The sequence below is a fragment of the Oncorhynchus clarkii genome, unplaced genomic scaffold (genome assembly GCF_045791955.1).
Source record: "Oncorhynchus clarkii lewisi isolate Uvic-CL-2024 unplaced genomic scaffold, UVic_Ocla_1.0 unplaced_contig_7132_pilon_pilon, whole genome shotgun sequence".
NCBI classification, from domain to species: domain Eukaryota; kingdom Metazoa; phylum Chordata; class Actinopteri; order Salmoniformes; family Salmonidae; genus Oncorhynchus; species Oncorhynchus clarkii.
In genome coordinates, this window is record NW_027258670.1 from 1 (window position 1) to 60,101 (window position 60,101).

A 60,101-nucleotide genomic window follows, 5' to 3' on the forward strand; every position below is an offset into this window, starting at 1 on the left:
CATGTTTTATTCCAGCAACCAAGGAGCAGCAGGAGAACCACATGTTTTACTCCAGCAACAACCAGCTGAGGAGCAGCAGGAGAACCACATGTTTTACTCCAGCAGCAACCAGCTGAGGAGCAGCAGGAGAACCACATGTTTTACTCCAGCAGCAACCAGCTGAGGAGCAGCAGGAGAACCACATGTTTTACTCCAGCAGCAACCAGCTGAGGAGCAGCAGGAGAACACATGTTTTACTCCAGCAACAAGGAGCAGCAGGAGAACCACATGTTTTACTCCAGCAGCAGCAGGAGCAGCAGCTGAGGAGCAGCAGGAGAACCACATGTTTTACTCCAGCAGCAACCAGCTGAGGAGCAGCAGGAGAACCACATGTTTTACTCCAGCAGCAACCAGCTGAGGAGCAGCAGGAGAACCACATGTTTTACTCCAGCAACAAGGAGCAGCAGGAGAACCACATGTTTTACTCCAGCAGCAACCAGCTGAGGAGCAGCAGGAGAACCACATGTTTTATTCCAGAGGAGCAGCAGGAGAACCACATGTTTTACTCCAGCAACCAGCTGAACCAGAACCACATGTTTTATTCCAGCAACAAGGAGCAGCAGGAGAACCACATGTTTTACTCCAGCAGCAACCAGCTGAGGAGCAGCAGGAGAACCACGTTTTACTCCAGCAACAACCAGCTGAGGAGCAGCAGGAGAAATCCCACTCAGAATAGACTCTGCATGCGGTGTGCATGTGATAGCTGTGTTGGACAAATAAGATGGTGACTAACGAAGAAAAAAAAAAACAAAAACAATTTGGCCAATTTATTTCTAGTAAATTAGGCAAATGAACCAATAGACTGATAAGCATGACGGTCAACTGTATTTCGATGAAGTGGTATTACCATCAATTCATAAAAAGCATTATTTTGCAAAGGGATAATTGTTTCTCCCGGTCGTTTTGGTCGGCAACAGTTTTACATAATCGGCTATACCTCCTTTTTTTAAATCATCACCGGCTAACGGAAACCCCGCTTAGGGAAAATAGGATTTTTGAATTGGAATCAATTGTTTGGGCCCCACAAGGACAGTGTGTGTGTGTACCTCACAGATGCTGCAGTAATGTGCGGGTTCGTCCCTGGTCCTGCCGTGCCACACCAGCTCCTTGCCTGACGCCTGCAGTAGCTCCCGCAGCATCTGACACTGCTTCAATGTCCGCAGCAGACAGTACCTAGCAGAGACCGAGACACACAGGGGTTAGGTGTGTGTGTGCGTGCACGAGCGCAGGTGTGTATGAGTGAGAGGCCGAGCGAAAGAAAATTGTGTGTGTGTGAGAGGTCGAGCGAAAGGGAATTGTGTGTGTGTGTGTGTGTGTGTGAGACTCACTTGATCATCTGGAAGAGCTTGCTGTCGGAGACTTTGATATTCCTGGCCATGTTCCAGGAGAGGTGTATCATGGGGACAATGGACTTGACGCTCTGCAGCTTATTCCATTCATATCGCTCTGCTGCCAGCTTATACTGGTACGCTGAGGAGGGAGGGAGAGAGAGAGAGAGAGAGATAGAGAGAGAGAGAGAGAGAGAGAGAGAGCGGGGGAGAGAGGGGGAGGAAGAGAGAAAGAGAGAGCGGGGGAGACAGAAAGAGAGCGCAAGAGAGAGGGGGAGGAAGATAAAGTGAAAGTGAGGGAGACAGAGGGGGAGAGGAAGAAGGTAGAAGGGGGGTATTAATGACAATATCATTTCAATTTCACAATGTCAAGACTTGTCAGAATCCATCTATCATATTTAAATGATGCTCCAACTAATTCAGCATTAAAACCCATAAAACAGCAGTGCATGTTCATATTAAGTATACCCCCTTGTTCTCCCCGTCTTACCAGTGAGGGGTCCTACGTTCCAGGCGATGTTGTTGCACCAGCCGATGGCCTGGACCCAGTGGACGGTGCCCGTGTTGAGCCACACCAGGTCTCCGGGGCGCTGGATGAAGCGGTAGACGGGGACATCTGCCTCGTACAGGTCCTCCAGGTTGGGCCACCATGAACCCATCAGGAAGTTGATGTTGTTCCTGGAGGAGAGAGACACACAGGATGTTAGAAATACAATTACTGCCGATTCCTTGCAGTTCATCAAATCAAATAGATTGTTACATCATCAATGAATGATTGTTACGTCATCAATGAATGATTGTTACGTCATCAATGAACGATTGTTACGTCATCAATGAACGATTGTTACGTCATCACTCACGTCATCACTGAACGATTGTTACGTCATCACTGAACGATTGTTACGTCATCACTGAACGATTGTTACGTCATCAATGAACGATTGTTACGTCATCAATGAACGATTGTTACGTCATCACTGAACGATTGTTACGTCATCACTGAACGATTGTTACGTCATCAATGAACGATTGTTACGTCATCAATGAACGATTGTTACGTCATCAATGAACGATTGTTACATCAATGAACGATTGTTACATCATCAATGAATGATTGTTACATCATCAATGAATGATTGTTACATCATCAATGAATGATTGTTACATCATCAATGAATGATTGTTACATCATCAATGAATGATTGTTACATCATCAATGAATGATTGTTACATCATCAATGAATGATTGTTACATCATCAATGAATGATTGTTACATCATCAATGAATGATTGTTACATCATCAATGACTGATTGTTACATCATCAATGAATGATTGGTACATCATCAATGAATGAAAATATGAAAAAATGATTATACTTTTATTAGCATTAGGTCCACTACAGTCAAAGCAGAGTTAGACGTGTCTGTGACTTCAGATTGTATTGGCTGTAAACAGACAGAGGTAGGAGATGCACTTTGTGTTGAGTTAGAAGCAGGAGATTTTTGTTGACATACTTTTCACAGAAGTCGTTAATGATTCCCCAGTAAGGCTGGGGCACAGAGAACCACTCACAGTCCCCCGGGCCGATGTTGATGTTCACTGAACAGAAGTTGTTGTTCTCTTGGTGACCTAAAAGACAAGACAAATCCCTCATAAAACAAAATGTGACAAAAAACAAATTGTGTGTCAGACCTGGAATCAAATATATGATTATTTGTTATTTAAATACATATGTTCTGTGTATTTGAGGACTTTCAAATAATGTGAATCAACCACTAAGTATTTTATTATGTTTTATTGTCACATACAACAGATGGGTGCAGTGTAATGTGTTGTTGTACAGGGTCAGACATAGTAGTATGATAGGTGTTGTTTTACAGGGTCAGTCATAGTAGTATGATAGGTGTTGTTTTACAGGGTCAGCCATAGTAGTAGTCATAGTAGTATGATAGGTGTTGTTTTACAGGGTCAGCCATAGTAGTACGATAGGTGTTGTTTTACAGGGTCAGCCATAGTAGTATGATAGGTGCAGTGTAATGTGTTGTTGTACAGGGTCAGTCATAGTAGTATGATAGGTACAGTGTAATGTGTTGTTGTACAGGGTCAGACATAGTAGTATGATAGGTGTTGTTTTACAGGGTCAGTCATAGTAGTATGATAGGTGTTGTTTTACAGGGTCAGCCATAGTAGTATGATAGGTGTTGTTTTACAGGGTCAGCCATAGTAGTATGATAGTAGTACGATAGGTGTTGTTTTACAGGGTCAGTCATAGTAGTATGATAGGTGTTGTTTTACAGGGTCAGTGATAGTAGTATGATAGGTGTTGTTTTACAGGGTCAGTCATAGTAGTATGATAGGTGCAGTGTAATGTGTTGTTTTACAGGGTCAGTCATAGTAGTATGATAGGTGTTGTTTTACAGGGTCAGCCATAGTAGTATGATAGGTGTTGTTTTACAGGGTCAGTCATAGTAGTATGATAGGTGCAGTGTAATGTGTTGTTGTACAGGGTCAGTCATAGTAGTATGATAGGTGTTGTTTTACAGGGTCAGCCATAGTAGTATGATAGGTGTTGTTTTACAGGGTCAGTCATAGTAGTATGATAGGTGCAGTGTAATGTGTTGTTTTACAGGGTCAGTCATAGTAGTATGATAGGTGTTGTTTTACAGGGTCAGTCATAGTAGTATGATAGGTGTTGTTTTACAGGGTCAGACATAGTAGTATGATAGGTGTTGTTTTACAGGTTCAGACATAGTAGTATGATAGGTGTTGTTTTACAGGGTCAGTCATAGTAGTATGATAGGTGTTGTTTTACAGGTTCAGACATAGTAGTATGATAGGTGTTGTTTTACAGGGTCAGTCATAGTAGTATGATAGGTGTTGTTTTACAGGGTCAGTCATAGTAGTATGATAGGTGCAGTGTAATGTGTTGTTGTACAGGGTCAGTCATAGTAGTATGATAGGTGTTGTTTTACAGGGTCAGTCATAGTAGTATGATAGGTGTTGTTTTACAGGGTCAGCCATAGTAGTATGATAGGTGTTGTTTTACAGGGTCAGCCATAGTAGTATGATAGGTGTTGTTTTACAGGGTCAGTACACATAGTAGTATGATAGGTGTTGTTTTACAGGGTACAGGGTCACATAGTAGTATGATATGAGGTATTGGTGTTGTTTTACAGGGTCAGTCATAGTAGTATGATAGGTGCAGTGTAATGTGTTGTTTTACAGGGTCAGTCATAGTAGTATGATAGGTGTTGTTTTAAAGGGTCAGTCATAGTAGTATGATAGGTGTTGTTTTACAGGGTCAGTCATAGTAGTATGATAGTGTTGTCAGGGCAGACATAGTAGTATGATAGGTGTTGTTTTACAGGGTCAGTGTAAGTTGTACAGGGTTAGTCATAGTAGTATGATAGGTGTTGTTTTACAGGGTCAGCCATAGTAGTATGATAGGTACAGTGTAATGTGTTGTTTTACAGGGTCAGTCATAGTAGTATGATAGGTGTTGTTTTACAGGGTCAGCCATAGTAGTATGATAGGTGTTGTTTTACAGGGTCAGCCATAGTAGTATGATAGGTGTTGTTTTACAGGGTCAGTGATAGTAGTATGATAGGTGTTGTTTTACAGGGTCAGTCATAGTAGTATGATAGGTACAGTGTAATGTGTTGTTTTACAGGGTCAGACATAGTAGTATGATAGGTGTTGTTTTACAGGGTCAGTCATAGTAGTATGATAGGTGTTGTTTTACAGGGTCAGCCATAGTAGTATGATAGGTGTTGTTTTACAGGGTCAGCCATAGTAGTATGATAGGTGTTGTTTTACAGGGTCAGTCATAGTAGTATGATAGGTGTTGTTTTACAGGGTCAGTCATAGTAGTATGATAGGTGTTGTTTTACAGGGTCAGCCATAGTAGTATGATAGGTGTTGTTTTACAGGTTCAGACATAGTAGTATGATAGGTGTTGTTTTACAGGGTCAGTCATAGTAGTATGATAGGTGTTGTTTTACAGGGTCAGTCATAGTAGTATGATAGATGCAGTGTAATGTGTTGTTTTACAGGGTCAGACATAGTAGTATGGCGTCCCTAGAGCAAATTAGGGTTAAGTGCCTTGCTCAAGTGCACGTTGATAGGTTTTTCACCTTGTCGGCTCAGGTATTCAAACCAGCGACCTTTCGGTTACTGGCCCAGTGCTCAAATACCTGGGTTAAATGCATGGGACTTAATTTGAGTCAGTGGATTAGAGTATTTCTAAATACATTCCAATATTCAACTCCTCGTCTTAAAAACAAACAAAACATTTCAATATTTACTTGGAAATGTGAAAGTAACGTAGATATTTGAAATAGTATCTGAACCCAGGTCTGGTGTTTGTGTTGCATTTAGGTGTGTGTGTGTACAGTGTGTATGAGTGCATCTGTGTCTGTGTGTACCTGGCGTCCTGCTCCCAGGGACCTTCATGTAAAGCTGGACAGTGTTCATGCCCAGGATGGTGTGTCCTACGTGGCTGAGCAGGTTTCCAGCAGACACCACCCTGGCAAAGGCTGGCAGCTTACTGAGCTCCTGCAGATGCAGTTTCCACCTTGGATGAGGTCAGAGGGCAAGGGTCAGCACTAAACTCTACTGCACAGACACACACCGCACCCAACCTCAGAGATCCTCATCATGATAACAATGCCTAATCCAAAACCAGCCCTTCTCCCTTAAGCCATACCTCGTGTCTTTTTCTACAACCAAACGGTCTGGAGACAGCTCCACCTGTAGACCCTAACCAGTCTGTTTTTGGACCATATGATATAATCTGGTTTACATGAAAAGGTCAAGCTAAAGTCTCTCGTTAACAGAACTACATAATGTTGTCAGTGAGAGTTGTGTGGAACACTTACTTCCTATCGTCAGACAGGTCGATGTTGGTGCCAAACTTGATGTGTTTGAAGGGCCCTTTCTTCCGGCACGCCACACTGCAGGATCATGGGAGATGTAGTTTAGCCAGAGCAGAGCGATATGACACACAGACCGAGAGAGAGAGAGAGAGAGACAGACGGCCAGGGAGGGAGGGAGGGACAGAGACAGACAGAGGGCATCTTACCTCTCTGCGCTGGCTGCCTCTGCTTCCAGCTCCATCTTCTTCTCCTCCTGGGAAATACATTCAATATAGATTTACGTTGTCTAGTTTAAGTGACAGAGTGAGGAGAGAACATGTGAATATTCAGTGTCTGACAGGGGTTGGTTCTCAGCACAGTGAGCACACGGCCTTTCAGAGAACAGGACCCAGCTCAAAACTCTGTGAGTCTCTAATCAACAAGGCCTTGTATTGAGAGCATTTGCAATAGTGATGGTTCTCTGTGTCGGTCTGTCTGTGTGCCTGTATCCTTCAGCCGCTCCCTCTACTAACCCGTAGTGAATCCTGGAAGGACGACGCCTGGTATTGGGCGTACTTGGCGATGGTGGTGTGTGACTGGCTGCTCTGGCAGCGCCACATCTTCCTGGTGCCGCTCAGGTCCCAGTTCTCATCGGTGGGCTGAGACAGCTGAGTCCGCACCTCCACCAGGTGGTCTGGGTTAGCCTCCACCAGGGTCTTAGTAGAGAACAGACCCAGGTCTGACAGAGTGGACAGGGTGGGGGAGAAGGGTGGAGGGAGAGAGAGACGGGTGGAGGGAGAGAGAGACAGAGCGAGAGAGACGGGTGGAGGGAGAGAGAGACAGAGCGAGAGAGAAGGGTGGAGGGAGAGAGAGACAGAGAGCGAGAGAAGGGTGGAGGGAGAGAGAGACAGAGAGCGAGAGAAGGGTGGAGGGAGAGAGAGACAGAGAGCGAGAGAAGGGTGGAGGGAGAGAGAGACAGAGAGCGAGAGAAGGGTGGAGGGAGAGAGAGACGTGTGGAGGGAGAGAGAGACAGAGAGAGAAGGGTGGAGGGATGGAAAACAGCGAGGGAGAGGAAAGAAGTGGGAGACAGAGAAAGGGATGGGAAATGAGGAAAAGTGGAGAGATATTAGAGAAAGGTGATGTTTAGTAAACTCACAAATTGCATCTCTCTCCCTCCACCCTTCTCTGGCTGAAAAGTATTTCCCAGTGCAGTAAAACAAAGAGTTCAGAAGCACTCTAGCTTAATGAAATTCAAACTATTTATCCATCCAGATATTTTGAGTGAGTTTCAAGCAGGTGCACTAGGGGCACCATACTACTATGACTGACCCTGTAAAACAACACATTACACTGCACCTATCATACATTACACTGTAAAACAACACCTATCATACTACTATGACTGACCCTGTAAAACAACACCTATCATACTACTATGACTGACCCTGTAAAACAACACCTATCATACTACTATGTCTGACCCTGTAAAACAACACCTATCATACTACTATGTCTGAACCTGTAAAACAACACCTATCATACTACTACGGCTGACCCTGTAAAACAACACCTATCATACTACTACGGCTGACCCTGTAAAACAACACATTACACTGCACCTATCCAGTGTGTGTTGATGTGGCATGCAACAGTAGAGAACTGATCGAGTGAGGGAGCCAATATATTTTCTATGCAGCAAATACTTTACTCCACATGCTACATTGAATGTAATGACACTCTCTGCCGGCAGGTTGTGCTGTTCTCAAACATGTAAAGTTGTTCAACAGACACACATACACACACCCCCCAAGCTAGTGAATGAATGCAAACACACACACACACACACACACACACACACACACACACACACACACACACACACACACACACACACACACACACACACACACACACACACACACACACACACACACACACACACACACACACACACAGCTTCAGTACGTTAAACAAAAATGAGACAGAAGGACTAGACAGTCGACTTGTATTTATTCTGCTGGACTGGAATGCCACCAGCAGCAGTACTGTGTGTAATGGCGGTATATGACTGCCAGCCGTGTGTGTAACTCACCCAGTTTGAGCGCCCCGGCCAGCCCTCTGATGACAGTGACAGGGTTGGAGGGGTTGGTGCAGAACTGATGAAGCGGAGGGAAGAAGGCATCTCTCTTATTCTCCAGCTACACACCATGGGAGAAACAGACAGGTCAGAGACCACACACACACACACACACACACTCTAATGTTGAGTATAGCCAAACCACACTACCAAACTGTAACCAACTGACTACCAAATGATTTACATTTTAGTAATTTAGCAGATGCTCTTATCCAGAGCAACATACAGGAGCAATTAGGGTTAAGTGCATTGCTCAAGGGCACATCGACAGAGCCTTGTCAGCCCGAGCATTCGAACCAGCAACCTTTCAGTTACTGGCCAAACGCTCTTACCTCTAACCACCAGCCCCCCCCCCCCAGCCACCCTCTAACCGCCAGCCCACCCTCTAACCACCAGCTCACCCTCTAACCACCAGCCCACCTGCTGCCCTAAATGTTGCCTTGAAATGCAAACTAGACCATTAGTTGTAATAAACACTAAGACCATAGAGCCCAGATCAGCCATAGAGCCCGGGCCAGCCATAGAGCCCGGCCCAGCCATAGAGCCCGGCCCAGCCATAGAGCCCAGGCCAGCCATAGAGCCCAGGCCAGCCATAGAGCCCAGGCCAGCCATAGAGCCCAGGCCAGCCATAGAGCCCAGGCCAGCCATAGAGCCCAGGCCAGCCAGAGTAAAAAGCACAGGAATGAAATCCCAACCAGGGTTTCTGTTAGGAAAATGTGGCGCAGGATATTTGACCGGCAACATTTTAAATTTACCGGACCCATATGCATAACCTGATTAGGGCGTCCACCCACAGTGCTCAGAGTAACATCACACTTAGAATATGGTAATTCATATTAACAGAACATGCAGGTCGAGGATGCAACTTTAAAAAGTAATGAGTCTGACACAACAAACAGATCAGAACGTTTATCTTAAAATATTAATAAGCTATTATTTATTCACATTACAAGCGCAGCAATGCGCACAAGACAGTAGTAGGCTACAGGTGAATGTTTGTTCCATAATGCAAATGGCAGGAAACCACAGTGTCAAAAGGGCGCCTGTCACACAAACGGTTAGAAATGTAGAAAGAGAGGAGATCCAATAGGCTACTTTGAAGACATGCCTCATATGTTTTCAAATATTCAGGTTTCAAACACTTAAGCAGGCACAGCCTACTGCCGTCAGCTCATTGCAAAGTGGCGTGTGACACGCTGATGAAACCTGCCTTCTGATGGTTGTTTGAGATGCTGCAGCAGCAGCTCTCACGCTGTCTGACAGATTTACTGCTCCTCTGTATCTGTATGTTGTATGCGTGTGATCCTACACACACACACACAAATTTAATTCCACTAAATTATGCAAAAAAAGCCTCATTTCACAGTGGGATCTTTTCTTCTTCGCCAATTTCATTCATCTGCTTTTCTAAAAATAAAAATAGTCCAAAAGCCGACTATTACAGGCTAACGGAAACCCTAATCCCAACATACAGACATGAGTAAAAACCCTCACAGCTATTTACTCACGTAGATACTGGGTGTGGAGGGGTTGAGTTTGTCCTTCGGCAGCGAGGGTGAGGGGGGCAGGGGGGGCCTGGGCGGGGGACACTGATCAAGGAGGATACTGCTGCTGGACAGGCCATTCTTCCCCAGGTTCCTAAAGACACGGGGGGGGGGGGGGGATGATATAGAGGAAACACCAGGTCTCAGAAACAGTATTTTTAAACTGTTCCAATAACAATGCTTTTTGTTGTATCTCTCCTCTTTAATTGGCTAGGTGAGACAGCACAGATCACTTTTCAGCTAATAGCAGCAGCACAAACCAACACGATGAGTCTAGACATGCATTGTGGAGCGGAAAACACTTAAAACAGATCACCGTTAAAACAGATTCCAGATTAACTGGTACTATGGCTATGTTTACACAGGCAGTCCAATTCAGATAAACAGTTTTTATTTGACTTTTGACAAATCAGATCAGCTTTGGGGAAAAAGCTCCCCCTGTGCTTTGGGGAAAAAATAAATCTGATGTGAAAATTTGGTCTAAACACCAAATAGTGAGAAAGAAAAAAGATTATAATTGGGCTACCTGTGTAAACAGCCTATTGAAGTGCTTCAGTAAGAGAAAGAAGCCTAGAGAAGCAGTTAACCAAAGCTCCAGTCATATACAGAGCTGTAGATGTACAGTAGAATAACAGCTATGGCTTAGGTTGTGTACACACAGGGCTTACTGCTCAGGAACTCTACAGCCCTGTCAGTTCCTGGCCACTTCCTGTAGACACTAAACAGATGTGCTAAAAACAAATAACCCATCCATCCAGAAACATCCCCTAGGGCCCAGCCTAGTCACTGGTGTCCACCCGAGGACATCCCCCTAGCCTATCAGAGAGGAAAGCTAGTGGAGATCTGCCATGTTCATCATGTCCAGGTTCTTCAGATCTATACTTTTTATTGATTGTATTTAACTAGGCAAGTCAGTTAAGAAAAAATTATTATTTACAATGACAGTGGGTTAACTGCCCTGTTCAGGGGCAGATGACAGATTGTTACCTTGTCAGCTCAGGGATTCGATCTAGCAACCTTTCAGTTACTAGTCCAACACTCTAACCACTAGGCTACCTGCCGCCCCCTAATGAACACAACACTGATACAACTATTTGGTAACCCAGAGCGGAACGTAACAGGTAAGGCTAACTAAGGGTTAACAAAAAAGCTAACTAAGGGTTAACTAAAAGGCTAACTAAAAGGGTTAACTAAAAGGGTTAACTAAAAGGGTTAACTAAAAGGTTAACTAAAAGGTTAACTAAAGGGTTAACTAAAAGGCTAACTAAAGGGTTAACTAAAAGGCTAACTAAAAGGCTAACTAAGGGTTAACTAAAAGGTTAACTAAGGGTTAACTAAAATGTTAACTAAAGGGTTAACTAAAAGGCTAACTAAAGGGTTAACTAAAAGGCTAACTAAAAGGCTAACTAAGGGTTAACAAAAAAGCTAACTAAGGGTTAACTAAAGGGTTAACTAAAAGGCTAACTAAAAGGGTTAACTAAAAGGCTAACTAAAAGGCTAACTAAAGGGTTAACTAAAAGGCTAACTAAAAGGCTAACTAAGGGTTAACTAAAAGGCTAACTAAAGGGTTAACTAAAAGGCTAACTAAGGGTTAACTAAAAGGCTAACTAAAGGGTTAACTAAAAGGCTAACTAAAGGGTTAACTAAAAGGCTAACTAAAGGGTTAACTAAAAGGCTAACTAAGGGTTAACTAAAAGGCTAACTAAAGGGTTAACTAAAAGGCTAGCCAAGGGTTAACTAAAAGGCTAACTAAAAGGCTAACTAAAGGGTTAACTAAAAGGCTAACTAAGGGTTAACTAAAAGGCTAGCCAAGGGTTAACTAAAAGGCTAACTAAAAGGCTAACTAAGGGTTAACTAAAAGGCTAACTAAAAGGTTAACTAAAGGGTTAACTAAAAGGCTAACTAAAAGGCTAACTAAAAGGCTAACTAAAAGGCTAACTAAAAGGCTAACTAAAGGGTTAACTAAAAGGCTAACTAAAGGGTTAACTAAAAGGCTAACTAAAAGGCTAACTAAAAGGCTAACTAAAAGGCTAACTAAGGGTTAACTAAAAGGCTAACTAAAAGGCTAACTAAAAGGCTAACTAAGGGTTAACTAAAAGGCTAACTAAAGGGTTAACTAAAAGGCTAACTAAAGGGTTAACTAAAGGGTTAACTAAAAGGCTAACTAAATAATTAACTAAAAGGCTAACTAAGGGTTAACTAAAAGGCTAACTAAAAGGCTAACTAAAAGGCTAACTAAGGGTTAACTAAAAGGCTAACTAAAGGGTTAACTAAAAGGCTAACTAAAGGGTTAACTAAAGGGTTAACTAAAAGGCTAACTAAATAATTAACTAAAAGGCTAACTAAGGGTTAACTAAAAGGCTAACTAAGGGTTAACTAAAAGGCTAACTAAAGGGTTAACTAAAAGGCTAACTAAGGGTTAACTAAAAGGCTAACTAAAGGGTTAACTAAAAGGCTAACTAAGGGTTAACTAAAAGGCTAACTAAGGGTTAACTAAAAGGCTAACTAATGAAAGGGGGATACCTAGTCAGTTGTACAACTGAATGAATTCAACTGAAATGTGTCTTCTACATTTAACCCAACCCCTCTGAATCCTTGCTCAGGGGCGGAACGACAGATTTTTACCTTGTCAGCTCGGGGATTCAATCCAGCAACCTTTCGGGTTACAAGTCCAGCGCTCTAACCACTAGGCTACCTGCCAACAACTAAAGGCTAACTAAGGGCTACAGGCCCTTAAGGCCAGGCTGGCTGGCTACAGCACAAAGACCTTCAAGAGGCAACTCAAACCACAGTCGTCTTTCTCACCAAAATAAATAAGTCATCAGCAACTCAGCCAGCCTGCCACTGCAGTCAGCCAGACCAGTCAGTCAGTCAGTCAGCAGCCACACCAGTCAGTCAGTCAGCCATCCAGCCACACTAGTCAGTCAGTCAGTCAGCCACACCAGTCAGCCAACCACACCAGTCAGTCAGCCAGCCACACCAGTCAGTCAGCCAGCCACACCAGTCAGTCAGTCAGCCACACCAGTCAGCCAGCCACACCAGTCAGTCAGTCAGTCAGCCAGCCACACCAGTCAGTCAGTCAGTCAGCCACGTCAGTCAGTCAGCCACGTCAGTCAGTCAGCCACGTCAGTCAGCCAGCCACACCAGTCAGCCAGTCAGCCAGCCACACCAGTCAGCCAGTCAGCCAGCCACACCAGTCAGTCAGTCAGTCAGCCACACCAGTCAGTCAGTCAGTCAGCCACACCAGTCAGACAGCCACACCAGTCAGTCAGTCAGCCACACCAGTCAGTCAGTCAGTCAGTCAGTCAGTCAGCCACACCAGTCAGTCAGTCAGTCAGCCACACCAGTCAGTCAGTCAGTCAGTCAGCCACACCAGTCAGTCAGTCAGTCAGCCACACCAGTCAGTCAGACAGCCACACCAGTCAGTCAGTCAGCCAACTACACCAGTCAGCCAACTACACCAGTCAGCCAACCACACCAGTCAGCCACACCAGTCAGCCACACCAGTCAGCCAGTCAGCCACACCAGTCAGTCAGTCAGCCACACCAGTCAGTCAGTCAGCCACACCAGTCAGTCAGTCAGCCACACCAGTCAGTCAGTCAGCCACACCAGTCAGTCAGTCAGCCACACCAGTCAGCCAGCCACACCAGTCAGCCAGCCACACCAGTCAGCCACACCAGTCAGCCAACTACACCAGTCAGCCAACTACACCAGTCAGTCAGTCAGCCACACCAGTCAGTCAGTCAGCCACACCAGTCAGTCAGTCAGCCACACCAGTCAGTCAGTCAGCCACACCAGTCAGCCAGCCACACCAGTCAGCCAGCCACACCAGTCAGCCAACTACACCAGTCAGCCAACTACACCAGTCAGCCAGCCACACCAGTCAGCCACACCAGTCAGCCACACCAGTCAGCCACACCAGTCAGCCACACCAGTCAGCCACACCAGTCAGCCAGCCACACCAGTCACGTCAGTCAGTCAGCCAGCCACACCAGTCAGTCAGCCAGCCAGTCAGTCAGTCAGTCAGTCAGTCAGCCAGCCAGCCACACCAGTCAGTCAGTCAGTCAGTCAGCCAGCCACACCAGTCAGTCAGTCAGTCAGTCAGCCAGCCACACCAGTCAGTCAGTCAGTCAGTCAGTCAGCCAGTCAGTCAGTCAGCCAGCCACACCAGTCAGTCAGTCAGTCAGTCAGTCAGTCAGTCAGTCAGTCAGTCAGTCAGCCACACCAGTCAGTCAGCCACACCAGTCAGTCAGCCACACCAGTCAGTCAGCCACACCAGTCAGCTCCATGTGACTCTAGTTAGTATGACATTTACAATGAAACACTGCATAACAACACACAGCCTTTACCACATCCATACATACACTCCGATCAAAACGCAAATTGGCTACAATTGAAGTGTGATGTGACAGAAGGATATGATGTCCTACCTGCATGCTTTGAGCACCTGGTTTGAGCTGGGGTAGATGGATACTGAGGACCATGAGGCCAGGGCTGGCCTTCTATGAGACAGCTCAGTGGGATCCACCTTGACTGGGCTGCGAGAGTCCTCTAGCCCCTTACCATTGACCTGTGGGGTAGTGGTGGTACCGGTGGTTCCGCTGTTGGGCGTGCTGCTGTTAAGGCTGGCGAGGTTGGTGGCTGTGGGGGGGTTAGTGGAGCGGTGGGGGGAGGGGGTGGTGACGGACATGGCTGAGAGGGGCGAGGAAGCCACAGAGTGTTCCGACAGGGGTTTGGGACCTCCATGGTGGACACCCGGGTGGATGTTGTTGACCTTGATGTTATCGTCCGTGGTGGCTCCTTGATTAACGCCACGATGATGATTATTATTACTATCGTGGTTTTCATCATCTTTATTATTGTCCTTTCCTCTGAGCAAGGCTGAGAGCTGAGGGTCGTCTGAACTGAACGCGCCCGGAGGAGGAGAGCCGGGCTGGGATTGGCTCCCCGAGCTGTACGTGGTGGTCACCGCCCCCTGCTGGATGTGATTAGCCAATCCATGTGTAAGGGCGGTGAGACTGGGACTGGGACTGAGCAGTGTCCCTGCAGGGGTAGCCAATCCGCTGCTGATTCCTAAAGGCGTGGTCTCTTTGGTTTGGGCCTCTGAGGTAGTGGTGGTGGAGGGGAGGGGAGAGGAGGGGAGATAGTTGGGGGCACCGCCCCTCTGTGGCGAAGAGGAGAAGGAGGAGAGGGAGGAACAGGAGGAGGAAGAGGAGGCAGGGCAGGGCCCGGTGGAATGTCCGACCTGATTTAGACTTTGAGCACCAGGGCCAGCTGCCTGGGTGGGATGGGAGGGGGAGGAAGGGTGTTCTCCATTGGGACCTGCCGAATATGAACCTGGACCTTTGTGAAGCCCCTGACGGAGAAACAAAACAGCAACGAACAGAGGGTGAGACAAAACAGCAAAGAACAGAGGGTGAGACAAAACAGCAACAAACATTAGAGAGTGAGACAAAACAGCAACAAACATTAGAGAGTGAGACAAAACAGCAACAAACATTAGAGAGTGAGACATAACAGCAACAAACATTAGAGAGTGAGACAAAACAGCAACAAACATTAGAGAGTGAGACAAAACAGCAACAAACATTAGAGAGTGAGACAAAACAGCAACAAACAGAGAGTGAGACAAAACAGCAACAAACATTAGAGAGTGAGACAAAACAGCAACAAACAGAGAGTGAGACAAAACAGCAACAAACATTAGAGAGTGAGACAAAACAGCAACAAACATTAGAGAGTGAGACAAAACAGCAACAAACATTAGAGAGTGAGACAAAACAGCAACAAACATTAGAGAGTGAGACAAAACAGCAACAAACATTAGAGAGTGAGACAAAACAGCAACGGACATTAGAGAGTGAGACAAAACAGCAACGAACATTAGAGAGTGAGACAAAACAGCAACAAACATTAGAGAGTGAGACAAAACAGCAACGAACATTAGAGAGTGAGACATAACAGCAACAAACATTAGAGAGTGAGACATAACAGCAACAAACATTAGAGAGTGAGACAAAACAGCAACAAACAGAGAGTGAGACAAAACAGCAACAAACATTAGAGAGTGAGACAAAACAGCAACAAACAGAGAGTGAGACAAAACAGCAACAAACATTAGAGAGTGAGACAAAACAGCAACAAACATTAGAGAGTGAGACAAAACAGCAACAAACATTAGAGAGTGAGACAAAACAGCAACAAACATTAGAGAGTGAGACAAAACAGCAACAAACATTAGAGAGTGAGACAAAACAGCAACGGACATTAGAGAGTGAGACAAAACAGCAACGAACATTAGAGAGTGAGACAAAACAGCAACAAACATTAGAGAGTGAGACAAAACAGCAACGAACATTAGAGAGTGAGACAAAACAGCAACGAACATTAGAGAGTGAGACAAAACAAGAAAGAGTGAGTGAGACCAAGTCTGAGCAAAAGAGAGCTAGAACGAAGGAGATTAGACAGACAATATGAGCAGCTCAACTGAGACAGTACCATCAATATGTACCTCAGGGGAGTTGGTGTGTTGCTGGCTCTTCCAGGCCTCCTCTGCATTACTGGTACTGTTACTGCGGTGACTGGTGGTGTTGCTGGTGGGGGTATTGGTACTACTAGTGTTGTTGCTGGTAGGGGTACTGGTATCACTAGCGGCTGTGCAGTTGTGAGGTAGACAGTTCTGCTGCAGGTAAGGCACGTTTCTGTTACTCCTGCTACTTCCCGTTAGACCCCCCGGTAAAGTCCCTGCACCCGGTAAACCGGGAGTGTGATTATTGCCCATGGTCCCCGCCTCCTGATTACCTAGCTGTCCCAGGTGACTTAAAGATAAATGTCCGTTGGCCATTGGCTGAGGAGTGCAGGGAGGGTGGGCTGTGGTGTGACTGACAGGTGAAGTCCGAGAGAGGGGGTGAGGTGAGGGGAGGGAGTTTGGGGATAGCGAGGGAACGTTGGGTAGTGTGGGCCACAACTGGCCTGCTGCCTGCTGTTTCACCTAAAAAATAAAAATGGAGAGATGGGAGAGAAAAGCATAGTTACTGGAAATAAATGTTTAATTATTTATTTATTTAAACTGTACTAGACTAAACTATACTAGCACGTCTTTTTCTTATATATAGCACTCCAAATGTCTTTAAACACTGGAATGGAACGACGGCTTAAGTTATTCATACATAAAGCCACAGGTTTGTTTGAGTGTGTATGTACCTGCTGTCGATGCTGCTGCATGAGGGAGACCTGGTTTTCCAGCTGATCCAGCATCTGTACCTGTGGTGGTTTCAGACTGGTCCGGTGGGTCCGGAGCTGATCCAGGAGCTAGAGGTGGAGGGAAAGATATTTAGAACCATCCTTAACTATTTATATTCTGAATGGTTTCGCTTAAGACTTTTATTCTTATTATTCAGTCCTCAAGTTGCTTTGGAAAAGCATTAAAACCCAGCAAAGCTGATTGATGCTCCACAGCGTCAAACACTGATGTCATTTTGAATCCTGAATCTCCCCCTGTGTGTTTATACTAGAGACATACTGTTGAGCTGCAGCTCCTCCTGTGTGTTTATACTAGAGACATACCGTTGAGCTGCAGCTCCCCCTGTGTGTTTATACTAGAGACCTACCGTTGAGCTGCGGCTCCCCCTGTGTGTTTATACTAGAGACATACCGTTGAGCTGCAGCTCCCCCTGTGTGTTTATACTAGAGACATACCGTTGAGCTGCAGCTCCCCCTGTGTGTTTATACTAGAGACATACTGTTGAGCTGCGGCTCCCCCTGTGTGTTTATACTAGAGACCTACTGTTGAGCTGCAGCTCCCCCTGTGTGTTTATACTAGAGACCTACCGTTGAGCTGCAGCTCCCCCTGTGTGTTTATACTAGAGACCTACCGTTGAGCTGCAGCTCCTCCTGTGTGTTTATACTAGAGACATACTGTTGAGCTGCAGCTCCCCCTGTGTGTTTATTTCCCCTGGTATAAAATGTGCACCTATTCCATAACATGGGGCTTGTGAAAGCTGACTTTTTCTACACGAGAGGATCCGGACAAGAGAATCGTCATGATATCGTCTAAAACCTGAACCATGTAAGCTACAAACTACACTGAACAAAAAATATAAACGCAACATGTAAAGTGTCGGTCCCATGTTTCTCAAATTGAAAAAAAAAAAAAAAAAAACACAGAAATGTTCCATATAAAGATAATTTTCTTTCAAATGTTGTGAAAATGTGTTTACATCCCTGTTAGTGAGCATTTCTCCTTTGCCAAGATAATTCATCCACCTGACAGATGTGGCATGTCAAGAAGTTGATTAAACAGCACGATCATTACACAGGTACACCTTGTGCCGGGGACAATAAAAACGCCACTAAATTGGGCAGTTTTGTCACACAACACAATGCAACAGATGACTCAAGTTTTGAGGGAGCGTGCAATTGGCATGCAGACTGCAGGAATGTCCACCAGAGCTGTTGCCAGAGATTTGAATGTTAATTTATCTACTATAAGCCGCCTCCAACGTCATTTTAGAGAATTTAGCAGCACATCCAACCGGCCTCACAACTGAAGACCACGTGGTACCAAGCCTGTATCAACATGTCTGACAGTGTGTTCCAGTTCCTGGCAATGCCCATCAACTTTGCATAGCCATTGAAGAGGAGTGGAACAACATTCCACAGGCCACAATCAACAGCCTGATCAACTTTATGCGAAGGAGATGTGTCGCCATGTATGAGGTGGTCACACCAGATACTGACTGGTTTTCTGATCCATATCTGTGACCAACAGATGCATATCTGTATTCCCAGTCGTAAAATACATAGATTAGGGCCTAATTAATTTATTTCAATTGACTGATTTCTTTATATGAATCTACAGTAAAATCTTTGAAAAAAAAAATATAAACCCAACATGCAACAATTTCAGTGTATTATGTCACCATTATGGAAAGGGGAGACTCTCACAAACACAATAGTGTCAGTTGTTTGGCTCTACGACACCCACACATTTTACGGACATTCTGACTTTGAAGAAGTCTTCTCACAAAACCAACTGTCCAGACCAAATTGTTGGAGCTACAAACAAATGTCACCAATAACAAATAGGGACGCTCTCTAACACAAAGGTGTCGTTTGATTAGCTCTACGTCGCACACAAACTTCAGGGGGCGTCGTCTGAAGGTAACCCAGAACCAGTGGTGTAAAGTCTTTACGTTAAAGTACTACTTAAGTCGTTTTTTGGGGGTATCTGTACTTTAATTTACTATTTATATATATATATTTTATTTAACTCTTACTTTACTACATTCCTAAAGAAAATGTACTTTTTACTCCATACATTTTCCCTGACAACTAAAAGTACTTTGAAAGTACATTTCAAATGCTTATCAGGACAGGAAAATGGTCCAATTCACAGACATCAAGAGAACATCCCTACTGCCTTTATCTGGTAGACTCAATAAACACAAATGCTTAATTTGTAAATTATGTCAGTGTTGGAGTGTGCCCCTGGCTATCCATAAATTATGTCAGTGTTGGAGTGTACCCCTGGCTATCCATAAATTATGTCAAGTGTTGGAGTGTGCCCCTGGCTATCCATAAATTATGTCAGTGTTGGAGTGTGCCCCTGGCTTCCGTAAATTATCTCAGTGTTGGAGTGTGCCCCTGGCTATCTGTAAATTATGTCAGTGTTGGAGTGTGCCCCTGGCTATCTGTAAATTATGTCAGTGTTGGAGTGTGCCCCTGGCTATCTGTAAATTACGTCAGTGTTGGAGTGTGCCCCTGGCTATCTGTAAATGATGTCAGTGTTGGAGTGTGCCCCTGGCTATCTGTAAATTATGTCAGTGTTGGAGTGTGCCCCTGGCTATCTGTAAATGATGTCAGTGTTGGAGTGTGCCCCTGGCTATCTGTAAATGATGTCAGTGTTGGAGTGTGCCCCTGGCTATCTGTAAATGATGTCAGTGTTGGAGTGTGCCCCTGGCTATCTGTAAATTATGTCAGTGTTGGAGTGTGCCCCTGGCTATCTGTAAATGATGTCAGTGTTGGAGTGTGCCCCTGGCTATCTGTAAATGATGTCAGTGTTGGAGTGTGCCCCTGGCTATCTGTAAATTATGTCAGTGTTGGAGTGTGCCCCTGGCTATCTGTAAATTATGTCAGTGTTGGAGTGTGCCCCTGGCTATCTGTAAATGATGTTAGTGTTGGAGTGTGCCCCTGGCTATCTGTAAATTATGTCAGTGTTGGAGTGTGCCCCTGGCTATCTGTAAATTATGTCAGTGTTGGAGTGTGCCCCTGGCTATCTGTAAATGATGTCAGTGTTGGAGTGTGCCCCTGGCTATCTGTAAATGATGTCAGTGTTGGAGTGTGCCTCTGGCTATCTGTAAATTATGTCAGTGTTGGAGTGTGCCCCTGGCTATCCGTAAATTATGTCAGTGTTGGAGTGTGCCCCTGGCTATCTGTAAATTATGTCAGTGTTGGAGTGTGCCCCTGGCTATCTGTAAATTATGTCAGTGTTGGAGTGTGCCCCTGGCTATCCGTAAAAAAAAAACATGATCGTGCCGTGTGGAATGCTTAATATAAGGAATGTGAAATTATTTATACTTTTACATTTGATACTTAAGTATATTTAAAACCAAATACTTTTACTCAAGTAGTATTTTACTGGGTGACTTTCACTTTTACTTGAGTCATTTTCTATTAATTTATCTTTACTTTTACTCAAGCATGACAATTGTGTATTTTTCTGAAAAAGTTTAATCGCGGGTAAAATGAGCCAAAAATAACATGACAAAATATGGATCTAAAATATATAAATACAAATCCTGACTCCTTAGATCTCTCAGATACAGGACAAACACTTTAAAACATTGTTCGTAAAAATCCAAATAACTTCACAGATCTTCATTGTAAAGGATTTAAACACTGTTTCCCATGCTTCTTCAATGAAGCATAAACAATTAATGAACATGCACCTGTGGAACAGTCGTTAAGACATGAACAGCTTACAGACAGGTAGGCAATTAAGGTCACAGTCATGAAAACTTAGGACAGTAAAGAGGCCTTTCTACTGACTCTGAAAAACACCAAAAGGAAGATGGCCAGGGCCCCTGCTCATCTGCGTGAACATGCCTTAGGCATGCTGCAACAAGGCATGAGGACCACAGATGTGGCCAGGGAAATAAATTGTAATGTCTGTACTGTGAGACGCCTAAGACAGCGCTACAGGGAGACAGGACGGACAGTGGCAGACCACATGTAAACAACACCTGCACAGGGTCGGTACATCCGAACATCACACCTGCGGGACAGGTACAGGATGGCAACAACAACTGCCCGAGTTACACCAGGAACGCACAATCCCTCTATCAGCGCTCAGACTGTCCGCAATAGGCTGAGAGAGGCTGGACTGGGGGCGTGTAGGCCTGTTGTCTGGTGAGGACCTGCCTTACATCACCGGCAACAACGTCGTCTACGGGCACAAACCCACCGTCGCTGGACCAGATAGGACTGGCAAAAAGTGCTCTTCACTGACGAGTCACGGTTTTGTCTCACCAGGGGTGATGGTTGGATTCACGTTTATTTTCGAAGGAATGAGCGTTACACCGAGGCCTGTACTCTGTGGAGTGGGATCGATATGGATGGTCCGTCATGGTCTGGGGCGGTGTGTCACAGCATCATCGGACTGAGCTTGTTGTCATTGCAGGCAATCTCAATGCTGCGCGTTACAGGGAAGACATCCTCCTCCTTCATGTGGTACCCTTCCTGACATGACCCTCTAGCATGACAATACCACCAGCTATACTGCTCGTTCTGTGCGTAATTTACTGCAAGACGGGAATGTCAGTGTTCTGCCATAGCCAGCGAAGGGCCCGGATCTCAATCTCATTGAGCACGGCTGACACCTGTTGGATCGGAGGGTGAGGGCTAGGGCCTTGGTGGAAGAGTGGGGTAACATCTCACAGCGAGAACTGGCAAAAGTGGTGCAGTCCATGAGGAGGAGATGCACTGCCTTAATGCAGCTGGTGGCCACATCAGATACTGACTGTTACTTTTGATTTTGAACCACCCCCGTTTGGTCGGGGACACATTATTCCATTTCTGTTATTCACATGTCTATGGAACATGTTCAGTTGATATGTCGCAGTTGTTGAAACTTGTGTTCATACAAATATTCACACATGTTAAGTTTGCTGAAAATAAACGCAGTTGACAGTGAGAGGATGTTTCTTTTTTTGCTGAGTTTATATATATATATATATATATAAAAATCGGAATGGCCGATTAATTAGGGCCGATTTCAAGTTTTCATAATCGGAAATAGTTATTTTTGGCAACAATTTGCCTTTTTTTTTATTTGTATATATATATATATATATATATATATATATATACACCTTTATTTAACTAGACAAGTCAGTAAAGAACACATTCTTATTTTCAATGACGGTCTAGGAATGGTGGGTTAACTGCCTTATTCAGGGGCAGAACAACAGATTTTCACCTTGTCAGCTCGGAGGATCCAATCTTGCAACCTTACAGTTAACTACTCCAACGCAATAACGACCTGCCTCTCTCTCGTTGCACTCCAAAAGGAGACTGCAGTATGCCAAGGTAAGTTGCTAGCTAGCATTAAACTTATCTTTTAGAAACAATCAATCATAATGCCTCGTTAACTACACATGGTTGATGATATTACTAGATATTATCTAGCGTGTCCTGCTAGATCTGACTGAGCATACAAGCATCTGACTGAGCGGTGGTAGGCAGAAGCAGGCGCGTAAACATTCATTCAAACAGCACTTTTGTGCGTTTTGCCAGCAGCTCTTCGTTGTGCGTCAAGCATTGCGCTGTTTATGACTTCAAGCCTATCAACTCCCGAGATGAGGCTGGTGTAACCGAAGTGAAATGGCTAGCTAGTTAGCGCGCGCTAATAGCATTTCAAACGTCACTCGCTCTGAGCCTTCTAGTAGTTGTTCCCCTTGCTCTGCATGGGTAACGCTGCTTCGATGGTGGCTGTTGCCGTTGTGTTGCTGGTTCGAGCCCGAGGAGAGGGACGGATGCTATACTGTTACACTGGTAATAGTAAAGTGCCTATAAGAACATCCAATAGTCAAAGGTTAATGAAATACAAATGGTATAGAGGGAAATAGTCCTATAATTCCAATAATAACTACAACCTAAAACTTCTTACCTGGGAATATTGAAGACTCGTGTTAAAAGGAACCACCAGCTTTCATATGTTCTCATGTTCTGAGCAAGGAACTGAAACATTAGCTTTCTTACATGGCACATATTGCACTTTTACTTTCTTCTCCAACACTTTGTTTTTGCATTATTTAAACCAAATTGAACATGTTTCATTATTTACTTGAGGCTAAATAGATTTTATTGATGTATTATATTAAGTTAAAATAAGTGTTAATTCAGTATTGTTGTAATTGTCATTATTAATAATATATAGATATAATTTATGTTTATGTTAATTTATGTCTAATAGATATATTTATGTTTTATTTTTATACCTACAGGGTCACAATCAAATGGCATCATCATCATCTTAAAACAATTCCATATGTTAACTTAGTAGATATTGCAATTTATGGGCGTAGACCTATAGGGGTTAACAAATACCCACCTGTAGTCTCTGTGGCGTTAGGTACCAGCTGGGGATCTGCTGTTGTACCGGGTCGTTTGTCCACAAGTCGACACCACTCTGTGCTCAGAGAAAAGAGAGATGCTCGTCAATATACCGTGTATATGTTTCATTCAGCGTCGTTCACCAGTTGTGTGACGGAGTGGACAGTTCCCAGGCTTTAGTACCAGAGCTGGATTGTAAAGGCACCACATGGATGAAAACTTACTGAAAAAGGGGCAGGACTACCTGGACATGTCCAATAAGAAACACTCACTTTAGTTATCCGTTGAAACACATTTGAATGAATGCCTTAATGAATAGGGTCAGTTGGGTGGGTAAAAGACTGAACCCTACCTTAGCTGGGCTGGTGGTGCGTTTCCTCTTGGCAGGGCTGACCTGACTGTCAGTGTGGCTGGGATGGGGAGAGGCCTGTGTCTGTACCTGGCCTCCCTCACCTCCCTGGTGGGGCTTACATGCCTGGAGGGAGGGGGGGGGTCAGGAGAGGAGGGGGGAGGCAGGAGTGGAGAGGAAGGTTATAGGGGGGAGGCAGGAGAGGAGGGGGAAGGCAGGAGAGGAAGGTTATAGGGGGGAGGCAGGAGAGGAGGGGGAAGGCAGGAGTGGAGGGTTATAGAGGGGGCAGGAGATGAGGGGTATGGGGGCAGGAGAGACCGGCGAGGAGTGGGTGGGTTATAGGGGGGAAGCAGGCGAGGAGTGGGGGGGGTGATGGGGGGGCAGGAAGGAGAGGAGGGTATAGGGGGGAGGCAGGCGAGGAGTGGGGGGGGGGGGGGGGTAGGGTGGCAGGAAGGAGAGGAGGGTATAGGGGGGAGGCAGGCGAGGAATGGGGGGGATAGGGTGGCAGGAAGGAGAGGAGGGTATAGGGGGGAGGCAGGCGAGGAGTGGGGGGGGGATAGGGTGGCAGGAAGGAGAGGAGGGTATAGGGGGGAGGCAGGCGAGGAATGGGGGGGATAGGGTGGCAGGAAGGAGAGGAGGGTATAGGGGGGAGGCAGGAGAGGAGTGGGATGGTTATGGGGGGTGGGAAGAGAGGAGGGGGGTCAGAGCAGATGCCACAATCCTGACAACAACCTAAGTGATACTTCTAATCAGGAATCTCAGAGCCAACAAACTGTGTGAAGTATTTTTTTCTTGACAAGAGGAATGCGATGAAACATAAGGAACAAAAATATCTGGGTTACCACCGTTTACCATCAAACCTTTGGTGCCAAGGTAGTTTTAATTTCAAACAGTCATCCAAGGAAAAAAAAGACAAGACATGCAAGTTGACAATGAATTAAATATTCATAGTCACTAACAGATAAACAGCATATCAGTAGTTCACATTCATTCTGTACATGTCCAACAGCTCGTCAGGGTGAGGAGATGGGGTGAGAAAAGTGACTTGACTTATGACCTGTACTGCTGTATAATGAATTACACCTAGTAAATCTACTGTATTATGAACCACACAGAGAATTACACCTAGTAAATCTACTGTATTATGAACCACACAGAGAATTACACCTAGTAAATCTACTGTATTATGAACCACACAGAGAATTACACCTAGTAAATCTACTGTATTATGAACCACACAGAGAATTGCACCTAGTAAATCTACTGTATTATGAACCACACAGAGAATTACACCTAGTAAATCTACTGTATTATGAACCACACAGAGAATTACACCTAGTAAATCTACTGTATTATGAACCACAGAGAATTACACCTAGTAAATCTACTGTATTATGAACCACACAGAGAATTACACCTAGTAAATGTACCGTATGTGAGCTTAGTGTTTGTGAGGGGGATTCTCTCAACTCCTTTGGTTTGTCTGCACTGATACAAAACGTTTCTAGATGGTCAGGTGAATGCAGATAAGGCTACAGGGCATCCACTCTACTCAACTATCCTGAATTTGCAGATCAGTGCCAATGAGGGGAGGAAGACGAGGAAAGATGAAGGTTATTAAGATGCACCAGGACAGGTTAGTTTAGGTCGTAGTAGTAGCAGGGGTTTGTTATCTGTGGGGGGGTCTCTAGAGGTCTCACCTGCTGCTGTGCCTGTGGCCCTGGGCTGCCTGCTGCAGTGTTCAGGCCCCCCTGTCTGGAGGTGAGCTCAGCGGGGATGGGCAGGCTCCACGCCTCCTCAATACTAGGAAGCATTTTACCACCCTTCCCCCCCGCAACACTACCTGTCTGAGGGTGAGCATATAGGAGGATGGGGGGGGGGGGGGGGGGGGGGGGGGGGGCATAAAGACACATTTCAGTATTTCAGTACTGCTCTACGTTATGGTAGGACAACCCACTGACACTGCTGACCGAGCACCTTGTTACACTATTAGGTAATTGCACATTAAAAACAGCCTCTCCAGAGATGAGATGAGGTCAAATGAAAAATAATCACTCAAAGAATGGTCAATGCCATGACATTATGTCTTACGATTACTGGTGAGAATGTGTAGTATGGCATCAATATGAATCAGTGATCATATCTCAATGATTCAAATAAAAAAACAGAATAAATCACAGCCTGTACAATAAACAGGGACACACACAAGTATAAAATACAACTCTTCCAGAGAGTGAATCATCAGCTATAAAACACATACATACACTGTAACACAACACACAGCACTACGTTTAACAGAAAACAGCCAGTCAAATCATTTGTTTCTGCTTGGTATGTGTGTGTGTGTGTGTTTACATATCTCTGCATGTGTGTGTGTATGTATCCCTCCCTCTCTGCGTCCCTGCCTACCTGGAGCAGCTTAATGCGGTGTGTGAGGGCAGCGGTGTTGGTGCAGGCCTTGCTGCGCGTGGCGTTGATGTAACACTTGATTGCATCGTGCGGCTGCCCGCAGGACTCGTAGAGCGTGCCCAGGTCCATCCAGGCAGCCGCATGACTGTGGTCCAGCTGCACTGCACAGATGTACGCCTGCAGAGCATCCATAGGCTGGTTCTGCTGCTGGTACAGAACACTGGGGGAGGGGGGGGGAAGAGGGGAGGGAGGGAGAGGGGAGGGAGGCAGGAGGGAGAGGGGAAGGAAGGAAGGGAAGAGAGAGAGGGGGGGAGAGAGAGGGGAAGGAAGGAAGGGTGGGAAAGAGGGGGTGGGAAAGAGAGGGGGTGGGAGAGAGAGGGGGTGGGAGAGAGAGAGGAGGGAAAGGAGAGAGGGGGTGGGTAGGAGAGAGAGGGGGTGGGAGAGAGAGGGGGTGGGAGAGAGAGGGGGTGGGAGAGAGAGGAGGGAAAGGAGAGAGGGGAGGGAGGGAAGAAGGAAGAGAGAACGTGAGAAAGAGCAAGTGATGGGGAGAGGGGGGAGTGCATGGAGTTTTTAGTGTCCTCTCTCCCTCGAGTGGCCACACGCCAAGTCTATCCATAATTAACTCTAGGGACCACTACCTCCCTCCTGTTGCCATGGCCAACACCTACAAGCCTTCAGATTGAGTAATCATTTAAAACTTCTCCAAGGATCCTACAGACAGATGATAGGTGACTACACGCTGGCTGCAGTGTGTCAGGTCTTACCCTATGGAGCACCAGGTGTCAGCGCTGGCCTCAGACTTGTCAATGGACTGTCTGTAGGAGATGAAGGCATCCTGGACTTTCCCAATACTGGAGTAGCACCTGGAGAGAACACACATTATGCTTAGTACTATCAATATGAGAGACCGAGAGGAAGCAAGAGGTGAGAGACCGAGAGGAAGCAAGAGTGAGACCGAGAGGAAGCAAGAGTGAGACCGAGAGGGAGCGAGAGGTGAGACCGAGAGGGAGCGAGAGGTGAGACCGAGAGGGAGCGAGAGGTGAGACCGAGAGGGAGCGAGAGGTGAGACCGAGAGGGAGCGAGAGGTGAGACCGAGAGGGAGCGAGAGGTGAGACCGAGAGGGAGCGAGAGGTGAGACCGAGAGGGAGCGAGAGGTGAGACCGAGAGGGAGCGAGAGGTGAGACCGAGAGGGAGCGAGAGGTGAGACCGAGAGGGAGCGAGAGGTGAGCGACCGAGAGGGAGCGAGAGGTGAGCGACCGAGAGGTGAGAGACCGAGAGGTGAGCGACCGAGAGGTGAGAGACCGAGAGGTGAGAGACCGAGAGGTGAGAGACCGAGAGGGACCGAGAGGTGAGAGACCGAGAGGTGAGAGACCGAGAGGTGAGAGACCGAGAGGTGAGAGACCGAGAGGTGAGCGACCGAGAGGTGAGAGACCGAGAGGTGAGAGACCGAGAGGTGAGCGACCGAGAGGTGAGAGACCGAGAGGGACCGAGAGGTGAGAGACCGAGAGGGACCGAGAGGTGAGAGACCGAGAGGGATCGAGAGGTGAGAGACCGAGAGGGACCGAGAGGTGAGAGACCGAGAGGGATCGAGAGGTGAGAGACCGAGAGGGACCGAGAGGTGAGAGACCGAGAGGGACCGAGAGGTGAGAGACCGAGAGGGACCGAGAGGTGAGAGACCGAGAGGGACCGAGAGGTGAGAGACAGAGAGGTGAGAGACCGAGAGGGACCGAGAGGCCCGAGAGGTGAGAGACCGAGAGGGACCGAGAGGTGAGAGGCCCGAGAGGGAGCGAGGGTGAGGCCGAGAAGGAGCGAGGGTGAGGCCGAGAAGGAGCGAGAGGTGAGACCGAGAGGGAGCGAGAGGTGAGACCGAGAGGGAGCGAGAGGTGAGACCGAGAGGGAGCGAGAGGTGAGACCGAGAGGGAGCGAGAGGTGAGACCGAGAGGGAGCGAGAGGTGAGCGACCGAGAGGGAGCGAGAGGTGAGCGACCGAGAGGTGAGAGACCGAGAGGTGAGAGACCGAGAGGTGAGCGACCGAGAGGTGAGAGACCGAGAGGTGAGAGACCGAGAGGTGAGAGACCGAGAGGGACCGAGAGGTGAGAGACCGAGAGGTGAGAGACCGAGAGGTGAGAGACCGAGAGGTGAGCGACCGAGAGGTGAGAGACCGAGAGGTGAGAGACCGAGAGGTGAGAGACCGAGAGGTGAGCGACCGAGAGGTGAGAGACCGAGAGGTGAGAGACCGAGAGGTGAGAGACCGAGAGGGACCGAGAGGTGAGAGACCGAGAGGGATCGAGAGGTGAGAGACCGAGAGGGACCGAGAGGTGAGAGACCGAGAGGGACCGAGAGGTGAGAGACCGAGAGGGACCGAGAGGTGAGAGACCGAGAGGGACCGAGAGGTGAGAGACCGAGAGGGACCGAGAGGTGAGAGACAGAGAGGTGAGAGACCGAGAGGGACCGAGAGGCCCGAGAGGTGAGAGACCGAGAGGGACCGAGAGGTGAGAGGCCCGAGAGGGAGCGAGGGTGAGGCCGAGAAGGAGCGAGGGTGAGGCCGAGAAGGAGCGAGGGTGAGGCCGAGAAGGAGCGAGGGTGAGGCCGAGAGGGAGCGAGGGTGAGGCCGAGAGGGAGCGAGGGTGAGGCCGAGAGGGAGCGAGGGTGAGGCCGAGAGGGAGCGAGGGTGAGGCCGAGAGGGAGCGAGAGTGAGACCGAGGGGGAGCGAGAGTGAGAGAGAGAATTAACAAAAAACAGAACAGGTATTTGGCCCTAAACAGAGAGTACACAGTGGCAGAATACCTGACCACTGTGAATGACTCAAAATGAAAGACAGCTTTGACTATGTACAGGCTTTGACTATGTACAGTGAGAATAGGTAGGCAGACCTGCCTCTCAAGAGAAGACGGGCTATGTGCACACTGCCCACAAAATGAGGTGGAAACTGAGCTGCATTTCCTAACCTCCTGCCAAATCTATGACAATATTTTAGAGACATACTTCCCTCACAGACCCTCAAAGAATTACAAAACAAATCCAATTTTGATAAACTCCCATATCCACTGGGTGAAATACAGCAGCAAGATGTGTGACCTGTTGCAACAAGAAAAGGGCCACCAGTGAAGAACAAACAGCATTGTAAATACAACCCACATTCATGTTTATTTATGTTCCCTTTTTAACTTTAACTATTTGCACATTGTTACAACACTGTGTATTGACATATGACATTGTAAATGTCTCTATTCCTTTGGAACTTGTGTAAATGTAATGTTTACTGTTTGTTTATTATCTATTCCACTTGCTTTAGCAATGTGAACATATGCTTCCCATGTCAAAAAAAGCTCATTACAATGGATGAGTCCACTCAAACAGGAGCCAATCAGACAGGTGTCTTGTATACCATATTTTTGTTGTTGTTGCTAGTGCTCCATTAAAGAAATCTTGGTCGACCAACAGCCTATCAACAAAACAATTGACCGGTTGACTAAATGGGGTCAGCCCTAAAGCTAACACTCTACACACTGAACATCTACAAGCTCAAAGGGTGACTACAGCTCACGCAGAACCATTAGCCGTTGCATTCAGTGGCTCTACCACACAACAACCAATAGCAAAGATCCCACGGCCTGCACTTGACTTTTCCTACTTGCACCAACTTGATGATAATAACTACTATATTGAGAGAAAATGTACTTGCTACGACTGTGATGTGGTCGTCTCACCTCGCGATCTCACCTAGCTCAGGCTCCCGAATGGCGCAGCGGTCTAAGGAACTGCATCTCTGTGCAAGAGGAGTCAATACAGACCCTGGTTGGAATCCCGGCTAAATCACATCCAGCAGTGATTGGGAGTCCCATAGGGCGGCGCAGAATTGGCCCGACGTAGTCCGGGTTAGGGTTTGTCCGGGGTAGGCCGTCATTGTAAATAAGAATTAGTTCTCAACTGACTTAGCTAGTTAAATGTTAAATAAAATAAAAACAAGAAAAAGGGGTCAATCTGGGGGCCTCCCGGGTGGCGCAGTGGTTAAGAGCACTGTACTGCAGCGCCAGCTGTGCCACCAGAGACTCTGGGTTCGCGCCCAGGCTCTGTCGTAACCGGCCGCGACCGGGAGGTCCGTGGGGCAACGCACAATTGGCATAGCGTCGTCAGGGTTAGGGAGGGTTTGGCCGGTAGGGATATCCTTGTCACATCGCGCACCAGCGACTCCTGTGGCGGGCCGGGCGCAGTGCGCGCTAACCAAGGTTGCCAGGTGCACGGTGTTTCCTCCGACACATTGGCTGGCTACCGGGTTGGATGCACGCTGTGTTAAGAAGCAGTGCGGCTTGGTTGGGTTGTGTATCGGAGGGCGCATGACTTTCAATCGTCTCTCCCGAGTTGTAGTGATGAGACAAGATAGTAGCTACTAACAATTGGAAACCACGAAATTGGGGAGAAAAAAGGGGGTAAAAAAAAGGTCAATCTTCAGAAAGTCTTTTCAACATTCTTCAAGCTCTGTCAAATTGGTTGTTGATTATTGCTAGACAACCATTTTCAGGTCTTGCCATACATTTTCATGTAGATTTAAGTCAAAACGACCACTCAGGAACATTCACTGTCTTCTTGGTAAGGAACTCCAGTGTAGATTTGGCCTTGTGTTTTAGGTTATTGTCCTGCTGAAAGGTGAATTCATCTCCCAGTGTCTGGTGGAAAGCAGACAACCAGGTTTTCCTCTAGGATTTTGCCTGTGCTTCAGGTTATTGTCCTGATGAAAGGTGAACTCATCTCCCAGTGTCTGGTGGAAAGCAGATTGAACCAGGTTTTCCTCTAGGATTTTGCCTGTGCTTCAGGTTATTGTCCTGATGAAAGGTGAACTCATCTCCCAGTGTCTGGTGGAAAGCAGATTGAACCAGGTTTTCCTCTAGGATTTTGCCTGTGCTTCAGGTTATTGTCCTGGTGAAAGGTGAACTCATCTCCCAGTGTCTGGTGGAAAGCAGATTGAACCAGGTTTTCCTCTAGGATTTTGCCTGTGCTTTGCTTCATTCTATTCCTTTTTTATCCTGAAAAACTTAGACTTAGTCCTTAACTTGTTAATTAGTAAATAGTAGCCTACAGCAAAGTGTGTTTAAATAATGTCTAAATCATTTTAAATCAAAACCATTTCTGCTAGTTAGTTTTAGCTTGCTTGAGCCTGCTAACTTAGTGTTAATTCACCTGTTTCCATACATGTTTCATTTTAAAACATTTATCTTACAAAGGAGTTGTTTAATCTAACTGCTTAACTATTTATCTGTACATGGAATTGTATTTGGGGTTTTTCTAATCTTTACAGGAAAATGCCACGGGCACTATCTGATGTGTGGAGACATTTCACTGTAGCTAATGTAGAAGGAAAAGCTGTGTACATTTGCAAATACTGTGCCAAATCATTTGTGAAGAATGCAACAAAGATGCAGAATCATCTGGCCAAGTGCATGAAGTTCCCTCAGCGCTCACAACAAGCAACCTCTGACAAAAGTCCCTCTACTTCTATTCGAGGTGAAAATGATGAATCAGACACCTTATCGATAGCAACAGCTCATGGTCCTCCTGGAATCTGAAGGTTTTTGACTTAATGGAGAAACAGAGAAATTCTGATGGATGTCTTGCTCATGCTGTGTATGCAACTGGTTCACCCCTGATGCTCACAGGCAATGTGTATTGGTAGAGATTTTTGAATGTTCTTCGCCCAGCATACACCCCTCCAACCAGACATGCTTTATCTACTCATTTACTGAATGCAGAGTTCCACAGAGTTCAAGTGAAGGTCAAGCAAATCATAGAGAAAGCAGACTATTGCAATCATCTCTGATGGGTCGTTGAATGTTCGTGGGCAAGGAAGAATGAACTACATAATCTCCACCCCTCAACCAGTATTCTACAAGAGAACAGACACAAGAGACAGGCACAACGGTCTCTACATTGCAGATGAGCTGAAGGCAGTCATCAATGACCTTGGACCGCAGAAGGTATTTGCACTGGTGACAGACAATGCTGTGAACATGGTTGATTGGTCTAAAGTGGAGGAGTCCTACCCTCACATCACACCCATTGGCTGCATTGAATCTGCTCTTCAAGGACATCATGGCACTGAAAACAATGGATACACTCTACAAGACAGCCAAGGAGTTGGTTAGGTATGTGAAGGATAATCAAGTTATAGCAGCAATCTACCTCACCAAGCAAAGTGAGAAGAATAAGAGCACCACATTGAAGCCCAGCAACACCGATTGGGGGTGGTGTTGTCATCATGTTTGACAGTCTCCTGGAGGGGAAGGAGTCTCTCCGAGAAATGGCCATATCACAGTCTGCCGATATGGACAGCCCCATCGAGAGGATCCTCCTGGATGATGTATTTTGGGAGAGAGTGGTAAGCAGCCTGAAACTCCTGGATCATTGTGGATCATTCAATATTCCCTTTTGTTGTTCAGTGAAATCATCCCATGTGAAGAGTCAACTCATTTAATTAAAGTTAAAATCGTAACTAAACTGTTTTTTTGATTTATTGCTACAGGAAGGATTTAATCATTTGCAATGATGTCTACTTTTGATAAGGTAAAAGGTTTATGTCTTTGTCTCCATATGATATGGTAAATATATCCAATGCAAAAAACATCTACATTTAAATGGTATTAATATTAATTTGCATCTATTTCCGTTAATTCCCATATATTCCCGTTAATTCCCATGGAAAGTTTCCACCCCTAAATACTCCCCAAAATGTGCAACCCTGCTGAAGGCACTGGATATATACCCACTGATTCTTGAATAACATAACTTACAAGCACTTCATAAGCTTACTTCAACTCCATCAGAACCGCAAATATAACATGGTTTGGGGTGAGTTGGACCACAGCGTGTAGGAAAAGCAGCCAACAAGTGCTCAGCATATGTGGGAACTCCTTCAAGACTGTTGGAAAAGCATTCCAGGAGAAGCTGGTTGAGAGAATGCCAAGAGTGTGCAAAGCTGTCGTGAAGGCAAATTTATATAATTTTATAAAATATATTTTGATTTGTTTAACACTTACCCCTATTTAACACATGATTCCATGTTTTTTTTCATAGTTTTGATGTCTTAACTATTATTCTACAATGTAGAAAATAGTATAAAATCAAGAAAAACCCTTGAATGAGTAGGTGTTCTGAAACTTTGGACCGGTAGTGTAAATAAATGCTGTATAGCCTCATAACATGGTTAAAACAATAATCTTCATATCATGGATGGTCAGTCCTTGCATTAATAGCTCTGTCTATTAATCTGAGTGGTCACATTTCTCCAGGCCCATCCCTCAGCGTTTTACCAAAACAGATTTGTTGATTTGCCCTTTAAACAGCTGCATATTATCAAGATATCAGTGTCTCCAACGAAAAGGTAAACAGGCCTATAGCAAATGCAGCATATGGCATTAATCTTTCATATGTAAATAGCACTTTTCAGTAGTGCTCAAAGCATGCCATTCCATGAGCGCAGCATTTATTTATCAACTCGAATCAATGAGCCCAATCAGTCCTCCATGACTGCAAAATCATAAACAACAGAGTAGGGCTGGCTAATAAATCCTTTGTTTTGGGTCATGCTCAGGCAAAACAATTTGACCAATCTACACCTTCATATTTCCAAGTGCTATTCTTGAAAATCAAGGGGTATAAAATGTATTGGAATGACTGGAATTCTGATAGACTTTGGTTTTTAAGGTAAAGATGTAATTTAATCATATTATTATATCTAGTAGAAAGTGATGGGTTAGAAGAAGCCTACATAACCAACCCATATAGTAAAATATAACATCCATATATGGACAGCCATGTGAACTTTAACCCTGATTTATCCTGCAATAGATGTCGTTCAAATGGTAACATACATTTTGTCTTCTTCTAATGCCTCTTAAGGGGAATGTAATCAGATTACATGACTGCGTTTGGGTAATCCAAAAGGTTAGTTACCGATTACAATTTTGGACAGGTAACTAGTAACTAACACATTACATTTATAAAGTAACCTACCAAACCATACTTGCTAGCCATTAACTTCTCTCAGAGCCGTTAACACAACAACATACTGCTGCAGCCCTTAGTTGTACTACAGGATTCACAGACAGGAGGCCATCTATCCACTGCAACACTGTCTCCCAAACCAGGTCAACTGTGGTCTAATGATCTATACTAAAACAAGTGGTTTCAATAAGTAAGCACTACATAAAAGCGTGTGGAATAACAGAAAGGAACAATTCCATCTAATTAATAGCTCAGATTTACAGAGCTAGTAATCAATAGGTCTCTGTGTAACACGCCGTCTTCCCAGAGAGTACAGACTTGGATCAATAATAAATCAGCAGCTCTGAAACGGCTCCAGTTTCTAGGCCTATAGATTGTAGAGAAACAGCTGAGACAAGAGCTGCAGAGAGAAAAGACCTTCAGGGCAGAGTCTTATTCAACACACAGCGGTTTAACGTTTTTTACACACTTGCTAAAAGGAAAACAAGAGCCCGCAGGAATTCACTATGAAATAAAATGCTTTTACCTGCCGAGGAAGTACCAGGACTGTCCAGAGTTGGGGTCTGCTTCTAGTGACTTCTGCAGACACTGGATGGCATAGCTGTCCTTGGAGCCTGGGTCCCCTAACAGCTCCACTGTGTGATGCATCCAGCCTGGAGGAGACCAGGGGAGTTAGCAGGGTGAAGGATCCAACAACCACCACTGCTAGTCTGGGTCCAGGGCTAGCCTTCTGCTAGCTGGTCAACAGAACCACTGCTAGTCTGGGTCCAGGGCTAGCCTTCTGCTAGCTGGTCAACAGAACCACTGCTCGTCTGGGTCCAGGGCTAGCCTTCTGCTAGCTGGTCAACAGAACCACTGCTCGTCTGGGTCCAGGGCTAGCCTTCTGCTAGTTGGTCAACAGAACCACTGCTAGTCTGGGTCCAGGGCTAGCCTTCTGCTTGTTGGTCAACAGAACCACTGCTAGTCTGGGTCCAGGGCTAGCCTTCTGCTAGCTGGTCAACAGAACCACTGCTAGTCTGGGTCCAGGGCTAGCCTTCTGCTAGCTGGTCAACAGAACCACTGCTAGTCTGGGTCCAGGGCTAGCTTTCTGCTAGCTGGTCAACAGAACCACTGCACTTTACACCACTGCTAGTCTGGGTCCAGGGCTAGCCTTCTGCTAGTTGGTCAACAGAACCACTACACACTTTACTGTCTCCAATAGTAAGTCAACACAACTGATCCTGCAGGTACTTCTGCTAGTCCATTACCAGGTCTAGTACTACACTAATATACACAACATATGAAAACTACACTAGACTGTCAGTCACAGAGGGGAACACTGCTGTCTGCCTGGTGTGTAAAAGCACCAGTCTCATAAAAAGGACCAAAAGGCTCATCTATCTAGAGCTTTCTGAAGAAGAGGGAGGAGAAAGAGGGAGGGAGGGAAGGAGAGCGGGGGATTCGTCGTCCATACACACATCATCCGTGTCTACAAAGGTCTAAACAACTCACCCCTGGGGTCGCTCCCACCTCTCTCTCTCTCTCTCTACACACACCTCCCGAAGGACGGGCACACACACAGACACATCTCCCCATCGCTCCACACAACAGTTGTGGCGAGCCTTGCTGGAAGGCCACCACCAAATAACATTTTATCGGTCACACACATATTTATCAGATGTTATTGCTGGTGTAGTGAAACGCTTGTGTTCCCTAGTAAGGTGGCTGGCAGGGCAGAAAAAGATCATGTTTTTCAGACCCGAGGGAACATCCCAAACTGGGGGAAGACGGCAAGAAACAAAACAAGAGCTGTCTGTGTTCAGAGAGGACTAAGTCGGGGAAGGTATGTGTGTATAGCGTGGGGGTTGGGGTACAGACACTAACACCTCCATAATGAGCAGTTGCATGAGTCAGGCCAGGGCAGAGAGAGACTGGAGGCTTGGGAAACGTGTGATGGGAGCAGGGAAGAGGTGGGGATCTGGGAATACTGTCCAGTTGGGAATATGGTAAACAACAAGGAGCACAACTTCTCCCAGAACACAATGCAATCCTGTGTCATCAGCCTTATACACCTGGTACATAGTAGTACCTTCAGCAACAAATGGTGCAGTTTGAGGACATGTGGAAGAAATGTATTAGGGTGCTGGATATGGGGCTAGTGGAGATGGGGCTAGTGGAGATGGGGCTAGTGGAGATGGGGCTAGTGGAGATGGGGCTAGTGGAGATGGGGCTAGTGGAGATGGGGCTAGTGGAGATGGGGCTTGTGGAGATGGGGCTAGTGGAGATGGGGCTAGTGGAGATGGGGCTAGTGGAGATGGGGCTAGTGGAGATGGGGCTAGTGGAGATGGGCAGGTGTGATGCAGTAATGTTTGTATGTTTTGTATTGTTTATAAAAATACAAATATATTTTATAAAAAATAAAATACAAAGTACTAGAAAGGCATAAATGTGATAAAGTAACTTCGACTAAAAACACCACACAGTCGATTTATTATTGATAGACACTGCTCTAGAAAGTTAAACACTTTTTGTACATAACATGTAAAAGACTGCACTTTTTAAATAGAACCTTCAAGAACAAACTAGGATACATATTCAACAAGACTCAAAAGAAAAATATAGGTTCATGTTATCAAAAGGACAAGTGACATATTGTTTGTAACAAGCGAGCCCAAATGCATCGTCTTCGATGCCGTAGTACATAGGAGAGAGGAAAGAGGACTTACCTAGTTGCTGCAGTGTAGCAGCCTTCACCTGTGCAGGAAGATTCTCTGTCTGGAGTAAATTCTCATACGCTTCTTTTGCTGCTCTGAATTTCTTCTGCAAAATGACAGTGGGGGAGAGAGAGGGGGAGGAAAAGAGAGAGAGGAAGGATGTTTAAGCCAGACCAAAGAGTCAGTGTGTTTTATGGTCTCACTGGTCAGACACAGAAGTTTGGACACCTCAGATACACTACAGGCTAAAAGTATGTGGACACCCATTCAAATTAGTGGATTCGGCTATTTCAGCCACACCCGTTGCTGACAGGTTTATAAAAATAAATGTAGCAACATCATAGGATACCACCTTTCCAACAAGTCAGTTCGTCAAATTTCTGCCCTGCTAGAACTGCCCCGGTCAACTGTAAGTACTGTTATTGTGAAGTGGGAACGTCTAGGAGCAACAACGGCTCAGCCACTAACTGGTAGACCATACAAGCCTACAGAACGGGACCGCCGAGTACAGAAGTGTTTTTGCATTCCAGTTGAACATTTACCTGCTCTGTCACAGTCTAATCATTAAAAACATTGAAGAAACATTGAAGACTACACGTGTAAATGTCATGCCATTTGAATTTGAGCAATATGACTGGCCGTTCATCCAAGCACCACCACGCTGTCGCTAGTCACAACTTCTGGAGCAGTACATGAGTTGATGCCTTCACACAGCACACGTTTTTGCTCTGAACAGCTGACAAGTGCCCATCAAGTGCCTACTTGCTGAGCTTATTTTAGAAAAAGTAATTTACAAAAGTAAACCTTTAATAGTGAACATAAAATATGCTACGGTTGATAAGTCTGTAAAAAGAACACTAGAAAGACACCTACTGTAGCATTGATACACAGTGAGGCAGGGGTTAACTTGACCACGCCCCCTGAGTAGGGTACATAATAGCCATAGGCCGGACTTGAACCCGATCTAACATCTCTGGAGACCTGAAAATAGCTGTGTAGCGATGCTACCCATCAAACCTGACAGCTTGAGAGGATCTGCAGAGAGGAATGGGAGAAACTCCTCAAATTCAGGTGTGCCATGCTTGTAGCGTCATACCCAAGAAGACTCCAGGCTGTAATCGATGCCAAAGGTGCTTCAACAAAGTACTGAGTAAAGGGTCTGAATACTTATGTAAATGTGATTTAGTTTTTTTTTTTAAATTTAAAAAAAAGAATAGACATCAAGAATGTCTAAAAACCTGTTTTTGCTTTGCCATGAGTTATTTTGTGCAGATTGATGAGGGAAATCTAACTATTTCATCCATTTTAGAATAAGGCTGTAAGCAAAAAAGTTGAGGGATCTGAATACTTTCCGAATGCCACGTGGTTGTGTATAGGTTATTTACTAATGGTATGCCAAATAGTCGGACAAAACTGGCAATTTACTGTATACGACTATGATGTTATTCTTTTTTTTTGTAAGAATCATCTGAAACTAATACATCTTCGGGTGCCAGCAGATATCCTTCTTATGTTAATCAGTCATGTGGCCGTCTGTAAAGAGAAGGACGGGCTGTGTGTTGATCCTGCTGCTCTGATTGTAAAGAGAAGGACAGGCTGTATGTTGATCCTGCTGCTCTGATTGTAAAGAGAAGGACAGGCTGTGTGTTGATCCTGCTGCTCTGATTGTAAAGAGAAGGACGGGCTGTATGTTGATCCTGCTGCTCTGATTGCATAGAGTGAAGTTGTATTTCTCCATCCGCTCGCTTCATAATTTCACCCAATCACTATTCCCTTGCATGTTTTCAGTCTGATCATTTAGATTGCCGCTGCCTGTTACTATGGTAGATCACATGCCCGAAGAACATTTGCTATCAAGCTATCATTTTGCATAACATATAACAAGCGAGGCATGAGTAGGGAAAAATATGAAAAGGTGATGCGGATTCTGACTGAGTGACAGCAAACTTGGCTGCCGGCTGCAAGTTGGACACACGCACCCGCACCCTGCCTAAAATCTGCAGCTGTTAAAATGGGCACGTAGTTATTTTGCCAACATCTACTTAAGCATATTAAAACACTTTTGTTGTTTTCATTCACAAGTATTATTCCATCCCATTATCAACTGTCAATTTATGGATACGAGTAAGGCCATGTGGGCAAACCCATACTATTTACTGTGCTCTGATTGACAAACAGCAAGCTTGACTTGTTTCTAAAAGTTGTCGGACTGACTGAATAAAGTCTCTCTCATACCATTAATCATACAACCTAGTTATATGTCCATGGTATCGCATCCAGACAAGTACTCTAAAGATCTTGTTTGCATTTTTCGATATGAAGTCCATCCAGACTTGCCAGAAAGTGACATTGAAGTGAGTGACTTGTCAGTAGCCTCCCGAATTGTCTCGGTAAGAGAGCTGTTCATTTGGCTTCTGGACATCAGAACAGTTATCACTAACCTCCATTTGGACAATAACTTTTACTTGGAGTTGGAGGAGAAGGACATCGATTATCGCAGACCAGGCCCAAAACACTGACACTCAAAGGAGAAGACGTCGCTACAGAGACCCTGAGCGGGATAACTAACGAGACAATGTCGGAGCGTGGATAAAACGCCTCTACAGTTCTATTGGCGAACATGCAATCACTGGAGAGTAAACTGAATCAGCTCCATTCGAGTCCATCCTATCAACGTGATATGAAGAGCTGTAATATCCTAGGGGTCGCTGGGTCGTGGCTGAACAAGGACAAGTTAAATAAAAATCTAGCTGGTTTTCTATACATCAGCAGAACAGAACGGCTGCATCGGGGAAGCTCAGAGGGGGTGTGTCTCTTTGTTAACAACAGCTGGTGCACCATCTATAATATTGAGGAAGTATCGAGGTTCTGCTCGCCTGAGGTAGAATACCTCATGATAAGCTGTAGACCTCACTATCTAGAAAGAGAGTTTATCTATATTGTTTGTAGCTGGTTTACCACCAAAAACTGATGCTGGCACTAAGGCGACACTCAATGAGATGTATAGGGCCATAAGAAAACAAGAAAATGCTCACCCAGAGGAGGCGCCCCTAGTGGCCGGTGATTTTAATGCAGGAAAACTGAATTCCCAATTTCTACCAACATGTCACCTGTCCAACTAGATGCGAAAAAAACTCTAGATCACCTTTACTGGCACAATCAATCAGACGCATTCAAAGCTCTCCTTCACCCTCCATTTGGCAAATCTGACCATAACTCTATCCTCCTGATTCCTGCTTATAAGCAAAAACTCAAACAGGAAGAAGCAGACTGAAATATGTTCCGGGATTGATTCGATGACATTGAGGAGTTTATCACATCCGTCACCGGCTTCATTAATAAGTGCATTAATGACGTTGTCCCCACAGTGATTACAGGCAACATCCACACTGAGCTAAACATAATTTTTGACATATATATATAAAAGTAACCTTTATTTAACTAGGCAAGTCAGTTAAGAACAAATTCTTATTTACAATGACGGCCTCCCCCGGACAACGCTGGGCCAATTGTGTGCCGCCCTATGGGACTCCCAATCACGGCCGGATGTGATACAGCCTAGATTCAAACCAGGGACTGTAGTGACACCTCTTGCATTGAGATGCAGTGCCTTAAACCGCTGTGCCACTCGGATGTCCTAAAGGCTAGAGCTGCTGCTTTCAATAAGCGGGACACTGATGTGGCAGGGCTTGCAAACTATCATGGATTACAAAGGGAAACACAGCCACAAGTTGTCCGGTGATGCGAGCCTACAAGACGTGCTAAATACCTTCTATGCTCGCTTCGAGGCAAATAACACTGAAACATGCATGACAGCACCAGCTGTTCCGGATGACTGTGTGATCAAACGCTCTGTAGCCAAAGACCTTTAAACAGTTTAACATTCACAAGGCCGCAGGGGTTACCAGGACTCGTACTCGGAGCATTCGCTGACCAGCTGGCAAGTATCTACAATGACATTTTCAACCTCTCCTTGACCCAGTCTGATATATCTACATACTTTAAAGCACACCACCATAGTCCCTGTCTTCAAGAATGCCAAGGTAACCTGTCGAAATGACTATCGCCCTGTAGCACTGTAACATCTGTAGCCATGACATGCTTTGAAAGGCTGATAATGGCTCACATCTACTACACCATCATCCCAGACACAACAACTTGCTTACTGCCCCAACAATACCCTTTCTATACCCTTTCTCAACTGGACGAAAGGAACACCTATGTGAGAATGCTGTTCATTGGCTGCAGCTCAGTGTTCAACTCCATTGTGCCCTCCAAGCTCATTACTAAGCTAAGGACCCTGGGGGAAGAAAAAACACCTCTCTGCAACTGAATCCTGAACTTCCTAAAGCCCCCTCCCCCCAGGTTGGTGACGGTAGGCAACAACACATCCGCCACGCTGACCCTTAACAAGGGGGCCCCTCAGGGGTGCATGCTTAGTCCCCTCCTGTACACCCACAACTGCATGGGCCCGCACGACTCCAACACCATCATTAAGTTTGGAGACGACACAACGGTAGTAGGTCTGAAGACGATGAGAGAGCATACAGGGAAGTCAGAGACCTGGCAGTGTGGTGCCAGGACAACAACCTCTACCGCAACATCAATTGAATATATTTTAAATTCAGGCTGTAAAACACAGAGATGTTAAACTCATTCCATGGAGGGTCTAGTGTCTGCGGGTTTTTGTTTTTTTCCTTTCAATTAAGACAGACAACCAGGTGAGAGGAGTTCCTTACTAATTAGTGACCTCATTTCATCAATCAAGAACAAGGGAGGAGCGAAAACCCAAGGACACTTTTGTTGTAACAGACAGAGTCAAGGGGAGAGAATACTTTCTGAAGGCACTGTCTATGTACCTCAATTACCTTGTACACCTGCACATCGACTTGGTACCCCGTGTATATAGCCAAGTTATCATTACTCATTTAATTATTGTTATAATTTTTATATTTATTTCTTGTGTTAAAATGTTTCTATAATGTATGTTTCTTTGTTGGGAAGTGCTCGTAAGCATTTCACCGTTGTTTACAAAGCATGTGACAAAAAATGTTATTGGATTTTGATTTGAAATATGATATAGATTGAATTGTTTTTAAAGTGAACACCTGCTTCATACCTGTATTGCAGAAAGCTGAGAAAGTGCCTCTTAAAAAGGAAGCGTGAAGCCTGTGGAAGTCAGCAGTAGAAATAATGTTTGTCTGGGGTTTTATATCATAATGTACAACAGTTAATGAAACTAACACTAAAAGTGTGACATTTTTTTAAATTCAGTGTTATTTCCTGATAGTTGCTGGTTGAAAATACAATCTAGCATTAGAACGTACCAGAGGCCACCAAAATACAGCTTGGTCGGGGGACCTGGCTGGCTACTTTTTCTATTTGGCTAGCTACTCCACGTGATTGTGGGAAAAAGTGTGTGTATTATCCCACCTTCAGTGCTGTTCGCCCTGTCTCCCTGTAGCGCTGTCTTAGGCATCTCACAGTATGAGCATTGCAATTTATTGTCCTGGCCACATCTGCAGTACTCATGCCTCCTTGCAGCATGTCTAAGGCACGTTCACACAGATGAGCAGGGACCCTGGGCATCTTTCTTTTGGTGTTTTTCCAGAGTCAGTAGAAAGGCCTCATTAGTGTCCTAAGTTTTCATAACTATGACCTTGCCTACCGTCTGTAAGCTGTTCTTGTCTTAACGATCGTTCCACAGGTAGATGTTCATTAATTGTTTATGGTTCATTGAACAAGCATGGGAAAGTGTTTAAACCTTTTACAATGAAAATGTAAGGGTCCTGAAAAAGGGACTTTCTTTTTTGGCTGAGTTTATATGTATTGCGATTCGATACTGAGATTTTATTGCGATTCGATGTTCCAAACATATTGCTCACCATGTCTGCTGCAGAGGGACAACAGCCACGAGGAGTCAATATATGTTTCAAAGGCTGATTAAAACTAGTCCTACTGACTGTACATCTGAAATTCAACTCATTCTAAAGCTTTGGACACACCGCGAACGCCTAAAAGCAGCAGGGCAGGTAGCCGTCCTCTGGCTTGATGTCACCACAGTGTGTTTCAGGGACCAAAAGCAAGGTGTTACCAAGCAGTAGCTGTCTTACCAACTGAACATGTCTACTATCCAGCAAATAACCATGTTCGCCCCTAAAACACCTCATTATCCATGGACATTTGAAACTATTTGTTGTTTCCCTGACATCACCACAGCTCTAGGCATGGCAGAGAAGAGCTGATTGGATGAGGAGTGAGTGGGGGGGGGGGGTTGAGGCAGACTATAGCAGGTTAGAAGAGCACTGCGACTGGAGCTGTAGAGTTCTCCTGGTTCACGTTGTCACTGGACACTGATCTAAGGTCAGTTTTGTTTTTCACCAAAATCGAACACGTCAAAGTCATTCCTTGGAGAGCCAAGTGTCTGCGGGTTTTTGCTCCTCACTTGGGGGGGGGGGGGGGGGCATTCTCTCAACCAGCTTCATGAGGTAGTCACCTGGAATGCATTTCAGTTAATTTATGGAATATCTGTCCTTCTTAATGCATGAGCTAATCAGTTGTGTTGTGACAAGGTAGGGGTGGTATACAGAAGATACCAAATACCAAATCTATATTATGGCAAGAACAGCTCTAATAAGCAAAGAGAAATTACAGTCCATCATTACTTTAAGACATGAAGGTCAGTCAATCCAGAAATCAGAGTTCAAGTAACAGACATCTCAACAACTATTCAGAGGAGACTGCGTGAATCAGGCCTTTTATAGGTCAAATTGCTGCAAAGAAACCACTACTAAAGGACACCAATAAGAAGAGACTTGCTTGGGCCAAGAAACATGAGCAATGGACATTAGACCGGTGGAAATCTGTCCTTTGGTCTGATGAGCCAAATTTGAGATTTTTGGTTCCAACCGCTGTGCCTTTATGAAACGCAGAGAAGGTGAACGGATGATATCCACATGTGTGGTTCCCACCATGAAGCATGGAGGAGGAGGTGTGATGGTGTGGGGATTCTTCGCTGGTGACACCGTCTGTGATTTATTTAGAATTCAAGGCACCCTTAACCAACATGGCTACCACAGCATTCTGCAGCGATACACCATCCCATCTGGTTTGAGCTTAGTGGGACTATAATTTGTTTTTCAACAGGACAATGACCCAACACACCTCCAGGCTGTGTAAGGGCTATTTGACCAAGAAGGAGAGTGATGGAGTGCTGCATCAGATGACCTGGCCTCCACAATCACCCGACCTCAACCCAACTGAGATGGTTTGGGATAAGTTGGACCGTGAAGGAAAAGCAGCCAACAAGCCAACATATGTGGGAACTCCTTCAATACTGTTGGAAAAGCATTCCTCGTAAAGCTGGTTGAGGGAATGCCAAGAGTTTGCAAAGCTGTCATCACGGCAAAGGGTGGCGACTTTGAAGAATCAAAAATCTACTTTGTTTAACACTTTTTTTGTTAGTACATGATTCCATATGTGTTATTTCATAGATGTCTTCACTATTATTCCACATTATAGAAAATGTTAAAAAATAAAGAAAAACCCTTGAATGAGTAGGTCCAAACTTTTGACTGACTCGATAAGCGCATTCACAAAAAGTTAACATTTTATAAGTGTGTGTAGTAATTCCATACAGATACAGCTGACAATAAATGTTGTTAATGTTTCTAGTTGTCACTAACAGGCGCATTCGAGGCGGACGACATGTTGACTGTTGCCTTGTTTCAGTTTGCATATGCCTACTTCCTGCTGTCACAGAGGACAAAGAAATAACGGTTTGTGCAGACCACAAGGTAAACAGACCACAAGGTAAACAGACCACAAGGTAAACAGACCACAAGGTAAACAGACCACAGCTACCTTCCCTTTTAGGAGTAATGACAACAACTGATAAGGGATTAGAAGATAGGCCATATTATAAGGTATATAGTGATACTAGGTCACTCGAATATCTATGAGGTCAACTCAACCTATCCACCACCAAAATGTACAGCAGACTTCTCAGCAGCCTTCATTACCAGCACCAGAGAAAAAGGGGAAATAAGGAAGGATTTCTTACCTGAATCTCATATAAATGAGCGATGTGGAACTGAACTGTAAATAGAAAGAGAGAGTTAAACTGATACAAAGGACTGGAGGACTGTGCTCTCTCACATTTCCTCTTAGTGATGAAACCAAACAGAAGCTCTAGCTGGTAGAAATTCATGAAATGGAGAAAAACTTGTTTGTTTTTTTACAGAGAGAGCTATGGCAAATAAATCCAAATCTGACTCCCCCTTGTGGTACTGCTTCTGACTCCCCCCTGTGGTACTGCTTCTGACTCCCCCCTGTGGTACTGCTTCTGACTCCCCCCTGTGGTACTGCTTCTGACTCCCCCCTGTGGTACTGCTTCTGACTCCCCCCTGTGGTACTGCTTCTGACTCCCCCCGTGGTACTGCTTCTGACTCCCCCCCGTGGTACTGCTTCTGACTCCCCCCCGTGGTACTGCTTCTGACTCCCCCCCGTGGTACTGCTTCTGACTCCCCCCCGTGGTACTGCTTCTGACTCCCCCCCGTGGTACTGCTTCTGACTCCCCCCCGTGGTACTGCTTCTGACTCCCCCCCGTGGTACTGCTTCTGACTCCCCCCCGTGGTACTGCTTCTGACTCCCCCCCGTGGTACTGCTTCTGACTCCCCCCCGTGGTACTGCTTCTGACTCCCCCCCGTGGTACTGCTTCTGACTCCCCCCCGTGGTACTGCTTCTGACTCCCCCCCGTGGTACTGCTTCTGACTCCCCCCCGTGGTACTGCTTCTGACTCCCCCCCGTGGTACTGCTTCTGACTCCCCCCCGTGGTACTGCTTCTGACTCCCCCCCGTGGTACTGCTTCTGACTCCCCCCCGTGGTACTGCTTCTGACTCCCCCCCGTGGTACTGCTTCTGACTCCCCCCCGTGGTACTGCTTCTGACTCCCCCCCGTGGTACTGCTTCTGACTCCCCCCTGTGGTACTGCTTCTGACTCCCCCCTGTGGTACTGCTTCTGACTCCCACCTGTGGTACTGCTTCTGACTCCCACCTGTGGTACTGCTTCTGACTCCCCCCTGTGGTACTGCTTCTGACTCCCCCCTGTGGTACTGCTTCTGACTCCCCCCTGTGGTACTGCTTCTGACTCCCCCCTGTGGTACTGCTTCTGACTCCCCCCTGTGGTACTGCTTCTGACTCCCCCCTGTGGTACTGCTTCTGACTCCCCCCTGTGGTACTGCTTCTGACTCCCCCCTGTGGTACTGCTTCTGACTCCCCCCTGTGGTACTGCTTCTGACTCCCCCCTGTGGTACTGCTTCTGACTCCCACCTGTGGTACTGCTTCTGACTCCCACCTGTGGTACTGCTTCTGACTCCCACCTGTGGTACTGCTTCTGACTCCCCCCCGTGGTACTGCTTCTGACTCCCCCCCGTGGTACTGCTTCTGACTCCCCCCCGTGGTACTGCTTCTGACTCCCCCCCGTGGTACTGCTTCTGACTCCCCCCGTGGTACTGCTTCTGACTCCCCCCCGTGGTACTGCTTCTGACTCCCACCCGTGGTACTGCTTCTGACTCCCACCCGTGGTACTGCTTCTGACTCCCACCCGTGGTACTGCTTCTGACTCCCACCCGTGGTACTGCTTCTGACTCCCCCCTGTGGTACTGCTTCTGACTCCCCCCTGTGGTACTGCTTCTGACTCCCCCCTGTGGTACTGCTTCTGACTCCCCCCTGTGGTACTGCTTCTGACTCCCCCCTGTGGTACTGCTTCTGACTCCCCCCTGTGGTACTGCTTCTGACTCCCCCCTGTGGTACTGCTTCTGACTCTCCCTGTGGTACTGCTTCTGACTCCCCCTGTGGTACTGCTTCTGAGTCCCTGGGTGCAGACGGAAGGAGTCTGCATGGTGTGTGACTACAGATGGGAGAGAAGTTAGGTCCCCAATGTGTGTGTGTATATAAAATTGCTCACATGTACGTGTGGCAGAGTCTGAGCTCTAGCGAGCAGCTCTCTGCCGATCCCTTCTAATGTGGTCTCCTAGGCAACTCAATCTCAGGCAGGTGGTCGGAATGAGCGTGTGTGTGTGTCGCCTTGAAAACCCCAGGGTCAGGCATACAGACCATGGGGAAATGGCACGGCAACCGGGAGTATATAATGAAATTATAAAAATACCCAGACAGCGTTCTGTGCCCTTTCCTTTACGTGGGTTAACACTGACAAATGACCAAGTCAACCTGACACTGTCATTATGGATAATGCATCATCTCACATAACCAGTGAGTACATAACTCCACATACTGGGGGAAAAAAACAGGAAGGGGAATTCATTGGGGTTTCAGTGACGGTACCAAACAGGAGAGGAATGGTGTGCTTGAGTGTGAGTGTAGAAGAGAGAAATGGGGATGTAATGGTTCTTACTTTCAGCTTTGGACAAAGTGCAGGGGTTGGAGTCAATCAAAGCCAGCTGAAAATGCTGCAGAGAGAGAATGCATGTCATTAAGGAGGGATTCTGTGCAGCGTTGGTCCATTATGACAAAAGGTTAGCATTTCACATGAAGTAGACAAAACATGCCAACAGCTAAAGTATGACAGCGCAACGGACAGAGAGGACGTTCAAAGACCGGGTTGACCATGTGACTAGCCTGCACAACCCTGCTGCAGTGTCTCCTCAACAGCAGACCCAACTCTCCGCGGACGCACACGGCCTGACAACCAGCCTCTCCAACCCTGTTCCTGGAGAGCTACAGTCCTGTGGGGGGTTTTTCCAACATCCAAATCTAATAATTAGCTGGTTGATAAGCTGAATCAGGTTAGTTACACCTGGGTTGGAGTGAAAATATACAGGAGGGTAGGGGACAGGGTTGGAGTGAAAATATACAGGAGGGTAGAGGACAGGGTTAGAGTGAAAATATACAGGAGGGTAGGGAACAGGGTTGGAGTGAAAATATACAGGAGGGTAGGGGACAGGGTTGGAGTGAAAATATACAGGAGGGTAGAGAAGAGGGTTGTAGTGAAAATATACAGGAGGGTAGGGGACAGGGTTGGAGTGAAAATATACAGGAGGGTAGGGGACAGGGTTAGAGTGGAAATATACAGGAGGGTAGGGGACAGGGTTAGAGTGAAAATATACACAAGGGTAGGGGACAGGGTTGGAGTGAAAATATACAGGAGGGTAGAGGACAGGGTTGTAGTGACAATATACAGGAGGGTAGGGGACAGGGTTGGAGTGAAAATATACAGGAGGGTAGGGGACAGGGTTGGAGTGAAAATATACAGGAGGGTAGAGGACAGGGTTGTAGTGAAAATATACAGGAGGGTAGGGGACAGGGTTGGAGTGAAAATATACAGGAGGGTAGGGGACAGGGTTGGAGTGAAAATATACAGGAGGGTAGGGGACAGGGTTGGAGTGAAAATATACAGGAGGGTAGAGGACAGGGTTAGAGTGAAAATATACAGGAGGGTAGGGGACAGGGTTGTAGTGAAAATATACAGGAGGGTAGGGGACAGGGTTGGAGTGAAAATATACAGGAGGGTTGGGGACAGGGTTGGAGTGAAAATATACAGGAGGGTAGAGGACAGGGTTAGAGTGAAAATATACAGGAGGGTAGGGGACAGGGTTGGAGTGAAAATATACAGGAGGGTAGAGGACAGGGTTGGAGTGAAAATATACAGGAGGGTAGGGGACAGGGTTGGAGTGAAAATATACAGGAGGGTAGAGGACAGGGTTAGAGTGAAAATATACAGGAGAGTAGGGGACAGGGTTGTAGTGAAAATATACAGGAGGGTAGGGGACAGGGTTGGAGTGAAAATATACAGGAGGGTTGGGGACAGGGTTGGAGTGAAAATATACAGGAGGGTAGAGGACAGGGTTAGAGTGAAAATATACAGGAGGGTAGAGAAGAGGGTTGTAGTGAAAATATACAGGAGGGTAGAGAAGAGGGTTGGAGTGAAAATATACAGGAGGGTAGAGGACAGGGTTAGAGTGAAAATATACAGGAGGGTAGAGGACAGGGTTGGAGTGAAAATATACAGGAGGGTAGGGGACAGGGTTGGAGTGAAAATATACAGGAGGGTAGGGGACAGGGTTAGAGTGAAAATATACAGAAGGGTAGGGGACAGGGTTAGAGTGAAAATATACAGGAGGGTAGGGGACAGGGTTAGAGTGAAAATATACAGGAGGGTAGCTCTCCAGGGAAAGGGTTGGAAAGCCCTGCCTTAGAACATATCATTTTCCCAACTCTCCTAGTCCTGTGTGTGTAGACCTGATTGGGACTGGATATGTGTATAGGGTGTGTTGTTCCCATGGTGACCATTAAAACCTACACAAAACCTAGAGTCCTCAGAGCATGCTCCAGCTGGCTGGAGTGTTTACGGACATACTCAATCTCTCCCTGTCCCAGTCTGCTGTCCCCCACTTGCTTCAAGATGTCCACCATTGTTCCTACCCAAGAAATCAAAGGTAACTGAACTATCACCCTGTAGCACTCACTTCTGTCATCATGCAGTGTTTTGATTTGAGAGGCTGGTTAAGGATCATATCACGTCTACCTTACCTGACACAATAGACCCACTTCAACTTGCTTAACGTCCCAATAGATCTACAGACGATGCCATCGCACTGCAGACTGTCCGATCCCGCATGGACAAGAGGAATACCTATGTCAGAATGCTGTTCATTGACTACAGCTCAGCCTTCAACACCATAGTACCATCCAAGCTCATCATTAAGCTCGAGGCCCATGGGTCTGAACTCCGCCATGTGCAACGGAGTCCTGGACTTCCTGATGGGCCGCCCCCAGGTGGTGAAGGTAGGAAACAACACCTCCACTTGGCTGATCCTCAACACTGGGGACCCACAATGTTACGTGCTCAGCCCCCTCCTGTACTCCCTGTTCACCCATGACTGTGTGGCCACGCACTGCTCCAACTCAACCATCAAATTTGCAAATGAGACAACATTAGTAGGCCTGATTACCAACAATGACAAGACAGCCTACAAGGAGGTGGTGAGGGCCTTGACAGAGTGGGGCCAGGAAAATAACCTCTCTAGACGTCAACAAAACAAAGGAGCTGATTGTGGACTTCAGGAAACAGCAGAGGGAGCATGCCTCTATCCATATTGACGGGACAGCAGCGAAGAAGGTGGAAAGCTTCAAGTTCCTCGGCGTACACATCACTGACGATCTGAAATGGTCCACCTACAGAGACAGTGTGGTGAAGAAGGCGTGACAGCGCCTCTTCAACTTCAGGGGACCAAAGCAATTCTGCTTTGCCCCTAAGACCCTCAGAAACTTTACAGATGCACAATTGAGAGCATTCTATCACCGCCTGGTACGGCAACTGCATCACCCATAACCCATAACCGCAGGGCTCTCCAGAGGCTGGTACGTTCTGCACCACCTATAACCGCAGGGCTCTCCAGAGGTTGGTACGGTCTGCACCACCCATAACCGCAGGGCTCTCCAGAGGCTGGTACGGACTGCACCACCCATAACCGCAGGGCTCTCCAGAGGCTGGTACGGTCTGCACCACCCATAACCGCAGGGCTCTCCAGAGGCTGGTACGGTCTGCACCACCCATAACCGCAGGGCTCTCCAGAAGCTGGTACGGTCTGCACAACGCATCACTGGGGGCACACCCTCCGGGACACCTACAGCACCCGATGTCACAGGACTGCTAAAAAGATCATCAACCACCCAAGCCACAGCCTGTTCACCCCGCTATCATCCAGAAAATGAGGTCAGCACAGGTGCATCAAAGCTGGGACCGAGGGACTGAAAAACAGCTTCTTTCTCAAGGCCATCAGACTGTTAAATAGCCATCACTAGCCGGCATCCACCCGGTTATTCAACCCTGCACCTTAGAGGCTGCTGCCCTATTTACATAGACATGGAATCACTGGTCACTTTAATAATGTTTACATGCTGCTTTACTCATCTCATATCTATATACTGTATTCTATTCTACTGTATTTTAGCCAAAGCCACTCCGACATTGCTCGTCCTAATATTTATATACAGTGCCTTGCGAAAGTATTCGGCCCCCTTGAACTTTGCGACCTTTTGCCACATTTCAGGCTTCAAACATAAAGATATAAAACTGTATTTTTTTGTGAAGAATCAACAACAAGTGGGACACAATCATGAAGTGGAACGACATTTATTGGATATTTCAAGCTTTTTTAACAAATCAAAAACTGAAAAATTGGGCGTGCAAAATTATTCAGCCCCCTTAAGTTAATACTTTGTAGCGCCACCTTTTGCTGCGATTACATCTGTAAGTCGCTTGGGGTATGTCTCTATCAGTTTTGCACATCGAGAGACTGAAATCTTTTCCCATTCCTCCTTGCAAAACAGCTCGAGCTCAGTGAGGTTGGATGGAGAGCATTTGTGAACAGCAGTTTTCAGTTCTTTCCACAGATTCTTGATTGGATTCAGGTCTGGACTTTGACTTGGCCATTCTAACACCTGGATATGTTTATTTTTGAACCATTCCATTGTAGATTTTGCTTTATGTTTTGGATCATTGTCTTGTTGGAAGACAAATCTCCGTCCCAGTCTCAGGTCTTTTGCAGACTCCATCAGGTTTTCTTCCAGAATGGTCCTGTATTTGGCTCCATCCATCTTCCCATCAATTTTAACCATCTTCCCTGTCCCTGCTGAAGAAAAGCAGGCCCAAACCATGATGCTGCCACCACCATGTTTGACAGTGGGCATGGTGTGTTCAGGGTGATGAGCTGTGTTGCTTTTACGCCAAACATAACGTTTTGCATTGTTGCCAAAAAGTTCAATTTTGGTTTCATCTGACCAGAGCACCTTCTTCCACATGTTTGGTGTGTCTCCCAGGTGGCTTGTAGCAAACTTTAAAACAACACTTTTTATGGATATCTTTAAGAAATGGCTTTCTTCTTGCCACTCTTCCATAAAGGCCAGATTTGTGCAATATACGACTGATTGTTGTCCTATGGACAGAGTCTCCCACCTCAGCTGTAGATCCCTGCAGTTCATCCAGAGTGATCATGGGCCTCTTGGCTGCATCTCTGATCAGTCTTCTCCTTGTATGAGCTGAAAGTTTAGAGGGACGGCCAGGTCTTGGTAGATTTGCAGTGGTCTGATACTCCTTCCATTTCAATATTATCGCTTGCACAGTGCTCCTTGGGATGTTTAAAGCTTGGGAAATCTTTTTGTATCCAAATCCGGCTTTAAACTTCTTCACAACAGTATCTCGGACCTGCCTGGTGTGTTCCTTGTTCTTCATGATGCTCTCTGCGCTTTTAACGGACCTCTGAGACTATCACAGTGCAGGTGCATTTATACGGAGACTTGATTACACACAGGTGGATTTTATTTATCATCATTAGTCATTTAGGTCAACATTGGATCATTCAGAGATCCTCACTGAACTTCTGGAGAGAGTTTGCTGCACTGAAAGTAAAGGGGCTGAATAATTTTGCACGCCCAATTTTTCAGTTTTTGATTTGTTAAAAAAGTTTGAAATATCCAATAAATGTCGTTCCACTTCATGATTGTGTCCCACTTGTTGTTGATTCTTCACAAAAAAAATACAGTTTTATATCTTTATGTTTGAAGCCTGAAATGTGGCAAAAGGTCGCAAAGTTCAAGGGGGCCGAATACTTTCGCAAGGCACTGTATTTCTTTGTTCCATTCTTTCACTTTTAGATGTGTATTGTTATATATTACTGCACTGTTGGAGCTAGGAGCTCAAGCATTTTCACTACAACCACAATAACATGTGCAAAATATGATTTGATATGGAGATATGGAGATGGCTCGATCTATAAGTGGCAAGTCCCCCCCCCCTCACCCAACAAAAAATGTGATACCTCTACCCCTCTACCCGAGGTATAACAAAACTCCACCAAGGTCTCCCATTATTCAAAATGATGCTTGTGTTAAACTATTTTACTGCAAAAGCGGTTAAATCTATAGATATTTTGACATGAAAGTAATGTAACCCAATAAAGTAATGTAACCCAATATTGCATGGTCAGATTGATGTGGAATATGAGTCAATTGTCTGCCCTACATAGAACGCATTCGAAAGTATTCAGACCACTTGACTTTTCCCCCCTTTTGTTAAGTTCCAGCCTTGTTCTAAAATGTATTAAATGAACTGTTTTCCTCATTAATTTACACACAATACATCATCGTAACAAAGCAAAAACAGGGTTTAGACTTTTGTAAATGTATTTAAAATAAGAAACAAATACCGTATTTACACAAGTATTCAGACCCTTTGCAATGAGACTCCAACTTGAGCTCATGTGCATCCTGTTTCCATTGATCATTCGAGAGATGTTCCTACAACTTGATTGGAGTCCACCTGTGGTAAATTCAATTGATTGGACATGATTTGGAAAGGCACACCTGTCTATATAAGTTCCCACAGCTGACAGTGTATGTCAGAGCAAAAACCAAGCCACGTGGTCGAAGGAATTGTCTATAGAGCTCAGACAGGATTGTGTCGAGAAACAGACAGCATTGAAGGAAGGTCTCCAAGAACACAGTGGCCTCCATCATTCTTAAATGGAAGAAGTTTTGAACCACCAAGACTCTTCCTTGAGCTGGTCGCCCGGCCAAACTGAGCAATCACGGGAGAAGGGCCTTGGTCAGGGAGGTGACCAAGAAGCCGATGGTCACTGACAGAGCTCCAGAGTTGCTCTGTGGAGATGGGAGAACCTTCCAGATGGGAAGATCAACATTCTCAAGGCTACACTATTTCAACATTTTGTTGTATTAAATCATTAGAGTCTAAACTGTGACTTAGAATGACATGAATAATGCCTTATTAGGCTCCATCTACAGTGCCTTTGAATAATAAAAAAAAAAACATGTGTGGCCAGAGTCTGAGGCTTCAGGCTCATGCGACAGACCAGCAGGGGAGAATATCAGAGCTTGCAGAGCCACTGGGAATGCTAAACACCATTCTGGTCACTCTTTCCAGGCTGGGCAGGGATGTATAGTTGTTTGTTTTTTTTCCTGTAGGTAGGCATTAAGTATTATAGGTAAAATAACCCTATCAAAACAGAAAGCTTCTTCAGAGGTAACTTGCCAGGCCTATTGGGCCAAAATCAATGGCGGCCTATTGTATAGATAATATAACGAAAATGAATGAAACTTTTAAGAGATCTGATTTTTTTGTTTTGCTACAATGACACACTTCGCTAGCTACCCACCTCGTTACTTTATGTTATAGCATGTGCACGTACTAAGTACACCATCATGCTTTTGGGATACTTGTCTTTTCAGATTTCACAATGATTCTTTAATTGTGGACACTACATCACCACACTCCCTCTCTTGCTCTTGGTCCTCCTAATCTTTAGCGGAACACAAGTAGACCACAAATGCATGCTGGGCTGGGTATGCCCTGAGCTCGTGAAGTGAATGTACCCGAGGTAGGCGACAGGCCCCAGTCTCAACATGTAGTTCAGGCCTCTACTGGTTTCAGTGTCATGTTCTGGTCGTGACCCAGTAATCCTGGAGAGCTACAAGCTTTTGTTCCAGCCGAGCTATACCACACCTGATACCACAACCTACATTTAGGCACCAAGTGTTAGTGTCGGGCTGGAGCGAAAGCCTGCACATGCTACACCCCTATCAGAGTATTACTAGCAGAGCGAAGCTGGAGTGGAGCGAGCAATGGAGCGTGGCGCCAATTTCCCCAAAGGCTGGAGTGTTGGCCTTCTTGCCCGGTCCAATTACGCTCCAGTAACTTTCACTTCACGAGCTCAGGGCATGCATGGCCCAGCATGCATTGGTAGTCAAAGAGGAGGAAATGTAGTGTCCACAACTAAATAATCATTGTGAAATCTGAAAAGACAAGTATCCCAAAAGCATGATGGTGTACTTAGTACCGGCACATGCTATATCATAAAGTAACCAGGTGGGTAGCTAGTGTGTCATTGTAGCAAAGTATTTCTAAACTAAAAATCAGATCTCCTAAAAGTTTTGTTCATTTGTTCTATTATCTATACAATAGGCCATCATTGATTTCGGCCAAATATGCCTGGCATATTACATGTGTATCCATCCACAGCTAACACAGCCAGTAATTTAGATTAGGTCACTGTCTAGGCCTAGAGTGATGGAATTCAACATGCTGAGAGGGAGAGTGGTAGCTGAAGCAGCCTTATTTGGACAGTCGAGGTCGACCGATTAATCGGAATGGCCGATTAATTAAGGCCGATTTCAAGTTTTAAAAAAATACACCTTTATTTAATCAACTAGGCAAGTCAGTTAAGAACACATTCTTATTTCCAATGACGGTCTAGGAACGGTGGGTTAACTGCCTCGTTCAGGGGCAGAATGACAGATTTTCACCTTGTCAGCTCGGGGGATATAATCTTGCAACCTTACAGTTAACTAGTCCTTGTGCCCTCCACAAGGAGACTGCCTGTTACGCGAATGCAGTAAGCCAAGGTAAGTTGCTAGCTAGCATCAAACTTATCTTATAAAAACAATCAATCAATCATAATCACTACTTAACTACACATGGTTGATGATATTACTAGATATTATCTAGCCTGTCCTGCGTTGCATATAATCTGACTGAGCATACAAGCATACAAGTATCTAAGTATCTGACTGAGCGGTGGTAGGCAGAAGCAGGCGCGTAAACATTCATTCAAACAGCACTATCGTGCGTTTTGCCAGCAACTCTTCGTTGTGCGTCAAGCATTGCACTGTTTATGACTTCGAGCCTATCAACTCCCAAGATGAGGCTGGTGTAACCGAAGTGAAATGGCTAGCTAGTTAGCGCGCGCTAATAGCGTTTCAAACGACACTCGCTCTGAGCCTTCTAGTAGTTGTTCCCCTTGCTCTGCATGAGTAACGCTGCTTCGATGGTGGCAGTTGCTGTTGTGTTGCTGGTTCGAGCCCAGGGAGGAGCGAGGAGAGGGACGGATGCTATACTGTTACACTGGTAATAGTAAAGTGCCTATAAGAACATCCAATAGTCAAAAGGTTAATGAAATACAAATGGTATAGAGGGAAATAGTCCTATAATTCCTATAATAACTACAACCTAAAACTTCTTACCTGGGAATATTGAAGACTCATGTTAAAAGGAACCACCAGCTTTCATATGTTCTCATGTTCTGAGCAAGGAACTGAAACGTCAGCTTTCTTACATATTGCACTTTTACTTTCTTCTCTAACACTTTGATTTGCATTATTTAAATCAAATTGAACATGTTTAATTATTTATTTGAGGCTAAATTGATTTTATTGATGTATTATATTAAGTTAAAATAAGTGTTCATTCAGTAGTGTTGTAATTGTCATTAGTACAAATAAATAAAACATTTAAAAAATCATCCTATTAATCGGTATCGGCTTTTTTGGTCCTCCAATAATCGTTATCGGCGCTGAAAAATCATAAAATCGGTCTACCTCTATTGGACAGATCCCTGAGGACTATTCCCCTAATCCAATATACTGCATGCAAATCCATAGTTCCATATAGCATGCAAATCTATAGTTACATGGTAAGTAGCCTAGCGCAGGGGTTTTCAAACTGTGTCCACTATTGAAAAAATATTTGTAGGGATTTGTCCATGTAAAAACCATTATTTTATAAATACCGCTAGCTGCAACAGAATACCATCGTGGATACCACTTATATGTCTCTGCGTCCAGAATGAAGGAAGTTATCATGCTAGCTATTCCTGTTCATCCAACTCTGTGGAAGCAGATAAAGGGATTCATTGACAACATCTCAAACTATCCCTTTAATATGGAGTTAATTACAGGGTTTTTTCTGTATAGATAATTTTTAGGTGGGCCGACTTACTGGTAATTTTCAGAATGTACAAACAGCTTGTGTCAACTTAAACAACCAAAACCAGATAAAAAGTACACTGAACTACATATTTATATATTTTTATAATACCATCTCTGAGAACTAACAATCAAATACAATCTGGACAGTCAGGGAGAATAGAACATTCAGGGAACATGCACATTGATTTAGTTCAGAGGAAGAGGAACAACATTAGCCATGGCAAAATGCATTGAATTGGGGGAAATTAGCTTTAACTGCAAAATGGTCCCTCGTCTCCATGCCAAAATGGGTAGAATTTCCAAAAATGTGCTTAAAAACGGCTAATTTTCTCTTAGCTCAATGGGAACATTTATAGAATTGCAGAAAATGTGCTTTACAACGTAAACCCACATTCCATCTAAACCCACTGTCCCACACTCCATGTAAACCCACCGTCCCACACTCCATGTAAACCCACCGTCCCACACTCCATGTAAACCCACCGTCCCACACTCCATGTAAACCCACCGTCCCACACTCCATGTAAACCCACCGTCCCACACTCCATGTAAACCCACCGTCCCACACTCCATGTAAACCCACCGTCCCACACTCCATGTAAACCCACCGTCCCACACTCCATGTAAACCCACCGTCCCACACTCCATGTAAACCCACCGTCCCACACTCCATGTAAACCCACCGTCCCACACTCCATGTAAACCCACCGTCCCACACTCCATGTAAACCCACCGTCCCACACTCCATGTAAACCCACCGTCCCACACTCCATGTAAACCCACCGTCCCACACTCCATGTAAACCCACCGTCCCACACTCCATGTAAACCCACCGTCCCACACTCCATGTAAACCCACCGTCCCACACTCCATGTAAACCCACCGTCCCACACTCCATGTAAACCCACCGTCCCACACTCCACGTAAACCCACCGTCCCACACTCCACGTAAACCCACCGTCCCACACTCCACGTAAACCCACCGTCCCACACTCCATGTAAACCCACCGTCCCACACTCCATGTAAACCCACCGTCCCACACTCCATGTAAACCCACCGTCCCACACTCCATGTAAACCCACCGTCCCACACTCCATGTAAACCCACCGTCCCACACTCCATGTAAACCCACCGTCCCACACTCCATGTAAACCCACCGTCCCACACTCCATGTAAACCCACCGTCCCACACTCCATGTAAACCCACCGTCCCACACTCCATGTAAACCCACCGTCCCACACTCCATGTAAACCCACCGTCCCACACTCCATGTAAACCCACCGTCCCACACTCCATGTAAACCCACCGTTTCACACTCCATGTAAACCCACCGTCCCACATTCCATGTAAACCCACCGTCCCACATTCCATGTAAACCCACCGTCCCACATTCCATGTAAACCCATTGTTCCACATTCCATGTAAACCCACCGTCCCACACTCCATGTTAGACTCAGACAGTCTACTACATGCTCCTCCTTTCTAAGCTCTGCTGGTAATAATAGCACCATTCAACCCCTATCCAATGCATGGCAGCTATAACCCTGTCTGGTTCAGAAGCCCTCTGGTCTGGTCTGGACAAAACAAAGCAGAACAAAGTATACATTCAGACGTATCACTTTCACAGAGGAGAAAAGACACAGAGATCCACCCTAGCTTATAGTGTCAATGTCAATGGCACCAAACAGGCCTACACACCCACCAAACAGGCTATTATTTTCTACACATACTCCAGTAGGGAAGATCGTTCTGTGAAATAGGAGACATTGACTGTCATAAAGGAGAGCACTGATACATACCTAGGCTTATACATCAGCAGGCTGTCCCTGACTAAAGAAAATCTTGGTCAACCAAAAGTTGTCTGTTCTTTCAACCAATCGATTGGTTTACATTTTTAAACGTGTATTTTTACATATATAGACACACCCTGTGTGTTTTTAAAAGAATCAACGATATGCATTGAGCTGGTCTGATTCTTTAAGCTTACGGTTTGATGAAATAAGACAAAATGACTCAAGAGAGAGGCAGAGATCTAGATATGTTGACATTCTCGATATTGTTGATATTCTAAAAAAAAGACCCAAGCCAATAATAATAACACATGCCTAATGATACACTTCTCCGATCATTCATTACTGCTGCAGTGAGTGATGTAGCACTGAGTGGAAATAGGAAGAACATTTCATGTCTTATAAAAAAGTGTTGAAAGTGCTGTGTAAGAACTGAAAACATGAATTCACTCAAAAACAGCAGCTCTTCGCTGTATTCTTTGACCGTCTCTCTCTAGTCATTGCTTTAAATGTTCTGAAACCTCACAAGATCAACTTTGCTGTAGCTTTCTTTTATGCCAGCGGTAGATTTATAGTGCACTTGATTTGCTCACAATAAGGATTAGGCACAAGAGAGGAATTTGTGGTTTGCCTTCAAAATAAAAGTATGTCATCGACAGTGATGCAAATTAATACAAAAAGGTAGAATTATGTCATACTTTTATTTTGATGGCTAACTGCAAACTCCACTATTGTGACTAATCCTTATTGTGGCTAGCTTCACATCGATGGGTCCAACCAACATTAATCAAATAAGAACTGTCTTATAATAAATTAGGGTTATTTTAGATGACACCTAGATTGCCGTTTTGCTATGTTTCTGGGGAAAAACATTGTTTGCATCATTGTTTGCATTGTTTGCATGAGACAACTTTACCATCATCAAGGCATATGTATCAATGAATCATTGTGACGTGAAATACGAGTGATAGTGTAATCAATGTGTAAGAACTACGTAAGAAATGCATGAATGCGTTAAATTGTTATGTGACGTGCAGTCATATTCAGGTCCTGATTGGTCAACAAGCTTATTTCACACGTCAAATAGTGTTATTTAACATGTATATTTTTTGACACGCAAAGACCCAAACAGCGTTCCATAACAAAGACCCAAACAGCGTTCCATAACAAAGACCCAAACAGCGTTCCATAACAAAGACCCAAACGGCGTTCCATAACAAAGACCCAAACGGCGTTCCATAACAAAGACCCAAACAGCGTTCCATAACAAAGACCCAAACAGCGTTCCATAACAAAGACCCAAACGGCGTTCCATAACAAAGACCCAAACGGCGTTCCATAACAAAGACCCAAACGGCGTTCCATAACAAAGACCCAAACGGCGTTCCATAACAAAGACCCAAACGGCGTTCCATAACAAAGACCCAAACGGCGTTCCATAACAAAGACCCAAACAGCGTTCCATAACAAAGACCCAAACAGCGTTCCATAACAAAGACCCAAACGGCGTTCCATAACAAAGACCCAAACGGCGTTCCATAACAA

General features: G+C 45.5%; 1 protein-coding gene across 1 annotated transcript; it reads right to left on the reverse strand.

Moving 5' to 3' along the window:
* Positions 1-1,085: 1,085 nt before the first annotated feature.
* Positions 1,086-47,434, reverse strand: LOC139398048 (lysine-specific demethylase 6A-like; the record flags this gene model as incomplete). The annotated part of the gene is made up of 22 exons (XM_071144292.1): positions 47,379-47,434; positions 45,028-45,062; positions 36,978-37,071; positions 34,799-34,925; positions 27,040-27,138; positions 26,276-26,495; positions 25,567-25,713; positions 23,870-23,992; positions 23,516-23,593; positions 17,107-17,214; positions 16,415-16,894; positions 14,334-15,259; positions 9,868-9,997; positions 8,315-8,420; positions 6,756-6,961; positions 6,450-6,496; positions 6,247-6,321; positions 5,794-5,942; positions 2,884-2,998; positions 1,858-2,045; positions 1,368-1,509; positions 1,086-1,212 (listed from the first exon to the last, which is right to left on the reverse strand). Coding segments are annotated over exons 4-22 (3,588 nt in total), but the record flags the coding sequence as incomplete, so codon positions are not given.
* Between the last annotated feature and the right edge of the window lie 12,667 nt (positions 47,435-60,101).